The sequence below is a fragment of the Pararge aegeria genome, chromosome 10 (assembly GCF_905163445.1).
Source record: "Pararge aegeria chromosome 10, ilParAegt1.1, whole genome shotgun sequence".
Classification (NCBI taxonomy): domain Eukaryota; kingdom Metazoa; phylum Arthropoda; class Insecta; order Lepidoptera; family Nymphalidae; genus Pararge; species Pararge aegeria.
Window position 1 is genome coordinate 8,005,205 of NC_053189.1, and position 60,948 is coordinate 8,066,152.

The following is a 60,948-nucleotide window of genomic DNA, read 5'->3' on the forward strand; positions in this document are numbered from 1 at the left end:
TGAATCTATCAACATATATTATAATTATATTTTACCTATTTAACCTGCATACTGAACATTATCAATGTAACAAATGCACCACAGAGTAACCTTTATGAGTTCAGTCACAGTACAACAAAACAGATCGGCAGGGTGATTACGTACCTATCTCGCGACAGCAATGCGACAGGCGTAAATCTTGCAATCACTGCTGTCAAACGTCACTTTGTTTATTTATTGTATGGAAAAGTGACGTTTGACAGCAGTGATTGCAAGATTTACGCCTGTCGCAAACCTGTCGCGAGATACGTAATCACCCTGCCGTTCTTTTAGCTATGTCGGTAATAAATTGATAATAATAGGCTTGACCGTGTTCTGGCCTGTCCTTTTACGCCGTTAGTTTAAAACTCGAGATTAAAATTTAAAGAAGTTTTATAACGGCAGGCGTCTGACTCTGACGCCGTTCATCACATCAACCGATAGACGTCCACTGCTGGACATAGGTCTTTTGTAGGGAGTTCCAAGTTCCACGATTCTGAGCCGCTTGGATCCAACGGCTACCTGCGACGCGCTTAATGTCGTCTGTCCACCTCGTTGGGGGTCGACCAACGCTGCGCTTACCAGTACGGGGCTGCCATTCCAGCACCTTGGGACCCCAACGTCCATCCTTTCTCCGAACTATGTGCCCGGCCCATTGCCACTTAAGCTTCGCGACTCGTTGAGCTATGTCGGTAACTTTGGTTCTTCTACGAATCTCCACATTTCTGATTCGATCGCGTAGAGATACTCCGAGCATAGCTCTCTCCATCGCCCGCTGAGTGACTCTAAGCCTTCTTATGAGGCCCATAGTTAACGACCATGTTTCAGAGCCATAGGTCATCACTGGCAACACGCACTGTTCGAAGACTTTCGTCTTCAGGCACTGAGGGATTTCTGACGAAAAGATGGCACGGAGTTTCCCGAACGCTGCCCATCCGAGTTGGATTCGGCGGCACTGACGCAGTTACCGATAATCAAATTTATATCTAAGGTATATTCTAGGAAAAATGAATAATCCAGGTATATATATTTTATCTAAGAACAATGAATATCTTTAACCCCAAATATCTCCGTAACGTAACACTTTTAGGTTCTGTTACTAATTATTGTCATTTTTTGCTAATTGCCTTACCTACGCACCTACTATTTAAAGTTCTATCATTAAAACCATTGATTCCATATGTAACTATTACTATATATAAACTAACAACATTTGTTTTAGGACTCGTCAAAAATCAGTATTAATTTAATTTAAACAAAAAAATCATGTTGTTTATGAAAATCAAATTATTTACAGAATTAAGAAAATACAGAACCCTCATTCAGCTTTTATTGCATGCGGTGCATTGTGTCCAAAATTAAAAATAGAAACAACCCGCGCACGCTTCACTTCGCAACCGCGGAATGTTGCTAGCTCACAATTTTTTCCCATTCTCCCCTCTTTACATTTAGAACATTAGAGGAAAAATAATTACTGTCAGCTGCTAAATGGAGTGAAGTAACTAACGGCCTGTTCACGAAACATTACAAAAGTGGAGTGGTTTTTGATGCTTCAATATTAGTCTGGTACACGGTGTCTGTATGTTCTTAATTCTGCGCAAGTATAGGATCTATGTTAAATATTGAATATTGAATATTTCACAGAAATCATATTTAAAAAAAAAAAAGTCGCAGAATAATTGTTTTAAGTTTTAATGTAAACAACTACAGGCCTGGTTTTTTTAACCCTTTACAGTAGCACTTTCGTCAAAAAAGATAATTTTAATTCAAAGGTTTAACGATAGTAACATTAAATTATTAATGTTTAATCCTGTCAATCCCCTTTGGCTAAGTAGTGTTTGTATCCTCATTAACAATGAGATATATTAACGATGTTAATAGACATAAGATATCACAGTTGGATATTATTCTAAATATAGATATGAAAGCGCTGTCTAGAAGTCCTACCTGCACTGTATGTTACTTACGTTACACTGTACTTACGTTATGCTTTAACTATAATTTAAACATTTTTTCACCTCTGTGGATCTTCCAAGTATACGTGACATTGGTGAAATATGACGTGCTTATTTGGCACACCTAAAAGCCAAAAAAAGCAGAAGAAGAAGAAGAACTATAATTTAACTTGTCCCATAAATAATATAGGGGACTATTTTATGATAGGGGCAAGATAAAGTGACTAGACTGTAGTGTCTATATTCTCTTTGACTTAATCCTCGTGAACACAGAGTACGGACCAAAATAAAACCCAAGCAGTGGAGCGTTGGCGACTGGCGTTGGCCGTTGAGTTGAGCCGCGTTGTAATTTAGACTTTCTAACCACAGTTTTGATTATTCTAACACTATTGTGAAAGATAAAAATAATTTTACAAAAAAACCTTGTTAAAAACAGTGTCTGTAATATACAAACATGTCTGGATGTAAGTACACCTCTCATAAACAATTGGATAGACAGTTCCATCTAACTGTAAATTGTGTCCAATATTTCACAATGATAAGATAACTCGCTATACTTACCTTTTATTTTCGGTTCCTAGCTTCTAAGTTATGTATTACATTGTACATTATTTACAAATAACAATAAAATCTTGCAAACAATACATTCGTAACTATTCGAGATAAGTAGAATGCTGAGTGCTTGTTTAAATTGACTAATAGTTTACACTTTCATTACAAGCGATAAAAAATGGGCGGATTGTGGTTACTGCGTAGATTGAGACTGGGTAGTTTACACCAAGATTTGGCGCTTGGTTCGCTTAATATACTACACATCGAATATAACATTAACTTCGGCGTGTTTTATTCGGCCTAAGATAATTTTAGACAATAAAGATAAATATTTCCAATAGGAACCACTAAGATATTGAACACCCTTCAATTGATAGTTCTAATATGACTTGAGTTGCTACAATCTATGCTGCATCGTCTAGAGCTCTAACCTAAGCGTATAATTGCCTTCCATTGGACCTGATTGAAGTCATACATTTTTTTTTTTTTGTGTAGTGGAAAATCTTTATGGCTACCTCTGTTCTTTTGGGCAGGACAGAGGTTATGTGGGACTGGTTTACCCGAACTAAAAACCACCACGGCATGTCCCTCTCGTTGGCTTTATTGGACGTCCAGGGAACCCGTTGTATATTTCCCAGAATACATACATGAGATTGTGTTCCAAACTGAACATTGTTAATTTCAACCATTTTAATCCCTCTACTCCATCTTCAATAATAATTAATTGTAACTACTCCAATGTTACACCATGTTAAGTCATACTCTTACACATTTGAAAGGTACAAGTTGTCCACCAATGGTTGTACACAGTAAAGTGCAATTGATTGAATTCATATGTCAAACTCTGGCAAAGTTGAAAGAAGACGAAACAATGGGTAACTACTCTGATGTTACACCACCCCTCATTAACCCTGTTTAACATTAATTACATTGATGTTTCATATTTGAATACTTTGTACACAGTAAAAAAATGTTATTAAGTGCACTCACTTCAATTCATATCTAGACTAAATAAGTGATACCTGTATGTAGTTTAATGCAATTTGTAAAATAAACCAGATTACACTTGTGATGTACTTGGCTAGTTAATACATATTGACGGCCGACTGGCGCAGTGGGCGGCAACCCTGCTTTCTGAGTCCAAGGCCGTGGGTTCGATTCCCACAACTGGAAAATGTTTGTGATGAACACAAATGTTTTTCAGTGTCTGGGTGTTTATCTGTATTTTATTAGTATTTATGTATATATAATTCATAACAATATTCATCAGTCATCTTAGTACCCATAACACAAGCTACGCTTACTTTGGGGCTAGGTGGCGATGTGTGTATTGTCGTAGTATATTTATTTATTATTTATTATATTAATAATTTAATTTTACTTCCATCTAGATAATCATCATTCTTACAAAAATGAAATACAATCTAAGTGAAAATTACCACGTGGGAGTTTTAAACCAATCTATATTGTCCATAAGAATCCATCTGCTTAAACTCATCCTGTATAACATTATTTACATTGATTCATACATATCTTCATTTACCATGAACATAGTAAACACACTTAAATCCATATCTAGGATTAGATAGGTAGAATGTATATTCAGTTTAGTGCAATTTGTTAAACTAACCAGATGTGTGCAGAGTGAAATTGAAAGTAAGGTACATAATATCTAATTAAAAAAATATTTTGTTTTATTTCAGTACTATCTACATCATTGAAGTTGCAAAAACCAAATAATAATATTATCTACGTGAATTTTCTTAGTTAAACCAATGCACAAATATTTAATTAGGCTTACAGATAGTTTATAATCTAAAAATCGCTACACATATGTATCAACATTTATTATACAAGAACAGGCTTTTTATTTAATGGAAATGCAAGATATTCCTGACATTAATTTTCTAATTGAGTGATCATGGCTATTTGTTGCAAAAATTATCAAAATAAAAATAAAACTGTGTGTGTAAAAATTAATTATGGTAATTTGAATCTAAAAAGTTTTGGCCATCTTTTGTTTCTGTAGTTGACTGAATCAATTTTAATAACAGTTTCACAGGCATTTAGGCATGGTAATAGAAGAAACCTACTTTTAAGTTTGAAAGGTCTTAACCAATTGCAAGTATTGTAACTGTCTTTGTATTGCAATGGTATGCTGCTTTATTAAACTGGAAACAGGAACAGAGATATCCAGCACAGGCAAAAGCTTGTTATAAATCATTAACAAAAATTGAAGTGGCCAAATTTTCTGTTACGCAAGTGCCTCATAACGTAAATATTCATAATGACTCATACTTTTTTACATTATTTATTTTTAGTTCTTAGTCATCATGTGATAAACTTGTTCTGTTATACTTTATACTGTTCTATATTCTGCTAAATCAATAATAGATGAGCTTATGATAAATCATAATGTAGAGCTGTCAGATGGTGTACCTAGTAAAGTTTTTTTTTTTAAAGTTAAATGTCAAAAGGGTCAGCGAAGAATTGTGGACAAAGTTTTTAAACAATTATATTATAAGAGTCCGATTAACTAGATTATTGTTATTTGACTTAACAAGTGTGCATTGTTATGAGCATACTAACACTAAAGAATTGTGTCCAAACTCCAAATACATGTGGGAATGATGTAGGAAGTTTTGAATTTCCCGGGGAAACTATATCCTAGGTTTAATAAGGGCTTAAGCTCTCACCATTTTATATACATATTTATATTTCCAACAAACCTATAGCTGTAGTTCAACTAAATGAAAAATCTTCAGATAAAATCTTTTATTTAAGGGTATTAAGCTATTCAGCTGTACAGTTTAGTGATGGTAGAAAACAGTTGCCATCTCCCCTCATCTTAGCGGGTGTCCTAGAAAGTGACTGAGGGAATACTAAGGAGAGTAGGCAGCATCCTCTGTACTGAAACTGCCATCTACTGCAATCACAAACCCTCCCCAGCACGACTATTACAGGCTACTGATGAAGTTAACTCAATCCCAAACTTCAAATGAATACGTGCAATCATCATTAATGAATAACAAACATATTTATTTATAAAAACGACTTAAATCTATAGATAGTAGAGCTTTTTGTGACAGCTTATCTGGGGAAGTACTACCACCATATTTATTTCTGCCAATAAGCAGCAGTGTCCCAATGCTGCGTTCCCGACTGAAGGGTGTGGGTATTGGTGTGATTGCAAGAACATGAGGCTTCACAACTACACCAAAGGTTGATAGACACATGGCAACACTTTGCAGGATGTGATCCTTTCATGCCCTGAAAGTGTTAGCTCGGTTTATAGGCAATGGTTTTTCTCTCACCTAGGTGGTATCTGCGGTATCTGCTTGGTCCATCAATTATTTAAAAAAAAAGGTTACCGTAACAAGGGTAGGTTAGGTAAAAAAGGTTAAGGGTACTAATGCAAAAGAGAAGCTTACTAAATACCACATTCTATTTGGTTCATATTCATTATTGTTTATTTCTAGAAATGAAGACTGTTATTAAAAATTCCTTTGTTTTTCCAGCAAGAAATTGTTGCTTCACACATTCTTTGTGAATCCATAATACTTACTAAAAGCCTGACACATTGTATTAAATAATTTTCAGATCCATACGGCGGTAACCCACCACAGTACCCACCACCTCAGGGTCAGATCTACCCTCAGATATACAACCCGGCGAATGCACCACCGCCTGCACAGAATCCGTATCAACCAGGATTCTCCGCATATCCGAGTCAGCCTGCCACAGCACCCCATCCAGCAGCAATGTCATATCCCGGAGGACCTCCGCCGCCTTCCTATGGGTACCCTGGCTTTGGGCGTAAGTACAGTTTAAACAACTTCATATATCAATAGTTTCATCAGCCTCATTCTGGTTAGGTTATAGTTGCACATAACTATTATTCACGAGTGGTGAGATGCCAGCTACAAATCCGTCCTGGATTTGTAGCTGGCATCTCACCAAAAATGGTTAGATATTGAATTATTTAGTTCGCTCGGTCAACCTATGCAACTTGCGAGCATGTTGGGCCCAGTTTTTATCCCTAAGTTGTGAAACAGTTGTTTTAACCATACTTTTTGTTTATGGGAAGAACTCACGATAGACAAGATTTAGCTGGAATCATAAAGCATTTATATAAATTTTTAGCTAACAAGAATTAATCGAATTGCATGCCTTGCTTCTTCCTCTATCTCTCTGGATTATTTTCCAACTAAGCATCTTTGCTTATTGTATGGAAAATCGTACCTGCTGCATTTCCTATGACAACCAAACTTATTTTATAGGCATAGAGCGTTTTATTGTTGTACTACATGTTAGCCTTCGACTGCAATGTCACCCGGTTGTAAATTATGATTCAATCTTAGAGGTTTTGCTTACCTGTTAGGCCAATGGCAGTTACATTAAAACAATACCCCTATACGGTTTCTATTGATCTATTTGATCGGTAAATCTTATAAGCTTGACGGCACTCCAGACAAGAGAAAAACAGATTATAATAAGGGTCGAACCTGAGAACGATAACTTATAAGATCACCACTAAACCAGGAGTGTTGTCAGATATCTACATAAAATATATTCGAAGCTCTTTTGATTGTCGAGTAATGTTAGCAAGCAAGATTTAAATCGGCGTCGAGTCACGCGCTTAGCATTTGTATTGGGTAATGTCTGAAAGACGTTCTACGTATGGGCAGTACTATTTTTAAACTTGGGGCCCCAGTTTCTTCAAACGAAAGTACCACTTGTAGTACAAAATAATCAATTCATTCGGTATTCGGTATTCATGCCAGATGCGATTTATTTATATGAACATACTATAGAAAAAACTAATTGCACGTTGGTGTGGTTTGCGTTTTCATAGGTCATAGGATTTGAATCCGAGGCCGGTTCAATGATTGTTAGTCAGCGTATTAATAAGCCCGTTAGCTGTCGTTGGTCCTTAAAATTATTATTATACAACGTGTAACAAAATTATGAAATAATGTTGAAGGATGCATAAGTTTATTTCATAAGGGGTGACCCCTATAAAGATATGAAATCAAAAGAAGCATATATATTTTTCCATACAAACTAATTCAAAACATTGTTTATTTATGACAACCCTATTGAAGATAAAAGACCGACACGCACATAGTACCTACGCTACGCGACGCGTACCTACTCGTAATAAAGTAACAGGATACATAATTATAATTTTGCATGTGATATTAGTAATGTATCTGATTTATTTCAGTAAAAACTATGGCAGTGGTTTACACAAAAACTATTAGTTTTTCGGTTTCACAGATAAGTCAGAGACAGTACATAATGTACTTCTAATGCCTGTGAAGTATATATATTCGATTTTCATATTATTTATTTTTTATTATTCAAGTTAGCCCTTAGCTTCAATCTCGCCGTTTGGTGAACTCAAATATTAGCAAGCTAACTTGCTTGGCTATGGCAGTTATATTAACCCATTTGGACCCAAATACAAACCAGCAGCAATTTTTTGAAAAAAACTTTATTAAACGAACTATTGGAGGCTAGTTAGACATTTTACAGCATAAAACCTAAAAAAAAAATCTTCTATATATTTAAAAAAACACCGTCCTCAACTGGGGCCAATGGGCTTATGCATGATATTTTTCGAAACCACCTTTTTCGATGCACAATGTCTTGATGCATTTTTACAGTGCCAATGTGCTTTCGTGTGGCATACTACGCAACGAAGCTGGCTTGGTTGCTTCTGACGGAAGTGTCCAGCTCCATTCGATTCATACCTGGCACCACTGAAGATTTACGCCGTCTTCTATCGGGTCTATTGGTGCCTACACCCCTCAAATAATAGCGGGCCATACTTCGACGAAACTTCAGCTTGGTTCATTCTATCTTCCACGGACAGGATATGCCGAGCCTTACTTCCACCTTTTTGCCTAAGCCCAGAGGGTAAACTTAGTCGTAGTTTGTAACAACACTGTTGTCAAGCCATCGCACGAACAAAATTCGATTTGCTGTAACAAATTGGTAGTCAAATTGGGCTCGGAGTTACTTTTTCATTCACTTTCTCAACTTTTGATCCCAAAGGCTCCTACTGGTCTCTCCTACTGATTTCCCACAGAATATTTCGAAAGCATAGCAATAACCATCTGCACTTGCAATCATTCAGTCTTATATCCAAATCGAACTGGCTTGTCTCTTATGAACTGCTTGGCTGGGTGACGTCCAAAATATTTCACCATTGACTCGTCTATCGGTAGATGCTCATGGACTACACCCCACTGAAATAAATTCTTGATCAGCACATCAGCAAGTACTTTGAATATCTTATCGGTAGATCCCGCAGCAGCTTCACTGTCGCAAAAATGCAGGAATCTTTTGACATTGCTTTTGAAACAATGGAAAAATAATAGTCTTCATCTACATTCTCTACCAGTACAATCACTATTGTGGAAGTGAGTGGTATCCAGTCAGTAGTAGAATGCCAATAAAAAATTTGGGTTCATCAACGGTTATCTGAAAGTCATGGTTGTAGTGTTGTGCAGCATATAACTTCGTGTTCAGAACGAACTCTTTATTAAAAATATCTTCTATTGCTTCCTCGAGGCCCCGATAGTCATTTGCAAAATCAAATGATCGCTTCTTCATTGTTAACGGTGAAACTAAAACTGTAAAAAATAAATAAAATAATATAATCAATAAGCCCATTGGACCCATTTGGGGACACCACACTAAAGTATCTTCCCTTATAGTCAAATCTTACAAAATACCTAAAACAATAGCATTATTTTCTAGTGACAACTATAGGCAATTGAATAATTCTGGAAAAAACGAAATAATATCACTATAAATATAAAAAAGTATGACTTACCTTGAGTCTGTCACTCAGTAGCTCAATGATGAAGATAAAACCGTCAATTATAACAACTTTATTCAGTTATTCACAAAACTATGTTTATTATTACGAAGCCACACTCTTTGACACTACGATTAAGTATCCAAAATCCAAGATAGTTTAAAAAAATTATAATTTGTGGGTACTTAGATAAACGGGGACAGCGGGCGTAAATGGGTTAAACTCATGCTCCTAATCGGTTTCTACGCAACATCGTACCGGAACGGTAAATTGTTGTAAAATTGCATCAAATCGTTAAAACCCTCATTGGAGCCGGCTTGTTGAGTATGCAGACTAACTCCTTCACTGCTATGAAAGAGTGCAAAGCATCAAGGCATTTAATTGGCTGAGGTGTAATAATGTATCCGATATGTTCTTGTAAATTATGATGAAAATTATATTTTAAAACAAGTATGCAATGGTGATGAGGAAGTGTGGAAAATTTATCGGTCTATTAATCGTTTTCTAAGTACCTTCCTATCTAGGTGGGTGATTAGTTCGGTTCTCAAAACCACTTCTTTATTATCAGGACCATTATAGACTTGTTATTGTAATGACTAACTGAATAATATTTTATAGTAGTAAAATGACTAAGTAATATTTTATATAGAAGTAATAATAATGTCCCAATATTCCAAACAAAACCAACTGGTCATACATAACTCATGGATAAAAGGAAACTTCATTGGGTTATTTAAAAACATTATGAAGATCGAGTTAAAACACGTGTATTGTGTGAAGACACTTTTTTTCTTCTTTTGAGATTTTGGTCAACACTGAGCATGTCACTCTCATAGGTTTAGTTTATAGTAACAATTCTTCTAACTATTCTCTATGCCGCTAGTTATATAAATCATTTTGTATAGCATTCTAGCTTCCCGTGAAAGCGGAGAAGCCAGAATGCTATTAAAAATACCAACATTCATACGTTCTAAATAAAATTTAAAAAAACAAAATTGTTTCCACCTCGTTACGTACACATTCCAAAAGGATATGCTGGATGATGACCACTTTAATTTTCATTTTTAGATTATTTATTATAGTGTTAATAGAGATACATTTTGAAAAGTATTATGAGAAGATTTTCTTAATCATAACTTTAGTATAAGATAATTGTTATTGTTGTAGCTATGGATTTTTATCTTAATTAAACGTTATTATTATTATAACTCATGACAAAGAATAGATAGATAATACCTAAATATCGCGTGTTAGTGTTATTAGTCGTATCTACGTAGTATGTAATAAAATAAAATGGTAAAATGGATACATCCTTACCCATACCTATATTCTGTTGAAATAAATTTTGGAAACACCTCTTAGTGTTTTGTTATTTTCTATTCTAATGCTAATTATCAGAAGTATAAAGTGTCTCTCATATTACGCACATTTAAGACTCAAGTCATTGGACCCAATTGTTAGAGACCCTATAAATTAAAGTTCAAAGCTAGTAAAGTAAAAATTTTTCTATTGTAACCATTCTTTAAAAGTCGTACTTAAAAACGTATCGAAAACATCATACCTGATTCGTGGTTAGGTATGTAATCAGAAATAGCTATCTGAAAGTAGCCGCGTGGTTACGGCATATGCGACATCAGAATAAAGGTGTCGCCACCCGTACTTTCCCTGCGGGTGTCTTAAAAGGCAACTAAGGGACTATAAAAAAGAATCATCTACTGCGATCACCAACAGGATCACCCAGTGTTGTTATTATGGGCAAATGTATGGGCATTTGGGAGAGATTTGAAATATTGATGATGATGATAAACTGAATAGATGAACCAAAAAATTATGTACGCGTGAGTTTTGAAAGAAGACCCTAAGACATACCAATTATTATAACTAAAAACATAACATTTTGAAAAAGTAAATGGGTGCTTACGCTCGGGACTTCTGATAGGTAGGTACTCAGGCCGAAGATATTTTAAATCAAATGATCAGCCCCGCTCTTAGCTCCCAAAAGATAGAAATATCTATTTTATTTTTATTGAATTATTGAAATTTAAGTATAACTGTCGTTGTTTTCAGCGCTAGTGGAATGGATCCCAACCACGCCGTCCGAAGCCTACAGACTAGGCGACAGGGCGGTGGTCGCTGGGTATGAGGGCCATGACCAGAGCCCTCTGTGGGTGATTCGTAGTAGATACGAAAGCGACCTCATTCCTGGAAAGCTGGCCGTGAAACACAGAGCAGCTTACGTGCCATGGGGCGGCCGTGAAAATCAAGTCCATAGTATTGAGGTGAGTCCACATGAAAAAACTTTGCACATACATACATCCATTATTTACACACTGGTATAGCTATCTCTATACGAATGACAGCTTGCATTTTTACCCTATTTGTGGCGCCACAAGTGACATAAGAATGACATGGGGCGGCGATAAAATCAAGTCCAGAGTACATGAAAAAACTTTGCACATACATACATCCATTATTTACACACTGGTATAGCTATCTCTATACGAATGACAGCTTGCATTTTTACCCTATTTGTGGCGCCACAAGTGACATAAGAGTGACATGGGGCGGCGATAAAATCAAGTCCAGAGTATTGAGGTGAGTCCACATGAAACAACTTTGCTCATACGTACCTCCATTATTTACACACTGGACTGACTGTCTCTATACGAATGGCAGCTTGAATTTTGGCCCTATTTGTGGCGCGTGGCTTTGAGAATCAAGTCCAGAGTATTGAGTAGTCCACAGGCAGCAAATTTCTTCATAATTACCTCTATTATTTACACGTTAGACTGGCTGTATATATACAAATTACAACTTTAATTTTTCCCCAATTTGTGGCGCCATAATAGGTTACTTATTTCGAGTATAAGAGATTGCTGTGTTTAAGGTCAATATAGAATAAGGCATTTGAAAGTTTGCCAGAGAATATTTTAAACAGAAGCATCATTCGAAGTGTCTGTAACCGACGGCTGAAATATTGGTACATTGACTGTGGCCGTCACCTATGATAAGTTGCGTCCCCTCTTACCCGAAGTTAAAGCTGATCTATTTGTATGCCCACTACTAGTTGGGAGGAACTAAATAAAAAAAAAAATATTTATTATCAATTTAAAACTATTCTCATTATTTCCCAACAGATTCTATGCTTCGAGCATATTATGTTTTGGAATTTTAACTCATGAGAAAAAACTACTTGTTTTAATGACAGAAATAGAAGTTAGTGACAACGTTATGTTGTAAATGCGTTGGAGTTCTAAATGGATCTTTCCATATATGAATAGTTGGTGTGAAAAACTGCTATTTTATACTGCCTGTATGCAAATGGAGTAGAACAAACTCATGGACTAATTTTTTTTTGCAAGTTTTGTATTTAGTATTAAATTTCATACCAATTATTCCAAGCCGATTAAGGTGATATAAGGTGATATTGGTGATATGCGTTTGGTTGAGATTACAATGTATGTTACTTTTAGCTAAGTGACATAGTTCTAAATCCAATATGGCGAACTCCCATTACAAGCTTTTATTAAACTTGCCAAGTTAGTTTTTATATTATAGTATAGTTTGATGAAAATAGTACAGAATTCGATTTTTTTCTTTTTTTTTTAAGTATCTATTCGTTTAAATAGGTTTGCTGCGCCCGTCCGGATAGAGTCCGTTGGATCGAGAGTCGTGACGGAGTCGTTCCGCCGAGCGCTATCGTGGGCGGCAACACTGCCGCAGGCGAGCCATTGTACATCGGCAGAGCACGGGAGCAAGGGTCGCTTACTCCAGGGAAGGTAAGACCGGTTTTTAGCCAAGTTCTCAAAACAAGTAAGCCTTACATCAGAATGTATTTTTTAGTGTATGACCCATTTCTCCGTTGGTGGCAGACTGATACTGAAAAATAAATAGGTTAGATGTCAAATCAATTTAAATCAAAAAACACTTTATTGTACAACAATTACAAAGAATTAGAACAAAAAAAAAACAAATCCTTATCCTTAGCCTTATCGCTTAAAAGCGATCTCTACCAGGCAACCTACCAAATCAAATTGAGTAAATGAAGTTAAGGAGATGGGTTTAAGGTTTAATACTTAAATAATAAAGATAAATTAATTAAAATATACTTACTACATAAACGTACACATCTAAAATAAAAAAAATATATAATATAATATATACAATCTATACGTCTTAAAGAAGCAGGAAGGAAAAGAAAGAAAAATGAGACTTAAAAAACAACCTGAAAAAGAGGTAAATAGTCAAATAAAATAAAAAGGGAACAAACAAATGACAAATAAATACACATACTACTAAGGCGGTAAAAAGTGTTTTCTTAGTAGCTGTTTGATAATGGGTAGATACTTCGCACGCCTGATATGAACAAGGAGAGCATTCCATAAATTTAAAATTCAAATTCAAATTTATGGAATCCTCTCCCTGCGATCGAACAGTTTCAATTGAGAAAGAATTGGAATAGAATGAAGTATGATGTCGATTCTCTCGTTGTCAGGGAAAATGTAAATATTTTGGCCATACTGTGTATTAGTGATAAAGGTGTCAGTCCTCGTAACTGAAGTCTTTTTAATCGTCAGTACCGGGATATTATAACTAAATCTTCAAAAAAATAAATTATTCATGTATGCCTATCACAGGCACTTATGACGCGTTCATGCATATTTGTTTACAAAATTGTAAAGGGATGGTGACAAAAAAAATCACCAAAGCCCGCTCTAAAACCTCTAGCAGGACCCAGCTGTGGGTACAAATAGCCTGAAGATGATTATGGTTATATTATAAAGTATTGCCTTTTTTTTCAGGTACATCCCAGCCACGGCGCCATGTACATCTCTTTCGCCGGAAAGGAGGTCGCGCACAAACATTACGAAATACTGTGCAGTATTTAATTGATTCCAAACGTGTCTTATAGTAAGCGTAAATGCATTTTTATCATTTTGTTATCTTTATTATTATTTTTATAATAATTATATCTATGATTATTAAATAAATAGAAGGTAAGACAACTCTGAGGCCAAGACTATATAAGACCGCGATGTGGCTTGTAACATAATATTATAATAGTACCATAATTAGCACTAAAACGATTCTTGGTAATGGCTATCCTGAGTAGGGCATTGAGACCTTGTTATTAAGTTTTTTCGGTTCTCTTACAGACGAAGACTTTGATATGTCGAGGGTCGCGGGTTCTCATTTCTGTCAAACAGCTAGCAAGTTTTCCACAAATCGACATAATATTTACAACCTCATACGAAATAAGGGTTATTTTTTTAATAATTAATGTGATTACACTAACATGAATGGATCCAAACTACTGTTAAATTATAACGTGTATTTTTATAAGTATTATAGATTTATTCCGAACTATTACCACCAACTTAGCGGTACCTACAATATATAAATTTTACTGGAAAATAATTATTTAAATATGGCTAACCAACAAATCAGAGATCGTTAAAGTCACACATATTATGTTAAATTACAAGTTAATAATTTAACATAATATTATAAAATATCAATTTAACAGAATATTTATCTGCAAAACTATATTTTTTTTTTTCTGATACGCGAAGTGGGCGATAATGGTTCGATACACTCGTGCCAATAAACAGTACAATTCAAAATGGCGCATACGCTATTTCCCCCTTGAAGCGACTAAAGTCCATTTTCCATTATGAGCTAAGCAGTGAGCAGTGAGCGAGATCAAAGAAACTATTTTACAGTTTCCACTAATGGCGAGTTAAGAGCTAAGCAACTTTTCAATTAATGTCGCATAATTTACTGTCTGAACAAATCCTTAGCCCGCATCTCTATACAAAAAAATCGCACCATTGAACGATTAGCTTTTCGTATTTCGCATTGCTTAGCTAAGAAAATAATAGGTGATTGTGGATATTATAAACATCCTTGGCTGCTTATCTCTGGTCGAAAAGCCGCTTAAGATTTGTACGCTCGCAGTCTTAATGGTGCATCCACACACAGATACATGCTCATCGAGCAAGATTCATCGAGCATTGCTAAACATGAACTTTCGTTGACACATATGATCTTTAATGAAGCTTAGTTTCTACTAGAAGTATTGAGCCGAGGGACACCTAATATGTTGCTGTTGTAGAGTATTTATAAATTGGATTAAAAACTTAAGGATTTTACGAACTTGGCAAAATTAAAGCTTAGCCTAGCTTCATCAAGTTTCTTCTTATGAAAAGATTTTTTACGATTAATGTTTATATATAGTTCAATGAATTGATGAGACGATACGGATGTCGTACATATATCAACAATATTTTAGACACTCACATACTCTTGATGTGACTAGGTACACGTTTAAATACCTTTTCAGACATTGAGAAAAAATTATGTCTGCATCTTGCTAAAGTTAACGTAAAAACCTGAAACAAGTTTGTACGTGGACGTCGACGTACTCTATGGGTAGTTGTCGAACATGGAAACAGTGGCGTTAAGAGAAAAGTAGAATGAAATGCCGATTTTTAAACCCTTTCTTATGTGTGACCACAAATATGTATTTTCATGATGTAGCAACGCCATAGATTGTAAGCCTTGCTCTTACATTAGATAAGCTAGCGAAAATATCGAACTAAATGACTAGAGATGGTGCTGGTACTTAAAATGTTCGTATTTCTATAGACTATCAATATGTCTTCAAGACTATCGACGCGTCACCTGCAATGGAATCCACGTTGAACAGTTTCGTAGTACAAACTTCGAAAAATACTCAAAATATTACAACGCCATCTATATTCATTGATTCGAAAGGTTATATTATATTCCGACATATACCTATGTAAGGCAGAATTATCACCAATATGTGTTGAACCTTGGTCAAATTATATTGAGTAAGTGAGAGGCGAATAGAAACAGCGTACTTTGATAAGTGTTCTTTGTTGGTGCTAAGTATACTGTTTGAACTATAAGAGCTGTTAGTTATAGTCTCGTGCCTGTCAAAAGCCTCATTTACATGGAGAGAGCTCACTTAACTAACTATCAAGTCTAGTGATTGCAGTCAATTTTGAACCCTTCTACGTCAGACAGAAGGGTTATGGTTTAAAATATACCAATTTTTGATGAGCGAAGCACTTAAATGACATTATTTTTGGTTAACTTCATACTACCTCGTTCTCGTTAATTTGTTAAGTCTGCCGCTTATATAAATTTAAAAAAACACAGCAGCCTATCAAGGTCACCAGAGGATATGCATTTATTTCCAAATGTCTAACTTTGAAAATGAAAAACTTTCATATTCAAAAACCTTTAAAACCCTAATTGCCTTCGTTTTAATCCCAAAGTTTTCATCTCACAGGGTATGCAATGTATTTGTTTTATAATTTTAACATTTTACCAATTTTTATTCACAAAATTTTAACAGGTAGATGCTTTTAGCTGTAGATAGGTCAACAACATTAGGTACATTTTAAAGTGACATTCACGTGTTTCGATACTCGGACGTTTGTAATGTTTGCAAAGTCATAATATGAGCGTCAATGTAAATGAGGCCTAATGTATTAATGTAAAAGCAAAAGACTAAAGAGACAATTAATTCTGTATTTAATATTTTAAGCGCAAATCATCTAAGAGGTGCAATGCTATTTACTTATATACATTTTTAAATATGTTTATAAAAAAATAAAAATTACGATGTAATACAATAAGCTTTCATTTATTTTCGACGAACTGTGTACTGATGATGACTGGTGCAAGTGGATCCGAATCAGCAGAGGTTGTTGGATATAATAAAGGAAGTTTGGTGTCACACAGCGGACAATGGAGAGACCTATGGGATAGCTGGACGTGATTAAATACACACACACACAGTGACTAGTGTGACAATACTGTTTCCCAGTATTTTAACTAGAGGGCGCTCTTTTTAAACATACAAATCGTAGTTAACTGTCACGCAATCGAATAGGTAAGTAACGTAGGTAGAAAATCTCGTAGGACGTAGGAGATCTGTAGACATGATCCATGTCAATTATAGGTGGGGAATATATCTTAAAGGACTAATATTCGTTGCCATCATACGTACTAGAATTTTGACCCTGCGCCGGTGCTAGTGGACACCCCTGCCAAAACAGAAGTATAATAGGTAAATACTTAAAGTAAGCCCCTACTTATAACGTAGGAAATAAAATAGGTACGCAATAAAACAGGTCTTAAAAACATTTTTTATTTCTCATAAACATGATGGATAAGTACTCCATGATCGTATATAATTTTAACTCAATTAATTACAGGACAAAAAATATAATACAAATATTTTGGTAATTTATATATTCACCTATAAATATAAAGACAAAGTATAATTGGCAATTTTCGCCTACACCACCCAGAATAGCTCTGGGTTATTATACCCATATTGTATTTACTTATTATTGGAAAGATCCTTCTATGTTATGATGTCGGTTTTATGACTAATAAATGTTTTCTTTTTTAAACACCCTTAAAGGAGATAAAAGTAATGGTCGTTTTAAGTACCTTAATAAATATTTACAGAGTAGGTGATAAAAATGACAGTATATAAAATAGTACTATTTTACATACTAATTGCTCCAAAAAAAGGGTGATGTATTTCGAGCATATTAGGTACCTACGTAATATTCATTTATTTTTTGAAAAAAAATACTCTGGCAGTAGGTACCTCCTCTCGTAGCTTATTTTGTATACAAATGCAGTAAGCAATGTTGTTTTAATTTTACTAAGTATATTAACTATTTAAATTAGCATTAAATTAATTATAAATAATGTTTATATCACAGACTGGTTTCTGATAAAATGTAAATAAAGAAAAATTTCAAACCAGGTAAATTCACTACAATCTCGTCAATATTAACGCGCATAGGCTTTAAGTCAATTGAAATATACTCGTGGAGGTTTGGCTATATTTCATTATTTCGTACTTGACTCATTATGTAAACAAACCTTTAATAATTTTCTACTGTATAAACCTAAATTAATTGATTTATTTGATATAATTTATTATAAAAATAGTGTTGCGAGAACTAAAAAAAGGGTTCAGTTTCGTGACCTTTTTCCAAGATTTCGAATGATATTTTTTATTCTATTTTAATAAATTATTTTAAAATGTAATGAAGAGATTTGATTACATAATAAGACAATAAAATAGATAATCTAAGAGAACCGTTGAAAAAATTACAGAACACGGGACTTATCTTCTAAGGTATAATAACTTCGTTAAGGATCTTGAAGTTTGTAAACACGTAATGTAAACAACGAAACGTTTAAAAATACCTCAATATTTCATCACGCAGAAAACTTATTTATATGTATTACAATTATACCTACTTAATAATTAATAGGTGCTTAATATTTTTTTACTATAAAATATAACATAAACTATAGTATATTAAGCTATTTAATACTAAAAAAATTTGAATAACAGTATTAATAGACAGGTATGAATTTACCGTTCACTCTTATACTATTTCACAGTAGAAAGGTGAGGGAAAAGTTACAGCATAAGCTATACGGGCTTAAATAAAAAATACCAGAAGCTCTCAGCCTGTAGTTGTTTACGTTAAAACTAACTTTTGTTTTACTCCTTTTTTTACTTGATAGTTGGTGTAATATTAAATATTCAATACTTTACTAGAGTATTTATAATTACTTGTTACTAGTCTGTAATGTAATATCGGCCATAGCGCACGAACCACGACGATGGTGAGGTCACTGACCCGAAGACGCAACGTTGTCAAATCACATGTATTTGGTTTGACAGTTTAATGTCACTTTGCAGATTAATGAAATAACACGCAGGGTGATTAACGTCGACTTTTTGTTTGGAAAAGGTACGTTTGACAGCAGTGATTGCAACATTCACGCATGTCGCAAGGCAGTCGCGAGATACGTTATACCCCTGACGATGTACTTAGTAATTTTTATGCATGAAATAAATTACTTCTGAATTTTTAATAGTAGTAGTTGTTATTCTTAATGACAGGAAACGCAAGGCCGAGAGCTTCGTAGTATTTTTTATTTAACCCTGTAAGTATAAGTTCGGGGGACGATAAACTTGAAGTCTACAATTTACTCGTGCATAACATACTCTCAGTGAAGCCCATTTCAATTTGCGACTGGTTTAGGTTAGTGTTAACTTCTTCGTGTGAGTTTGCATCGACTTTGGATGTAGGTTTGTTTCTCTCTTCAGCCTCGTAAGCTTTATTATCGATACCATTTTTCTCCTGTTTCTCTTCTAAGTTTGCTTTATCATTTCCATCTTGCTGTGTGGTTTGACTGATATGCTTTTTGTTTGCCAAATACAACCATCTGTAAGATAATTTATTTAGAATGTTAATGCTGATGTCAATAAACTCATAGAGGCCGCTTGTAGTACAATGCACAATGACTAATTTAAAGAGTTATGTGCTGTGCTACAAACAGAATGATTTGGCGTTCGAATAGCGTCATAGACTTTTGACGTTGTTGCGTATGGACCGGGTAATAAAACACAATTTGACACTGTCTAATTGGTGCTAAACTTTAAAAGAGCACCAGCAGGGCTATCACAGCCAAAGACACAAATTAGAGACAAAAATTATATCCCCAATGCTCTAAGAGTTGATAAAGCTGTGGGAGAAGATAATTTTTTTATCCTTTCAACGGGGATACAATTGTCTCCTGCCCATGCTAGAACTAATTTGTATTATGTGCGTACAGCCGAATTAACAGTACGATTACTCTGAATAAGAGCGAAACGTGATGATAGCTATATTCGCAGCGGAAGGCAACTGTCCGTCCCCGTGTATGAAGTCTTTAAAAAATGTATAGCGGCCAAGATACAGGCAGAAAGACACAAATGCAAAAAAATACAGTTTTTCAGAAGCTGGGTACGACCATGGATATACATCAAAGCACCATACTCTAATTCACTCAAGTGTATACGTAAGTGTACTTACATGAATATAAGTACAGCCGGCACAGTAAGGCCCCCGCCGAGAAGGAAGAAGGCTCCAGGAAAGGACTTGATGGTAGCGGTGTACACTGTAGTGTACATCGGCGCGTACACCAACGGCATCATAGCTTCAGCCACGCCGAAGAATGAGTTCACTTTGCCTGGAAAACTCTGGATTAGCATCTCTTTTATAAAGTTAAAGGTGTCGCCGATATTATGGAATATTCAAGAAAATATTTCTACATTTCACGACGGCTTCAGTTGAAGCCTCGCCGAAGACTTTGCCTGGAAAACTCTAGATTAGCATCTCTTTTGTAAAGTTAAAGGTGTCGCCGATATTATGGAATACTTATTCAAGAAAATATTTCTACATTTCACGACGGCTTCAGTTTCAGCCTCGCCGAAGAATGAGTTCATTTTGCCTGGAAAACTCTGGATTAGCATCTCTTTTATAAAGTTAAAGGTGTCGCCGATATTATGGAATATTCAAGAAAATATTTCTACATTTCACGACGGCTTCAGTTTAAGCCTCGCCGAAGACTTTGCCTGGAAAACTCTAGATTAGCATCTCTTTTGTAAAGTTAAAGGTGTCGCCGATATTATGGAATACTTATTCAAGAAAATATTTCTACATTTCACGACGGCTTCAGTTTCAGCCTCGCCGAAGACTTCCTGGAAAACTCTGGATTGGCATCTCTTTTGTAAAGTTAAAGGTGTCGCCGATATTATGGAATACTTATTCAAGAAAATATTTCTACATTTCACGAGGGCTTCAGTTTCAGCCTCGCCGAAGACTTTTCCTGGAAAACTCTGGATTGGCAGTTCTAGAGTAGCTAGGTGTAGCCGTAATAAGGAATATTGCAGAAAATATTTCTACATTTCATGACAGCTTCAGCATAAAGCTTGCGTTTGTATTCATTTTTACACCAAAAAATTCTCAGACTTGTTATGAAAACTTAAGAGCATTGTACGAAATATAAAAAGCCTACCCTTAAGATTTCATTTTAATATAATCTGCCCACTTAGTGCATACCCTATATGCACGCCGCTATATATAAGTTCTTAGTTCTGTGGTTTACCGATGCCTAATGTTAATAATCTATGAATAAAAATAAATATACCTAGTTCGTCCTTCTCCACGAGTTTCGACACCATTGATCTCATAGCAATAAATGATGTGCCGTTAAATATTTCAATCAGAGGTGCTGAAAATAAAACAATAATAATGATTCAATAAATTGTATGATAACTTACAATCATATAAAAGCGGAAATTGCATTGCAGATTATCACTAACATCTGACCATTTATTTAAAGCCCGCAAATCTGCATTGGAGACCCGTGCCCTGTTGTGGTCCGGCAATGAGTTGATATGATGATGGTGAAGATGATGATGATAATGATTTTCTATGAGAGAGGAGGTCTGAGCCGAGCGTACATTGGTTGGTCGAGACGATGATACCTTGAAATCGGTAGATACTTTCAGGGAAGAGTTATGCGCGCTCCAAACTATATCCTTAAATCTATTAAGTTATTACAGTTCGCAAAACAGATAAGAAAGTTACTCTTGACCATCTTGAAAACTTTACACAGTCGTCATTAGTCACACTAAAATTAGTTTGACAGAAAAAAGGTTAAAATTTGTTGCTGAAAGAAAAAAAACACTCGCTCAGTTAGTCGTCAATTTCAGAAGTTGCTGATTCCGTGCGATCGATGAAATTTCCTACTTTTAACAAAAAGTGATACCACCAAATAGCCACGAGAACAAAGCCGCGTTTGGTATATATTTATAACCGATTAATATACTGGTAGAAATATAAAGAAATATGGGAAGGAGGGAAGTACAAACCTATGTAAATATGCCAGGTTTTCGTCGCGAACGCGTACATAAAGCCAGACAATATCTTACTGGTGCAAGATATCACTCCGATGATTGCATCGTCAAATTTCAGCAGGTGACTAAACACCCCCACTGAGAACAAGGTTCCTGCAAAAAAAGTTAGGTTAGAATTTTCGAGGCCTTGATGTGTTAGGATTTTTTTTGCATGCCTCATAACGCGTAGCGGAGGTACCAAGATACTCCCGATACGTCAAAATCACTTTTTAAGTATTTTCTATCTGTTGGTCGTCATTGGACGTCTATCGTCGTCTATCGATAGCAGCTTTGAAGGGTCAACCCTTCAAAACCTGCTATGTAATAGAGGATAGCTCAGCCAAAGGAAGTGTTAAAATGCATTAGGTGTTTAAGTCACACAACTATTTGTCGTTTTAACTTTGGCTAAGCATACATGGTCACAGTAGTATTTTTATTACTTTCTACTAATAGAAGCGGTGATATTGGTCAGGTCTTTGGCTTCTCCTTCGGAAGGCCGAGTTCGAATCCCAGCACGCACCTTTAACTTTTCTAAGCTATGTGCGTTTTAGGTAATTAAAATATCTGTTTTAGATAATTTGAAGCGAACTTGCTTCAAAAACATCGCGAGGGAGCCTGCATGCCTGAAAGTTCTCTGCAATGTTCTCAAAGGCGTGTATAGTCCACCAATCCGCACTGGGACAGCGTTGTGGACTATGTTCTTAACCCCTTCTTATTGTGGAAGACCCGTGCTCTGTAGTGGGCCGGTGATGATGACGATTGCTGAAAACTGCGTTAAAATCCATTGCGTAGTTTAAAAGATCTAAGCGTTCTAATGCCTGGAGCGATTATATTTTATAGTATGTACCTAAAGAAGAACTGGCTATGTCTAGCTTGACAGTGGGCGACGCGCTTAACACACAATAGGCTATTATACAGTCAAGGCCAGGGGTTCTCAACCTTATCAAGGCAGCAGCGCACTTACAAGTTAAGAATTTTGTCCTATTTAGTTAAAATAGATAGGTTCTTGTTAGTGAGGCAGATAGGCGTAAAAAATAAAACATCTTCGTAATAATAAAACTAATAAAACCATAATAAATAGGTAAGTAATTTAAACAAAGAATTAAGAAGAATAATACTACCCCAACAATGAGCTGATGCTGAGCTTGATGATCTGCACACAATTTCTCAAAGTGGGACAAGTGACACCGCTGCGCAAAGTCTAGTATAAGATTATTTTTCTTGATATTTTGAAGTAGGTACAGAAAAAGAGACTCACGTTGCACCTGTACTCATGAAAATGTGTGGCGACCAAGATACAGACAGACAGACAAAAATGAAAAAAAAATACAGTTTAGGCTTCACTATCGATTACAGAGGGCTTTCTAAAAAAAAATCTCACTTGCCCCTAGACGAGAAACTGGGTACGCCCATGCCTGTACTTTCTACGGAGTGGCGCCCAGGTTGGGAAGCCCTGATCTAGGCCGTTAGGTACATTATGAGTGTACTTACCGACTAGGGAAGTGCACATTGCATACGTTGAAAACATGCTGAAATCCACTTCGTTCCAGTTAAACCTGTACCGCGTGAACAGATACATTACTGACATTTCACCTGAAATAATTGAAATGCATATTTTAGTGTGTTATTAGTTACAGCCTAAAAGAATCGAAACATTAAATTAAATTTTAAAAAATTCTGTGCAATGCACACAAAGCAGAAGTGAAACTTCTGAAAATTAGGCTACGAGAGATTGAGGTTGCAGCAGAGATAGCTTAGAGGCTTCGTTTTCACTTTCGGAGGCCCGATTTCGAATCCGAGCACCTCTAACTATTCAAATTTATGTGCGTTTAAAGCATTAAAAATATCATTTGCTTCAACGGTGAAAGAAATTATCGTGAGGAAGCCGCATGCCTGAGAGTTCTCCATAATGATCTCAAAGGCGTGTGGAGTCCAACAATCCCGAATAGACCAGCGTGGTGGACTACGGCCTAAACCCTTGCCATTGTGGGAGCAGAACCGTGACCTGTAGTAGGCCAGTAATGGGTTGATATGATTAAAGATGATGACAACACTGTTCAGTTTTCATGGTAACTAAAACAAAATGTGTAATGTACCCCTTCCCATTCGCTCCTATTCATTTATGTGTTTGTTTCTTTATCGGGACGCATTTTATTTTCATTGAGTTTTAAATCACAACGATTATAAAGAGGTTTCGCTTAAAGAATCCGAAAAGGGTAATTAAAGAAAACTTCTGCTAAAAAGATGACAAAATTCATAAGAAAGTTATCGCATCTAAGTCACTCTAGTAGGTTTCCAGGAAACCTTACATCGTCCCATTAAGGCTGTAAAACAGCTCCGGAGAATAAACTCCTGACATAATATACAAATCTTAAAGAACATAAGCATAAACAATTCGTGATATATCTACCATATATCTCATTGATTTGTGTAGCTGTTAGCTTTTGTATAACTTAGTAGATTCTTTTGTTTTCATTAAAGGACTTTGAAACTATTGATAATCTATGCTATCTTTAAGTTTCCTACATTCACTTTACTAAATATGTATGTTTCTACCCACTTAGTAGGTATAACTTATATACATTTTGGATACCAACAAGGTGTAGGTATATTTATCAATCAAATAATCCAAGTATGCACTAACTATTGTTACTTATACATAACAGGATGTGGTATTCTCTGTTGACAAAAGCGAAGTGGCTAAGTGTTTATCAAAACAAGAAAAATGCATAATAATTCGTGTAGGGGTACCTACTTCAGTATTATTTTAGTATTACCTACTGTTAGGTAAGTGTTAGTTACTTTAAGGAAAAACTCAATCTCTTTATGTATGTTTAAATATGGAGGTATGTTTCTATACTGCTCCACAACAGGTTCAGGATATTAACCCATTACCGGGCCACTGCAGGGCACGGGTTTCCTACACATAAAAAGGCTCTACGTATTCCACCACGCTGGCCAAGTGTAGATTGGAGGACTCCACACGCCGCGCCGTTGAGAACGTTATATAGAACTCAGGCATGCAGATTTCCTCACGATGTTTTCCTTCACCGCTGAAGGAAGTGATATTTTAATTGCATAAAACGCACATATCTTAGAAAACTTAGTGATGCGTGCTGGGATTCGAACTCGGCACCCCGAAAGTGAGGCCGAAGTTCTAACCACTAGGCTATCACTGCTTCAGATACCTAATAAGGGGGCGTTCATAAAATACGTGAGATTTTTAAGGGGGGGGAGTCCAGTCAAATTTCATCTAATCTTATGTTAGAGAGGGGGGGGGGGGGTGTCTCGGCAAATATATTTTTTTTCTGATTGAAACAAAAGAATAAATGCAATCGTAATACAATTAAGATCATTCACTAATTCGTTTGAAAGAAAATAATTTTATTCATACTTCAACCTTATACATCTACTGACTGTCAAACCACCATATTTGTTTTATACCATTTGTTTTTTTCTTTTTACAATAACAGTCCAACGCGTTTACGTAAGAAAGCCACGTTTTGAAAAATCTCACGTGAGATTGGGGGATGGGGGAGGGGGATGAATAAAATCTCACAGAATATTTAAAAAAAAAAAATTATGGACGCTTCCTAAACTGTTATATTAAGATTAGATATAAGTGAAATACTTAGGTAAGGTTTAACAAATATTTATCAATGGCATATGATAGTCGACTGCTAGACTAAAGGCCTCGGCCAACGGGAGGGTTTGTCTATCGTCACCACGCTGATCAGACGGGTTGGTTGCAGTACCCTCTACTGCAACCAACCCATCTGATCAGCGTAGTAGCGAAAGAAGTCACTGCTCCCTGTTCTCCGTTACAAACACGTCTTAATCACCTCGTTCGACATCTCCAGGTGACAAATATTTTTGATCTGTCACGATACGGCAAAAACAATATTAATTTTTGTTAAAACACACCGGTATAAGATACTTTTTTTTATCACGTAAAAATATAATAACATCATCTTCCGGTTCCAGTAGAGATATTTCGGGCTTTTATATTCCTCGCTCTTAACAATTTCCTGATTCCTCATGCGGATTTTTATTATTGGTAGGTTTATCTTCTCTATCATGACGGATATTAAATTTCTTTGCTTTTGCCTTGCTTAGAATGTCTTTTCCTTGAGCACGTTTTTAAAGCTGTGTTTCATTGTTTTATTGCTGGGTCATTGCACGTGAAGTAAAAATCTATCAAATTCCGAAATTGTCGCAATATAATCCCTATAATACATCGTGGCTATTCACACACATTTCTGTGAGTTAGTCGGAGAGTTAGTACCATTAGTTATCGTAGAGTTAGTCCCAAAACTTATCGTAGAGTTAGTCCTAAAACTTATCGTAGAGTTAGTCCCAAAACATACCATAAATGGGTCCTATAACAACACAGAGGACTACAACAAGCATGATAACCCGCAGCCTGCGGTTGTTAGGGCCGGTCTTGAACGCAACCATCAACGTGTCCTTGACGTATCGTGTGTCGAAGAAATCCCGCAACCACTCGCAGCAACCGTTGGTTTTCTTCTGTAAGGAAACAAAGAACAGAATTGATTTTTACTGATTGAATTAATTTAAATATTATACAACGTGTAACTAAATCAAAAGAAGCATATTTATTTTTCCATACGAACTTATTCAAAACATTCTAGATTATTATATATTCATTATTATATATTAGATATTCATTACTTACGACAACCCTATTGAAGATTAAAGACCGAAACGTGCTTAGTACCTACGCTATGCGACGCGTACCGAATAAAGTGACAGCAGTCACTTGATTTTACTTTTGCACTTCATGTACGACAGGACATCATGAAGGACCTTCTTAGTCGTTTCAGTCTTGACAGACTGGTCGTGGTCGTCATCTGGGTTTTGTGGCTCGCTTGACAATACTTCGCCACTCTTCTCTAACGGTCATGAAGGACAGTATCAGTGAAAACTATGGCAATGGTTTACTCAAAAACTATTAGCGTTACGGTTTCACAGATAAGTCTCAGGGGCAGTAAATAATGTACTTCTATAGCCTCTAAAGTATTATTTCGGTTTTCATTTATAAGTTGTAAATATAGATATCTGTAGTTCGTTTAAATTATGTATCTACCTTCTACACTGTGTATCTTAATTATTTATCGATACATATGTTTGTTTTTATTTTTCAGTTTATGTTAGTTTTAAGTTATTATTATTATAGTTGTTTTTTTTTTAGTTAGTTACTATAGTATTCATTAGTCAATGAAAATGTTTAAACAATGTGTTAAAACATATTTAATACATCGCGACTACTATACCATTGATGAATTTCATAATGATAAGGTTGCTCAGAAATATCCAGCTCCTCTTAATATCTTTTACTTAAAATTAATGTTAAATTGTAAATTTTTAGAAACGAGCAACTGGAGTTTCTTGCGGCTTCTTCTGGGTAGTGTCTGCTTTCCGAACCGGTGGAAGAGTCACTAAAAACAGACTTGACGTTTCAAAAGTGCTTATAGAGTCTACTTGAAATATTTGAATTTCGAATTTGAATTTAATTTTGGCATAGACCCGCCACGCTGGCCTGACGGTGCTAACGATAATTATGATGTTCTCGAGAATGATCAGAACCGGCGGCTCAATATACACTCCATGTGTACACAACACCGATTTATTCAAGTATTGGTATTTCATAAAATAAAACCTAACCCATAGAATTAAGAACATACGGAATCCTCATTCTCAGTGAATCTCATATGCAGTGCATTGTGTCCAAGAGCAGTGAAAACGCCCCGCCACATACAAAGCACTAAACTAACGTGGCAGTTTTAAGACGTTTACTTATGATTATATACGCAAAGACGATGCTCTTAATTTGCAAAAATACGTTATCCGTGGTAGCCAGACAAATCTGTAACCCGCGACTTTTCCCACGATCCGCACCGCTGGACCCAAGCGGCAAAAGATAATACCAATGTGTACCTAATACAAAACATTACCAAACTCGGGAATCAAACGTAGGACCGTGAGCAGATAACTACTGAATGCGATAACAGCGTTGATAGCAAATATGATTCTCATTATATCTATGTGTTGAAGATCCTCTTGTTGATAAGTGCTGAAGTTGCATAATTGGCGTTGACCTTTTTCTATTGTGTTCTTAGAATCATAAATTCTACGAAGCCGTTATAAAGCAATTATATAATAGAACCTACTAATTAATCCTCCATATTATACCAGGGCTCAGATTGTCTGTTGGATTCCAGGCGTAATACAATCTCAAGAAAGCAGAAAGAATTATAGCCTTTATTGTCACACATTTGTGTTAGACAATTTTTTTTTTATTGTAGTAATTATTTACGGACCAAGCTAATGGTCCACTTGCACTTGGTACGCAGAAAACCATGGCATAAAAACATGTTGCTCTTTGGACGTTCTACGACGTCCCGCCCTGTGTCTATCAACCCGAGGTGTAGATTTTAAGCCTCACATATATGCCTTAAATTGCACCAGATACCACGTCATTCAGATCGGTACACAGCAAAGCTGCTTTACGGAAGTCATAATTAATAAATATACTACGACAATACACACATCGCCATCTAGCCCCAGAGTAAGCGTAGCTTGTGCTGTGGGTACTAAGATGACTGATGACTATTTTTATGAATAAAAAATACATAAATACTTGTAATATACAGATAAACACCACGGCCCTGAAAAACATTCATGTTCATCACATAAACATTTTCCATTTGTGGGAAAGACAGAAAGCAGGGTCGCTGCCCACTACGCCAATACATAATACAATACCATGGCGGTAGTTGGTACTTCCCTTCAGTCACCTAGAGACAGTATACAAACGCTATATTTTGAGGAGGGACAGAAGCTAAGTGTTTTGTTTTTCAGTAATATGATTTCCGCCTTAAATAACCATATTATCAGAAAGGAAAATCCAAAGCAAGCAAGCTGAAAAAATGCTAACATTATGCGCGTGCGCTGACTAAATGGTCCAAATGGTTTAAATTATTTAAGGGGTGGAAAGCTTTATATTCGTATATTTATTTTGAACACCCACAAAACTTTACTTTACTGTAAAAGCGACTACGATGTGGAATACACTCCCTGATGACATTTATGAGACTCGTCTCACGAGGCACTATTTGTCAGTATATATGTTAATACTGTATATATTATTATATTTAATATCTGATTAAATTTTTAATGGAATTTTTAATGTGTAAATCTATATAATGATTTCTATTGAATTGTGATTTCCCGGATTGCCTTATTCCGTTAGTTTAGGTAGCCTGGACGAGATCACTTTTAACGATAACACCTTTTGCACTTTATATATATAAGAAAGTGTTTCCCGTGTGTATGTCCTATGTTCTACAATAAAGTGGTTTAAACAAATTAAAAAATTTAAATTAAGTATAACAAAATTTTAAAAAGGTAGAACAAACAAGGTATTGATCCTATAAACTTTATCTGTTTACAAATCGAACCACTTAAAATATGCTGAATAATCTGGTAAAAACTAGACAAATATTTATGTTGAAAAATCAAACTATTTGTCTAGAACATCTGAATCAAATACCCAGAGCATAAGGCCACGTCCTTCCTTTCAAGCGAGAGTGACATCTGAGTGGGTCAAGTTGATGGACCTTTTTTTATTGTTATGCTTGACGATCTTATTTAGTCATTGAACTCGTAACCTATTGTATAACTGAAGATGACACTCTACCCTCTTTCAAGGCTGTTTCCTATTGCATGTATCCAGCGGCATTCCTAGAGTTTTGAAGATGGGCAAGCCCTAAAAAATATACTAAAGTGTGTCGGACGTACGACTTTTAGACACGTTAACGAAACCCAGGAAACGATCATGAATGTCGTTATCTGAGTAATACCTAAGAATTGTGAATCGGGGGTTACGTGATGTATCCGATATTATACTGAGCCTCTCTCTCTAAAACAAAAATATAAAAAAAAAAACATAAAAGACGGCCTAATAAAAAAGGTCTCAGACAAACTTGCGCAATCAAAGAACCTACCACAAACATAGTTCATCATCACGATCAACCAATCACAGGCACGAGTAACAGAAACCCCTCTCAAAATGAGAAGGGTTTTGGCTGTTGAGTGTTCGCTGGCCAAGTGCGGTGAAACTGGGTCAAAGTTTACTATAGCAGCATAAAAACGATTAAGGTAGGGATAGTGATAAAGCAATAATTCAGACATATGTTCACACGCACACACATACACGTGTAAACAATATATCAAGGCATTACAATTAATGTCAAAGTCAAAGTCAAAATATCTTTATTCAAGACTATACGATAAAAATATTCGAATGTATATTGACTAATTTTATAAATTTAAAACTCTCTGCCGCGATTGCCAGAGAGTCGCAGGTTCAAATCTTGTCGGTTCCGAAAATTTTAATATGCATTTTAAATTTATAAAATTGATAATTCCTCCAAGTGTAGGTAAAAACACTAATAAAAATTATAAAAATTATATTGACTAATGGTTTCTAGTCTTACTACTTTCTCTTACATTTATAGTACCCTCTTTCAAAATGATCTTTTATGTAACTAATGATAAAATTAGTGAAGTAGGTGCCTTTTTGTAAAAAAATAGGTTAATCTTTTCTTTTTTGTTTTTTTGTGTTAATACCACCAACGACGTTTGAGACCATACTTATAACACACTACCCTATCCTTTGCTACGGGACACGTATAGTGAATACAAACTGACCATCTACTCGTATTTTCGCTTACGAGAATAACACTACAAAGTACAGACATTTATCTTGGACATTTGCTATTGTTGTTTGTTTGTGCGTCACAACGCGTCTATTACCATCGATCGTTGAGATAGCTACCTGATAAGGCTTAATTACTAATGCAGTTGTCATAGATACAAGAATACAATCTAACACTAATAATTAGAAATAAACAAGTTCATCTGGTAACCACTACTTATTAAAATTATATAGAAAAGGCAAATCAAGCCACACCCTTACAGGTTTTCCCGCTACAATCTTTAACTTCATCATCACTTACCACCAGGTGAGAATGAAATCTAGGGGTTACTTGCAGTGAATTCAAAATATGGATTATTTACATGAAAGAAAGAAACAAAATATAGAATACGTACCACACAGAGGTCAGTCCTTTTAACTTCTTTAATCCTATAGTATCCATATATGAAACTCAAAACGTACAGAGTCGCACTCAATGAGAAAACACCATACAATCCAATTTTTCGCACTAATATACCACTAAGAGCTGCACCCACTGGCACTCCTACAGAATAGAATAGATTTACTATTCCTATTCTCAACGTCCTCTGTTCCTCTGTAGTCACATCCGCTATATAACTGAACACACCCATAAACATCGTAAACCAGCCTCCGGTCAAAGCTGGGAATATTGCTTCAGTCACAGCAGCAGCTTCCACAGGCAGTTCATAGAAAAAATAAGTGTTCACTATAAGTCCTATGCTGGTCAAAAATTCGCCAACAATCGGAAGCAGCATACAAAACTTCCTCTGCCCAACTCTGTCACTGTATGCGCCAAGAAATATTAATATCCCGCACGGCAGGAATGATTGGAGCACTGTTTTCCACCCAGCTACAGATGCCACTAATGTCTGGACTGCTTCCTCTTCCAAGGTGTAGTTAGATGTTTGCCGCTTGGTTAAAGCATCACAGACCTGATCGCCAAAACCCAGGTTAACTCTACAAGCCTTTTCCAAATATAAGTTTTGTGTAGCTAAAGCCGAAAGAACGGAGGGCATAACGTAACATGCTAAAATCGGTTCAACCGTTATCAAGGACATCATAAGTCGGGCCTTCTGAAATATATTAAGGCCCTTTAAACTGTCATCGTCTTTTATTTCATTTTTTTCAAGCGCTTTTTCTTTGTCTATTTTATCTTTGATGAAACTATTTCTAATAGCGTCGTTTGCAATTAAGTTATTGCCTCCATTAGCCTTATATGATTTTTCTGTGGCATTTATTTCTTGCGGGGACTTTTTGTCGTCACGCAGCATGATTCCGGATCAAGAAACTGAAACAAAAAAATAACTCTTTTAACATTATGTTCATTTACTTGCATACATTATTTAAGCTAAATTTTAATTCCTAACTATTAAGGTTTTGCAAGCTAACTCGTTGGTTGTGTAGTCAGCAGATTTACTTTGGTGTTCACATTTTAGTACTGTGCAAAATTATTAGGTATTGAGTTTATCCTTCAAGGAATTGTTATTACCACGCCGGATGTTTTGTTTCGTCCACCCTCGCGTTTAAGCACGTTAAGTTCCGTTTGTCGATCGATATCGATAGAGTCAGCTCCGCTATCATCTACCACAAGATATGATTGTAAGATGTTGATAGCGGAATAGAGCAAGTGCTGAGTGTCTTGCCGGCTTCTACACGGTGGAATCTGCCTTCTAAACAAACAGATTTGAAGTTTTAAAAGTTCTTAGAAGTAGAATGAATTTTAATCGTTAAAGTTTTCTAATCCACATTGGTGCAGCTTTGAGGTTCAAGGTGTAAACCCTTCTTTATCATTAGAGATAGGGCTAATGGGACATTAAAAGGCTGAAAATAATAATGATTATGACACAACTTACTGATGATGACATAATTTACTTGAAACAACACGATTAACTAGCTTCCCTTTTTTGGTAAATATTCAGTTCACTAACATTTGTAAAAAATGAAATTGTTATGTTTCAGCTACCTAAAAATTTTCCGTCCACAAACTTTTGTACCTCTGATTGATAAATGCTCTAATGCCGCAAAAACCGGACGTTGTAATCATCTCATGATTACTGCGTGCTTGTTGTAATCGTCTGAATGGACAGAATTAACTTTACCTAGTCGTAATGTTTTTATTTTACTCGTGTCTGTAATATCGTTGTTGCCAACTTAGTCACGGAATGTGAGATGTTTCGCTTTTTGTTTCTATTAAATCATTGTAAGCACATCTGTTAAACTAGATACGACACGGATGTTTCTAAATGATTATCTGAGTGACGTCAGTTTGAATAGAATTTAATTTAATGCTTGAGCAGTCTGCAGTACCTATGCAAAATTTCCGGTAATATTGTACCGGTCGGCGTTTGTGAATGCTGCTATCTATTGAATGAAACTAAATGAATTTTGGCAATGTATTTGAAAACATGATTGTGACATATGTTTATACAGAATTCGGAACAGAATAAAATTAATCATTTTAAAAAGAAACAACAAATACAAAATTGCTTCAAATTTACATTGTCAGAGACTGTCAATACAGAATCTGAACTAGTAATGCAAGGATGATATTATAATACAAAATTATTTCCGTCACTACCTGACGGACACGCGCAATTTATTTTTAATAATATAGACTCTCGCTTCTCAGCATACACACCTGAATGTAAGTGATGTTGCTGCCTCAGATGGATTGCGATTGCCTATTCCCTTCGTTCGGATCCATGATTTATGAAATACATAACAGATCCTTGCGATTCTTTGCAGTTCTTTTTAATAATAATGATTATCAGATGAAGCAGATGGTCCACCTGATAGTAAGAGGAAAATCATCGCCTATGTTTTTCTTAATTTAATGTTTTTGTAATAATATTGTTTACTTGATTTATCATGTTTAATGTTTATGGGTAAAGCCTGACATAAATAAATAAATAAATATCCTACGACAATACACACATCGCCACCTAGCCCCAAAGTAAGCATAGCTTGTGTTATGGGTACTAAAGATTACTGATGAATATTTTAATGAATTATATATACATAAATACTTAGAAAATACATATAAACACCTAGACACTGAAAAACACTTATGCTCATCACACAAACATTTTCCAGTTGTGGGAATCGAACCCACGGCCTTGGACTCAGAAAGCAGGGTCGCTGCCCACTGCGCCATTCGGCCGTCAATGCCTGACATAAATGATTATTTACAGAGCTACACTTCGCAGGGCATGCTTGGAAGAAGTCTTGCAACGTGCTCTGTGCCTATCAATTTAAGGTGGACATGTTAAGCCTCATGCATATCATTATACCGGCAACCATGCCCTTCAGACTCGAACAAAGCCCTGCAGCAATGCCGCTTGGCAGCAGAAATAAGCATGGAAGTAGTACTTTCCTGGATGAACTCTTACACAACACTAGAAGCTCTACCACTACTACTACTACTAGGAACTACACAAAATGCTTTATTACCAGCTACTAACACTGGTTCTATGGTGGAAAGGTGTTGATGGTCCAATTTCGACAGTCCAATAATATTGTGATTAGCAGTTCCGCTATTTTTAATGTCTCAGTTTTGGATTTTCGGACATCCACTGGCCTTAACAAGAGTTAATAATGGTCTTCTATGAATAAAGAGACAATTAATTTTAGTATTCAGCGAAGTTTCAAGCAAATACTGAAGAAAAAAAACAAGTTATACTTCTTTGACATAACAAGATAAAAATACTATGAGACATAATTGAAAAAATTGTGACATAATAAACATAATTAAATTTGGAATACTGATAGATTCATTATCGGACAACCAAGTTTCACTCATCATTAAAATTTGAGATCTTTGTACAATTGAATCAATTAAATCATCCGGAATCATTCCGGTGACTGACGGAGTCTGAGACTCAAACTTTGACAATTGAATGTGTACACTGTCAAACTTCAGAGTGTCAGTTTTTTGTGACGGCGCGCACGCATCGTATAAATTTACTCTCATCATTTTTACCTATCGCGCCAAAAGAAGTAAAATTTAAAAAATCCTTTAGATGGATAAAAAGTGAATGAAATCTTTTAGGGTTCCGTTTTTCCTTTACGAACAACTTTTACTTTTATCAACTAAATATAGCTTCAATGTCTGAATAATAAGTCAAAAGACAAACGAAGTTTCAATTATTTTATGCGCCCGTTTTTTAAGGCCATTCGCAATTTAGGCATTGTTAGTTTCAGAAGAGTTTTAATCTTATACCGTTACGTGATAGTGTGAAAACTCATGTGCTAGCTACAAATATTCTTACCCTTACTATTTCATTGAGTATTTAAATCAAGTAGTTGTCGACGAATAATAAGCTGCTCTTGTAAGAGCAGAGCTTTTTTGTATTTTTCCAAAAACATGGTTTATTTTAGTTATATTTCATATAACATTATGAAAGATGTGATTACTGAGTACAAAATAAAAGTTAAACTGATTATCTATAATTATTTTATGTGATTTGGAACAGTTTGAATTTTAATTGCGTATTTTTGGAGCAGTCTACCCTATATTTTACAAAGTTAAATTGTACGCGGATACGCAAGCATTGTATGATGAGCCTTGAGGACATCAACACAAGAAAGAGCTAACAAAAACTATATAGCAGTGTCATCGCAACGGCCTCGCGCGCCGATTCCGTATTCCTTATCAAGGTTGCAAGAAAGAGGACTTGTAAAATAAAAACTGTAAAAAAACTATCAATGGGCCCTTAAATTTTATACTTTTAATAATTCATCCATCTATATAATAATAAAAAGAATACTAACCTAAACTTCTATAAAATAAATATATTGCGACCTATGCTTACACAATGTCAATGATTTACATCTTAACAAGCAAAAAAATATTTGTCGAGTCGGTGAATAAAAAATAAGTTTTATATAGAAACATAGTAATAAAAAATGCAATAATCATGCTTAATTTTAATTTTTCGACCACTATTTCCACTTAATACATATTAGGGTCCCCACATCCAAAGTTTAAAACTTAGGATTTGATAAAAAAATGTTTACTTTTGTATTGTAATCAAAAACAGGACTTAAACCAGGGTTATACCCAGTGTTAGTTCATTAATAGATATACTCAGGAGGATGATGATGATCATACTTTCTGCTGCAAAATAATATAAATATATAGGATGAAGTGAGTTTGTAAAATCATAAAATCTTACATCTGGAGCATAGAATATATGCAAACGCGACTTGGACAATGACACAGAGGGAAATAGAACTGCTAGAAGCAGTCGAAATGTGGTGTTGGCGCCGAATGGAGAGAATAAGCTGGATTTAGAAAATTGGAAAATAAAGAAGTACTAACTAGTGTCTAGAGTAACTAGGACGTTAAAAACCGAAGAGGGAAAATGCATTGGCCACATATTGAGATATGATGAATTTATCACAAATCGAATTCAGGGAAAAGTAGATGAAAAGAGTGGAAGAGGACGTTCGAGGTTGGCTTTTGTGGGACAAATAAAAATAAAGTTTGAGGTGGGAACTTATAAAGAGTTACAAGAGAGGGTTATGAAAAGAGAAGGTTGGAAAAGGCTATACCAATAAGAGCCTAGTTTTTAAGTTTAAGAAGAAGAAGAGTTTGTATTTATATACATACAGAAATACGCACGTAAAATCTACAATAGTCCGAGTTACTCTCCCTACACCGAATATAATACAAGGCACTACATAGCAAAAATCTATAAAAGCGGTCATTTATAATAAATAGACCATGTCCCCAAAAACAGCATTTTTTAGTAACCCTAACTGGTTTAAGGAACCTTATTAAAGACAAGTTACTAATATATATATATATATACTTGATAAAAAGTCTTAAGAACAAGAACTGAATAAATATTAAGTACCTACTTAAAAAAGCAAGTAGCAAAACCAAGATTCTTAATTTTTAATTATTGTACGAAGTTTTAATTTTTGCTTTGAATATTAACTAGTCGAATGCTTGTTAAAACTTACAGGCCTTCATGATGCGTATTACATACTAGCTGTTTCCCGTGGTTTCGCGTTAACGTCTTAGCCTAATGTTTTATTCGCCAGATACCTTAGTCATAGACGTATACTCTCCATACATCCCGTAATAATAAATAATTATTATCTCCTAAACTACACGACATACTGAACAAAGCAAGGTTTATATAAGTTTATATAAGTTTTTCTTGATATCAAAATGACTTTTTTTAAGGAAAATTTATTGTATGCCTTAAAATTATGATTGAAAAATATTTTTTAATTTAAAAAAGGATTCGATACAAAATCAGTTTTTGAGGCTTTTATAGTTTAATAGTTTCAGATTTTTTTTAGGTAAACTAAAGACCTATGTTTTTGTAGTACCTATGTGTACCTAGTATTACGAATCATTTAGTTAGCCCATATGGATAAAGATACACCCAAGTGCGTTTTCTAAATCTTATTATTACCAAATTAAAATACGGCTCATGCAAAATATAATTATTAAAATCGGTTTCGAAGTGTAAGAATTTATCGATAAGTACAAATAAACAAACAAATATTCTTCTTTTTAATGAATGAATGAATGAATTTTTATTGTACACCACATAAACATATAGAGAAATTATAAATAACAATTTAACAAAATCAACAGCGGCCTCATCGCTACATAGCGATCTCTTCCAGGCATCCAAAAACGTAAAACACAGCTCAAGTAGGTGGTAGAAATAAACATATATATTATAATAATTTTAGTATAGACTACGAACCATCGTTATTATTGTATTAATTTCCTGCTAGGAAGCAATTTAGATGTTTGCCGATGTGACTTCCAAAAAATTGCAGTCTAAACCTTGACACGCAAAAATACAGGAAACAACATTTAAGTTTTTTTGTGAGAAAAATTACCTAGGTCTTGACTACATAGAGACGATCTTCGTTGTTGACCTTCAAGTATGAGAAACTGTTTTTGAGATTTAAAACGTTAGGGGCCTATAGCAGATTCACCACACATAGCACAGTGTTAGTACTTTAGTAGTCGTAACTTTGGGTAAAATTTACGTGATAGTTTCATAAACCATTTCAATTATTCATATATTCATCACTGAGGAAATTATTACGTAATCATCAGTTTCCCTACCCGATTTCGGCCACGGTGGTCAATCTCCAGCAGGGCTAGCACAGGGGATATAATTAACTTTTCCACCTGCTAAAGCTCCCATGGAATAGGAGCCACCCTTGTTTATTATTACACATATATTATTTGGATATTATTTCCACTGGTGTGCCAGTTCTCTGAAAGTTTATAAAGCTGTGGGAGAAGATAAATTTATATCCTTTCCCCGGGGATATAATTGCCTCCTGCCTGTACTAGCCGTGCAGAGAGATATCTCCAACCACGCGGTAGATACGAAATTACATAAGGGCGCAAATAAAGGTGCACTCTCTATTTCCTTTTTTTTTCAATTTTTATTTGTTTATAATTTATGTAGATTCGTCAAAACCTAGATATAAAATAAACAAGCAGCCTTTGCAACATCAGGAAGAACAAATCCTCCGTAGCATAGGCTAGCGCATTAATTCATTCATTGTAAATATAGTATCCATTACTTTGAATCCAATTTTTTTTTTTTAACCCAAATAAATAAAACAAATTTGTTATTCTTATCCTCTCACTCTTCGTATTCCAAATTCAAATTTAAATTCAAAAATGTTTTATTTATGTCGACCTTATCACAGGCACTTATTAAGCGGTCATACATAGTCCTATGGGACGGTGGCTCGTACAAAACCGGAAAGAGATTAGGCGAAGGACCAAAAGCTAAACGTTTTCGTCCAAAGCATGGGAATGAATAGCCGCCAATTTCCGAACTCCGGGTGAGGATGGAAACCAGTACCTCTTGAGTCGAACATTCTCCCCACTAGTCTAGTGCAAAGAATTTTGAAGACAGTAAAGAATTTTGTAATTAACTTATGTAAAAACAAAAATGCAGAGTTACGAAGAAGGTTATTGTTTTTGTCTTAGTAACATTCAACATTGGCAACCTCGACATTATATGTGTTCGTATTTATTACTGGTAATCTTAGATTGATCTTCGTTGCGAATTGTGAATGCAAAATCATTACACACGTAACTATCTAGGATCATACCGTTCACTAGGTTTTGGACGTGCTTCAAGTGCACTGACCTTGTCACCAATATTTGATTACCAACTGCAAATATATATAACGACCTGTAATCAACAGCGAGTCCAATATATTATATAAGTATATTAGGTAACTTTTTATGAAATATTAATAAGTACGACTATTAAACCGAGTTTAATTGCGACATCTGATAACATAATATTAAGTTATTAGCCTAGTTGCTCAGCGCAGAAACACTATTGTTGGCAGTTGACGCCATCCTACGCGGGCATGTCTTTTGTTGTAGTTAGTTTAGGTTGTATTGTAATTTCTGCTAAGTTTGGTATATTATTTACGCTTGAACACAATAATTAACACTATATGAATAACATTGAAGCGGTGATAGCGCAGTGGATGAAGCTCGACTTCACTTTCGGGAAGCCGAGTTCGAACCCCAGCACGCACTTTTCTAAGTTATGTGCGTTTTAAGTAAATAAAAATATCACTTGCGTCGACGGTGAAGGAAAACATTGTGAGGAAACCTGCATGCCTGAGTGTTTTACATAATGTTCTCAAAGGTATGTGGAGTCCACTAATCCGCGTGGTGGACTACGGCCTTAACCCCTTCTCATCGTGGGAGGAGACCCGTGCCCCGTAGTCGGCCGGTAATAGGTCGATATGATGATGATGATGAATGACATTATTTGGTATCTACGTTATCCTTCATTTCCTATGACGGTGTTTCTTTCTGTTAGCAAAATGTGTCCACAACCTTCAAGTCACACTTATTTTTTATAGTATTAATTTTAAAAAAGATGCTTAGTGGAAAACCTATAAACCTATAAACAGAGATACACTTTGCAGAACATGCCAGGAACACGTCCTAGAAGTGCCGCTGTTACATAACCCCTAACACTAGGTTAGCTAAGTTAGGTAAGTTAAGCTTAGTTTGTAACCTATCTATAATGTACCTATTTATAACGTACCTATCTATACTCCTAAGTATGATACTACCGATAGTTTTATCATTAACAACTTAGCTATTATCATTTGTTTTTACTAACCTCTAGACCTAATTATGTACATTAATTAGTAAATAAGTATACTTTCGCCCTAATGTAAATAAATGATAAGCATCCATTCACAGCAACGCACTAACCCACGCTATTCCTTCCACTTAACTTTTGGCACACTATAAGTACCCCACGCACCCTTATCCCGACGCTTCCCCCCCGATGTCGTCGAGCCCTGGGGCTCTTCTCATGGCGAGCTTTCGCGCTCGCCCCACTCCCCCGGTGACGCCGTAGCAACCCCTCAGGTGGTTATCGGCAAGTGTCCTTCCGAAAAATGAAAAAAAAAAAAAAATGAAAAAATATCCCGACACATTTTATTTCTAACTCCCTCCAAGATCGGTACTCTGTTTCTTTGTCTCTAGTTTATTCCAAACATTGTTAAAGTTGATTTCTATTTATTTGAATTAAATTCTTTATATTAAAATATTAGAGATTTATTGTGTTAATTAAATAAATTAGTTATTAAAAAAATATTTTATTACCACGCCACGTAACACCGCCCTTTGTCTATCCACCTGAGGCGTTGGTTACCTTCCTATTCCGCTTTAACACAATGAATTACATTATTTTGCGTCTACGTTATCCTCCATTCCCTGTGACGGTGTTTCTATTTGGCGTCTACGTTATACTTTATTTCGGTGTATCGTTTCAAAGTTAAATAAAGTCAAAGTCAAATATTTCTTCATTTAAATAGGCACATAGATGGCACTTTTGATGCGTTAATTATATACAAAATGTGTACATAGCAGTGAGTAGTGATGGCGATAACTACAATATATTTATGTGAAAATACATTAAATTTTGAAATATGTATTGGCTATAGACTGTCCTTATTTTAATAAAGAGTTTGCACAACTTCCAAGTCTTACCTATTTTGTTATAGTATTAATTGACTGTCCAAGCAAATGGTGTACCTGATTGTAAATGGAAAATCATAGCCTATAAACAGAGCTGTACTCAACAGGGCATGCCAGGCCATGTCCTACAAAGTGCCATCAATGCTGCTTTGTGGCAATAAGCATGGAGGTACTACTTCGCCGAAAGAGCTCTGTCATAAAAAAATCTTCTATTATTGCATAGAGGACTCTGACCGCGATGATCTACTTTTTCTCTTCATGTTATATTATAGCTTAATAGTGTATAAGCGAAAGGAAAATTGGAACGGATAATGAGAGATCCTCTTTTCATCTCTTCTACTATGCAGTATTTATACACTAGGTAAGGTACTAGAGGACCCGGCATACTTCGTCCTGCTCAGTAAAGCAGGGCCACCCGTCGCGCCCAGTTGTATTTTAAACCAATTCAGAACCCAAATATTTGTGTGTATATTGGAATATATGAGTAAGTTCATACAAAATTTCCAAATTCAAATCGCTCCTGCAGTTTAGGAGAAGTTAACTGGCAAACACACATATAGAAGAATTATAAAATCTGTGTACTGTTGATTTTTATTTCGAAACATTCCACTATGATCACTGGTAATAGAAGAGTGACTGAATTTCAACTATGTGTCTAAAATAATTGGGTACATTTTACTTTGAAGTTCAGTGTTTCGAAATTCAAAAAAAACGCTACGTTTGCGAGTAGGCATAGAGTATTGCGGTTTGTAATTGGGGAAACATAAACGGTCACAGGGAATACAATGTACAAAGAGTTACTGTTTATAAACTCAAAGAGGTATTGTTTTCAAAATAAATCATCTTTTGTGTTTATTATGATAGAACCGTTAATTGTAAGTACATCTAACAAATACAGTTTACATGCAATAGCAAATAGCTTATTGAATACATTGAATAAAAGAATAATACCTAATATGTAATCCTTAGGTACAGAACCTTCTAGAATAATAGCAAAACTGGCAGCCGGGATCTGTCAAATTGATAAGAAATATATAATCCAAAGAGTAAAGAACGCTTAGAACAATTAATAATAAAGAACAGGAATCTCTGCGAGGATGGGACAAAGGAGATACCAGATTTTTTTTCTTTAAAACATAGATTTTTAGAGTATTTAGGTAAATAAGGTGGTGTGTAGGTAAAAAATAGAGTTGTAAAATGTAGCTAACGATGTCTTATAAATGGATTTAAAAAAAGTTTCCAATAAAAATGATTATTCATTTAATGCTTCATGGCGACGCGACATTAAAATTTAATTACGGTTTCTTTTACGAGTAATTGAAAAATCATACAATACGCATTGAATGTATGTAGGTACATATATTAAATATTATTGAGCATATGTATGTCTCTGAATTTTAAGCTGAGCTACTCGTCGGTCTCACGTCGGTAGAAGGTTTTTTTCCTATCCAGTGGTAGAGTCACTATAACAGACTTAAAGTTTAAAAAGTGCTAATATTATTAGGCCTACTAAATTAATTTTGAATTTGATTTGAGTTTAAAAATAAAACAGCAACAAAAAAAATTCAAAACGCAGCTGTTATTTGAAGTGCCTCTTTTAATTATTAAGTTCACATCATTGTTATAAAATTACGAGAAAAATAAATATTTTTTTGTTATACACTTATAAAAATAATATTTAGCCGATCACTTCCATGCAAATTTTTTATATTAAAGACTTTCTTCGTCAATTATTTTATAGTTATCCCGTCTATTCATAAATTGGTTACCTTACGGATCACGTTGTACTACTATAACAGTAGTCGTATATGATAATATATCCCATTACATCTTGTACTTTTTGCAGAAGATATACAGATGTCTCTAATTTATGTCTAGTTTGGTTTATATGTAGAGCTGGTAGAGACTTATGTTTCACGTCATATAATTTTTTTTATAGTGTAAAATTCTTTACGCTAATTGAGCACTTTTTGCGTAAACAAAAACTATGCAACACATGTTTTTCTTTTATTGCGAATTCTAAATGCAACTCTTCACATAACATATATAAACAATTACTTGTTTATTGTTATCAGTAAATCCGACTTTGACCTAAGGTTTGAGGTTATGGAACCTGCCTGCCTGATCAGTATTCTGCAAGACATATGGCTTACGGCGATGCAATGGCCTCATCGCACCTTTCACATTTGCTAGTACTTATTTAACTTAGGTCAAAACTAAGAATACTGCTGTCGATTTTCGTAATTCTATTTCGCTAAATGTGGTTTTAATTCGATTAACCCCATTACTAAACTGCCTCTTTGCTCTCGTGGTTAGCATGTTCGACTGCAGATCAAGAGGCACTAGGATCGGTCCACAGTTGGCTAGTTCAAACTTTTCTATCAAGAAATTCTTAGTACCAGCCCGAAGTTTAGAAATTAGCAGTAATTCACCCTCGCCCTCGGAGAATATGTTAAGCTGTCGGTTCTGTGCCTGATCTCCGGTCGTGTCGAAGCTGCCGTCCCCTCTGACTATGAGAGTGATGGAATAGAGAGGGCACCTATGTTAGTGGACACATTTGTGCACTATAAAATCTCTCGCTTAGCTGAAGTGTGTGTCTACCGCAGAGGATATCCCCTTAATCACCTCGTACGACAAGCGCGGGAAGAGAAGGGGTCACAAGTGTCACCACACGATACAATTTAAATTTAACATTATTTATAGCTAATATGACATACGGATATGGTCCTACTTTAGGCCTCATAAGAAGGTTCAGTAACTCAGCGGAAGGGGGAGAGAGCATTGCTAGATGTATCAAATCAGAAATGAGGAGATCCGTAGAGTTACCCACATAGCTCAACGAGTCGCGAAGCTGAAGTGGCAATGGGCGGGGACATAGCTCAAAGAACCGATGGGCTTTGGGGTCCCAAGTAGCTGGAATGGCGACCCCGCTTCGGTAAACGCAGCTTAGATCGCCCCTAACGAGGTTGACAGACGACATTAACCGAGACGCTGGGAGCCGCTGGAAACAAGCGGCTCAGGGCCGTGGATTTTGAAACTCCCTACAAATGTCACACCAGCAGTAGATGTCAATCGGTTGAATTGATGACGAGCTAATAGTGAAACAGTTCAGCTTATCAAAAAGCATTTCACTACCTACTTACATTGTCAACGTCGTTCGATAATCAACCTGTCATTCCACCGTGTTATCCTTTTATGTTCTATTTCCTCATTCACACCAAATTAGGTAGCTAACTTTTTGTCGCATGATATTTATAAAAACTTTCGGTTACCAAGAATTATATCACCTGTAATTTAATTACAGATAGGTAGGTACAGTGCCAATTGCAACATTTTCCTGTACGTACCTTACTTCTACATTAGCTTTGTACCTACTAGTCATTTTAATCTGAAATAATTCGATTTTTGTAGCTTATTTCATATTTTTACCCGACTTTCAAATATAGCTGGAGGTTTGCTCAATTGTATACTTTTTATTGTTTATGTAAGTATCTAAACCTATTTCGCCGTCCGCGCCGCCATGTTTAACCGTGGTTTTTTTGTTCAATACAGGATATTCTTGATAAAGTCTTACTGAAAATTCGCTTCAGTTTTATAGACATCTTCAATAAAATTAGTCCCATAATCACCACGCTAGACAGACGAGTTGGTGATCGCAGTAGATGGTAGTATTAGTACTGAGGACGTAGCTGCTTGTTCTTTATTATATTCCCTTTGTATATAATATATTCCAAGTGCCTTGGCCATCGCAACTTCGCATTTCGTTGCAATGTTCAATCAACCATAATTATTACCTTTGTGAATATTATCTACAAACATTTTATTTTTTTCTTAAGAGTAGTAAGGAAGGTTACGATTCTCGAATTATGCGACCGCCGGCTGTTTACTGTGCAGAATGGCCTGTCTAAACTAAATGTCAATGGCAAAAAATTAATGAAGCCAGTAATTCGTTGTTGCAATTTTCAAAGGTGATAACTCAAATAACACTGGAATCGTGATAGGCGTTAAAGCTGTGTTATTAGTAGATAATAATATTGGGATTAATAGAAACAGATGGTCTATAAAAAAATGAGTTTGGTTAAAAATTTAATAGAAGCTTGCGTGGGCGTTACTTTGCGGAATTCCATGATATATTAAGCTCAATTTGCTATACTCATCGAGAAGTAAGAGAATCACTGTGTAATTTATAATTCCTTAAATTTTTTTTTACTCCACACCAAACAGATCTTTGACATTTAACCCTCTTCGCACGTTTCGCTCTAAAACCGGAGCATCCTCAGGAGATGTTAACTGTACAATGAATAACTGTTATGAACAAGATTCTTAACATATGGAGTTTAGCAAATTGCACGTGCTTTACACGTGCATCTAGCTGAACTCGCAGTAAAACTATTCTTTTTAACAAAAACGTGATTGGAAGGTTTCAAACGACTATAACTTAAAATAAATTGGTTTCAAAATTATGATGAATTTGTATGGTACGTTAGGACCGATTTCGGCACCGTCTGTAGCTTAGTTTATCGAATTTTTTCGATTTTGGGATGGACACTTGCCGATAACCACTTGAGGGGTTGCTACGGCGTCACCGGGGGAGTGGGGCGAGCGCGAAAGCTCTCCATGAGAAGAGCCCCATGGCTCGATGACATCGGGGGGGGAAGTGGGATACGTCGACCCGAGGGTGCCTCCTGCGAGGGCTCGGACCTCGGCTTGGTTCGACGTTAATCTGAGTGTTGGTTGACTTTTGGACTAATCATTGTCTAACTAAGTAATCATTTAGTCCGAACGCCCCAGTGACCGTGGTAAGGATCTACGTCCGGATGACGTCAGAAATCGGGGCCTCGTCTTCGCCGGCGAAGACGCTGTGTTGGCTGTGTGAGTTTAAAGAAGCATTCAAGCCGCGATTGCCAGAGTCGCAGGTTCAAATGCTGTCGGTTCCGAAAATATTTATATGCATTTTGAACGTATAAAATATAAGATTTTTGTATAAAAAATTAATACCGGCGGAGCGACGATAGCATGGTGGTTGTGGTAACGTATCTAATAATGATGACTACTACTACAGCTATATACAATCCGGTGGTGGCCAGATGACATCAAAGGAGTAGTAAACAAATAAATGAATAAATATTCTACGACAATACACACATCGCCATACCCCAAAGTAAGCGTAGCTTGTGTTATGGGTACTAAGATAGCTGATGAATATTTTTTTATGAATATAATACACATAAATACAATGAAAAACATTCATGTTCATCACACAAACATTTTCCAGTTGTGGGAAACGAACCCACGACCTTGAACTCAGAAAGCAGTGTCGCTGCCCACTGTGCCACTCTGCCGTTGAGCACTCTGGTATATAAGTGGGACGTTACTGTTTCGATCCCGGGGGGTTGGCAATTTGGGAATTTATAATTTTTGTATTTACTTTTTCTAGTCAGGTGGGAAGCTTGGGCCGCGACTAATTAAAATCCTTACGACAATGACATGCCGCTAAGCGATTAAGCGTTCCGGTACGATGTTTAACGCAACAGCCATACGACTAACAGGCGATCTCTTACCAGCTGGTGAGATTTCAGTCAAGAGCTAACTTTAGTGGTGTGGTAAAAAAATCCTCAAAAATAACTATGCCAAGCTCTAATTTGGAAAAACACAGACTCCTCTGTTTATTTCCAAATTAGCAATTGCGCAACTCACCTGCTCTGTGTTATTTCGTTGACATTTTTTGTATATTACGAGGAAGATACCAGAACGGCAATTATCTCTTCACGGTGTACAAAGCGTGGTGCAATTACAGTTTACACAGTATATATGTGAAGTTGGGCAACAATGGAATAACAGGCTTCGCAAGGTCATAAGGGAGCCATTAAGACTAGATATTATCATGTCCATGGTACTTTATATAATCTTTTCCGTTCATACAATGTAAGTGTCGTTTATATAAAAATACCGACTGCATATGTAACAAAAAAGGTTGTACAATTACCTAAGTAGGTTAATTCGTTTATTGAATTCGGGTAGGCAAAATGCATTATAGCCACTTGCCACAGAAAATTAAAAAAAACCTGTATCATAAACAGACGGTAACCTGATTATTGTTTGATGTGAGCTTTAGAAGTAGACTTTTTGAAAATAATCTTTACTATTTTGCGTTTTATATTTTGCTCTGTTATTTTACACCCCCACCACCTCTCTAGCTAATTCTTTTATGATGAACTTTAAAAACAACTTACCAAAGTTAAGTATAAAAAATGACAGGTTACTAACCTGTCATTTTTTATACGCAACAAGCTTTTTGCGTGCGTAAAAAAAAGGTATTTTTTTTTCACAAATACGACAAAATATTAAAATGAATTTTAGGCACTGTTTATGTTAGGCACTTTCTTATAAGCGCCTGTGACAGGCCCTATTTAAATATGGAAGTATTACGTTTGAGATCGCACGTTGATACGATTCGATTGATCAGAGTTGCCGCAGTTTTCTTTCTTATTACAAATCTTATTACAAACAAACAGAGGATTCTCTTGTAAGGCAACAATTGAATCGCGTTGCTACGCTAAGTTAACAACAACATAAAATATTTGCATTTTGGGCTAAAATCCGTGTTCATGAAATACGAAGAAAAACGGGAAATCCTCCAAGATGGAAAAACCAGTGTCAAAAAGCTTTAATTAGCGACCTAACGTTTCGGCTTCATACCACGTAGAAACCGATCAGAATTCCATAAAAAGTTTCATAAGTTGATAATTTTATTATCCATAACGTTTGTAATTTTAAGTAGCTTTTTGAGGCTTTAATTATTTATTAGTTGATCTCAAATGTTACACTGCCATCTCAAAGTGAAGTCTCAAATCTTTTATACTCGTAACATTCGAAGTATAGGTAATTAAGAATAAGTGAGACACGCGAATACCTAGTAGACTAGTAGGATAAAGAAACCCAGTTCAGTGCAAGATGGACTTGCACAAAGAGTAGCAATACGATACATTAAGCAACCAGAAAAAATCGTGTTTCTTGTATGGGAACCATTTGATTTAGAACTTTTTTATTTTTATTCATCATCATATCAACCCTTTTATCAGCAAACTACAGGGTACTGGTCTCCACCCACAATGAGAAGCGGTTAAGGTCGTAGTCCACCACGCTGGCCAAGTGCGTATTGGTGGACTATTAGTTATTTTTTTATTAAATAGGTAGGTAGGTATTTTGTGGAAATCTACTCTCTACATTTTGGTGCACAACTTATAGAACGCTGTCAGACAGACGGACGGTCTAACGGACGGCCAGCGAAGGAGCAGAGTTATAGATATGGCGATATGTGTATTGTCGTAGTGTATTTATTTTTTTAATTTTTCAAAGTTTCTTGCATTTTTTTAATATAAGCAAACATCGCGAGGATACTTGCAAGCGTGTGAGTTCTCCATTATGTTCTCATAGGCGTGTGAAGTCTTTCATTGCGCACTTGACCAGCTTTGAGCTTGATTTTGGTGGACTGCGGCTTAAACCCATATCATTTGAGACGAGATCCCTGTAGTGGGCCGGTAATGGGTTGATATGATATCAACAAGTATGGCGGAATACGCTTTACGGTAATATACGAGCCATACCGTACGGAAACGAAAAATGAGGGGTATAACGTTTTTTCCTTACGTGACGATGTCTACCAAAACTCCTATCTCACATAGCGTGAAAGAACTCCGTGCAAATATACCTAACTCTTAGAAATTGAGACATAGTTAAAGCTAGCAATAAAAGAACATGTAAAGATCTTTGTACTTGACAAAAAACAGTCCTGCAAAATAACATAAATGCTGCGCATTCACGCCTGGTTGCGCGCAATTAATTGCAGATTAAAATCCGTATACTTACCTTACCTACCTATAAGCTTACCTATAAGCTACAGCAGACAGGAGGAATTCCAAAATATATACTAATTATACTAATAACTGTGTCTTTTGACTTACGGTTAGTATGTACGACTACGGTTCACGCAGTCCTGTATTGGATTCCCCATGCAATCCTAAAACTCTTAGTTAGTGGCCCTTCTATAAATTAGTCGATCAATCAATTTTGGTTTTGCAAGAACATGCAACATGTTTACGTAGTTGTTAGTTGTATCTTATAGTGTCACTGTGAAATTATACGATCTAAAGAACACTGATCCTACGAAGATCAGTGTAAATTTTTAATTTAACGTTTCTTTAATCTAAGAATACGAACATAGGAATGAAACATTAAAATTAATTTTAGTGAAATCACAGATTACATAACAAGAAATAAATAATGTAATTCATTAATTGATTTAAATGTTTAAAAAGTATAATCAATAATCATTGTTTGTTTATTTTAATACGTTCATTAATATGCGAAACTTAATTTACGAAGGAATTTTCTTTTAGCCTAACCTTTGGTAAGGTTTTTAATAACTGTGCGTAGATAGAGAAGACAAATTGAAAATTAAAAATAACAAAAAAAAATCTGAAGAGATGTAAGATTTTGGAGTATAAGTCTTGAACTTCAAAGTCTTTTCTATTTATATATCTAGTAACAACTTATAAATAACTAAGCCTAGCCACAATATGGATGTGGAATGGCATATAATGGCGAGAGTGAAATGATAAGTATTTATTGATATTTCTATTGTTTTTTTTTATTGCCCTACCAGTAGGCCTTGACTGACGTTTTACCTACTGGTAATTGAGAATGCACTCTAAAATGGATACCGCTGACATATTAGGGGTATGGTAGCTATATTAAACCGATACGCCTAATCGGTTTCTATTCGACATGGTACCAAAACGCCAAATCACTTATGCACGTCGTTACCGGCCCACTTCAGGGCACGGGTCTCCTCAAACAATGAGAAGAGTTTGGCGGTCCGAAGGGTTTGTTCACCACGCTGGCGCCCCGATGGACTCCAAACGCATTTGAAAATATTATGGAGAACTCTCAGGCATGCAACCTCATTATGTTTTCCTTTTAATTGCTTTAAACGCACGTAACTTAAAACAGTTGGAGGTACGTGCTGGGATTCGAACACGGCCCCTCGAAAACCAAGCCGAAGTATTAACAACTACGCTATCACCGATTCTTAGAAATGCTGAAATAACATTGGCTACGTGTTTTTGTATGTTACTATCAACAGACTGCCATTGAAATGGTAGGAATGTCTGAATATATATGGTAAGTGTTTATTTGTTTGTTTTAAGCCTTTATTGCACACACACATTTTATATAAATTAAACACGAATACAGAAGAAACTTAAAATAATAAAAATAAAATAGAGCGTGCAAAGCGATCTCTTCCAGACAACCTTTGACGTTAGGAAAAAAAAAACGAAGTAACGGGTTGGTGCAGCAATTTCAGTATAAAAAATATATATTAAAATAATTTTAATAAACTACTTACTCATAAATTCTAATACTACATACATATTATACATAATATATATAAGTATATACATATTTAAGCAATATACTACATACTATAATATTACATAGATAAGAAATAGTTTTCCAAATTTGTTGAAAATATCGGTTAAATTTTTTCCTTATTTATTGATATTCATTATGCACAATTTGTTTTCATTATGCACAACCTACAAAAGGATAACAGTATGCAATACTGTTATCCTTTTGTATTCCTTATCCTAAGGTTGCCTGGCAGAGATTGCTACTAAGCGATAAGGCCGCCTTTTGTATACAGCTTTTGTGTGTGTTTTAATTCTTCTTCTGTATTATTTGTGTGCAAGTAAAGAGAATAATAATAAATATACTACGACAATACACACATCGCCATCTAGGTCCGTCAATTATTACTACAAAAATAACTACAATGCTCGTTATTTATACCTTATTTATTGGATTGGACAAAAGCAAGACAGGTGGGCAGAATAGGTACAGAATGGTATCCGAGGGAAGGGAAGCTATCTCGAGGACGGCAGATAATCAGGTGGAGCGATGATTTTGTCAAAGCGATGCGAACAATGGCAATGGAGGAGGCCTTCGTCCAAAGGGCGTACTGAAAAAATAGTAGGTTAAGAAAAATAGTTATATTAAATAGGAACATTTTATTTTAAGTAATAGTTTTTGACAAAATTTGGAAAATCCTGCACGACTCATAATGCTCATTTAATTATCAAATATTGAAAAAAAAAAAAAAAGAAAAAAAAAAAAAAAAAAAATTTAAAACAGCTGTACTAGGAAAGTGATGCACAGGCGCCCCTGGTGGAATAAAATGTACATAATATCTATAGATATAGATATATCACCATCCATGTTAATTTTACATGGATATATATAGATATACAGTCTTGCAGTTTTAATTTAAAATAAAGGGCTTGATTATTATTATATCATTGGATTGCTGTGTAGCGATTGCAAGAGATCAGATGGCATACGCTTGTTTATTGGCGGTTGGAAATTTCGCTTGTTTAATGCCACCTGTGCTGATATCCATTGTAATCAACTGATCAAACATTCAAGTGAGTTGACCTCCTATTAATACTGGCTACAGCGTGCAAAGATAAAACTTCAATGGATACAATATTTGCCTATCGAGTGGTTTAACTGACGACGGTTTGAAGACCTCCCTGGTGCAGCGGTGAGCGCTGTGGATTTAAGTTGGAGCTCCCGGGTGCGATACAAATGCGATTTGAAATTTGGGAAGTTATAATTTCACAAATTTCTCTGGTCTGGTCTGGCGGGAGTGGTGGGAGGCTTTTGCCGTTGCTAGTTACCACCCTACCGACAAAGACGTTCCGCTAAGCGAATCTATCTATCTATCGGATCTAGTCGCACAGAAACCGGTATGGGTCTAATCACAGGCGTGCATAGAGGATATGCAAAGGGTATGCAAATAAATAAAAGAAATAAATATACCCTGACGATGTACACATCGTCATCTAGCCGCAAGGTAAGCGTAGCGTTGTGTTATGGGTACTAAGATGACTGTTGAATAATTTTTGTATAATACATATACCCAGGGTAGGTTTTTAAAGCAAATTCAAAAGAATGACCGAAATTCACCTATATCACCACGCATACAATAGGTAGGTACTAGCGATCCTCCCCGGCTTCGCACGAGTGCAATAATTATACTAATGTGAGGCATTTTGAAGTGCTCTCTTAAGGTTTAGCCGGCGTTTGTAATGTAAGCGCACTAAATTAAAATCTGTTGCGTAGTTTAAAATAATTAAGCGAATAAACAGAGGGAGCAACTTTGTTTTCTAAAAGATAGGTCTTATAATTAAACGTGGAATAATGTTGAAATGCCTCATTATTTAGTTTTTTGTCACGCTATGAGTTTGATAGGTGCTATTATAGTTGAAATGTGACAAAACAATGAATAACTATTTAGTACCACGTTATTCCACCAAAGGTATTTTAAATTTAGGAATGTAATCTAAACAATATCTATTTTTATTACGTCACCGATGACCTCGACATGCTAGTGACGTAATGCACCAGCAGCCAGACTATAGCAACGTGTAGTATAGCTGTCTCTGTGCATGCATACATATATATACACGAATACATTGAATATACTCGACTGTATCATATACACGTCATGTGTGCGTTTGATTTTGTGGATGGGTAGAAATCTTGTGATTTCGCGTCACCGACTGAATCCATTCTTGTTATTCCATTTGAGCTTTCCTTTCAGTTTTCCGTTCCGTAAAAAGTAATAAAAAGGTTATACACGACAAAACACGATAAATAAAAAACTGTAGGTATACGTTAATGATAAAGTACTAGCTAGCACTTTGAAAGATAAAAAATGCTGGTTTAAAATTAAGTATCAAGCAAAAAAAGTAGAAGACAGAAGGTTGAAAAATTTTTTTTATTGTTTTCTTAATACTGGTAATTGTTTGCAAGTCAAAATGCGTAGCATCCATTGTTAATTTTTTATTATCTGTAGGTAGATGATCATTATCAACATACTTCGTGCTTATTTTATTTTAATGTTAAAAATTGTTTTTTTTTTTAAACGCATTTTACTACGTTTATTTGTCTCCTCATTACTTGCAAAAGCAATCTCCAGAGATCGTTTACACGTAGATCGTAGCGATCTATAGCTTCAAAACTGCAAACACATCAATTTATATGCTAGCATGCGCAACTGCACATGATATCAAAAAAATCAAGTGCAAGTTGTACGCCCCAGTCATAAACTTGTGCATAAAGTTAGTAGTACTAACTTGCAAAATCAGGCGCGTTGGAGAAGCAAATAGGCCTTGAGCCAGTCTGCGGAATACCCAAAAGCCTGGCGCAACTCACCCTACAAACCTATTGCAACTACCATACACTCATTCGCTGGAGACAACTCCCGGAATGAACCATACTCGAGTGCTAATAAAAACAATTAACAGAAGGGCCGCGTCTGAGGCATTGAACTAAACAGGTAAAGCCACATCCTATTACGAGCGCTTACGGGGCACTGAGGGCTTAACAGACATATGTTTAACCTAAAGCGGCAGACTCTCCAGAGGCTGCGGAGACGCCGCTGCACTTAATCTGTTGCATATCTAATGCATAAACGCATCATTCTTTTGAATGAATACAACCAGAAGATTTTACAAATTATTTTAATATGTAAAGTAAACGGGAAGTGAATACAACCAGAAGATTAGCATCTTCTGGTTGTGTTCACTTCCCCAAAAGATGAATTTCTTCCAGAAAGGAAGATGCTGGGTGATCTACACAGCGTCGTCACAATAGATCGTAACAGTTTAACGTGACACCAGGGATCAGGCGAATCTGAGCCGCAAGAAGAAGAAGAAGTAGTAGTAGTTGGTCTAGTGGTTATCATATTCGACTGCTGATCAATCCCCGGGTCAGGCAAATGAATAGTTAGTTTAGTTTTTGTGTTTAAAAAAAAGTAAAGTATAAGATTATTTTTTAAATTAGATTTTAATGGTACGTTCGTATATATTAAAAATCAGGCCATGCTGTGTTTTAATTTTTTTGTTTCTTATGCTTATTTATTATATGACGGCCGATTAGCGTCTAATTTGACGGCCGATTGGGCGTCTAAGGCGGCGGATTCGATTTCCGAAACTAAACTGAACTGAAACTGAAATGTGTGTTTTTCAGTGTCTGGGTGTTTATATATATATTTATGTATATTATTCCTAAATTTTATCAGTTATCTTAGTACCCATAACAAAAGCTAAGCTTACTCAGGGGCTAGATGGCGATATTTATATTTATTAATAATGTACAAAATACGTCTAAAAAAAGTGAATTGAATTCATTTCCTTTTCATATAAAAATAATTTGTACTAATAAATAAAATTGTAAATAAACGCATTTATGACTGTATCTATGTATAAAATGATAAATACCTTACAAAAGTTACAGATACGAAAGTGTGTTTGTTTATTTGTTCTTCCTTTGCGCTCTAACTAAGCAACCAATAAACTTTATTTTTGGCATAGAGTTAGTTGAACTGACAGAGAATATAATATAACATAGGCTACTTTTTATCCCAGGAAAATAAACGGTTCCCACAGGATTCGTAAAGAAACCGTAATAAACGCAGACGAAGAACGCGGGCAACGACTAGTAAAATAAAAGCATCAGACACGGAACAAAAACTGGTTTTATTCCGGTCGTTAACCGTTAGGATTATGTTAATCAGGTCTTTCCTATTCATCAATTTAGGACACTTTTATAATATCGATGATGACAAACCGATCTCTATTGAAAGTAGCTGTTATTTTTTATACATTCGAAAATTAAATTGTTATTTTTATACATTTCAAAATAAATATTTCGTATCAGACTTAAAAAAAATAGGAGGTTCTCCCTTCGACTGTATGTTTTTTTTTATAAATAATAAGTAAATATAATAAGACAATACTCACATCGACATCTAGCCCCAAAGTAAGTGTTGTAATATGTAACATAAATACTTATCTATCTATATACATAAAAGAGAAAGTGTGTGGGTATGTTCCGTATAGGCTCCGAAACGGCTGGACCGATTTCAATGAAACTTTCAGGGAATTTCCGGATTGATCTGGCGAGTAATCCTGTAAAGTTTGGTGACGATCGGAGCACTCCTATTTTTGAACTGTCAAACTGTCAAATACAGCTTTTATTTACTATGAGCTTTTATTTATTCTGTTGTTGGGTGAACATGGGTGTAGATAATGATCTTCACCCACTCGAGAAGAGAATAGAAGTGAATTAATACGGAGAGCAATAAATGATTTAATATATAATGAGACTTAAATTAAAAATTTAATAAAATGTAAGTTTATTGTTTAAATAAATTAAAGCAAAATCTAGCCCGGCGTAGCTTTCTGGGTACGCTAGTATAAGATAAAAATATAAACACCCAGACACTGAAAAACATTTAGGATATATTTGCTGCGCGATTTCTCTGCCAATTATAAATCGATTTTTATAATTATTTTTTGTTTGGCATGTCATACCTCTGAGGTGGTCCTATTTTAATTTGGTGAAGATCTATTGGAGTAATCCTGGAAAAATCGAGGGAACTATTTGAATATTATAGGCACGGCAGACCCATAGCGATTTGAGTATTTTTGAATGTAACTCGAGCATTTTCTTATCTCACTTGTGTTGTAATGTAAACAATATTTTTCTTAATTGTTATTGGAAAGTTTCTTTTCCAAATGTTAAGAAAATAATTAAAACACATGCATGAAGAAAACATCTTTCTATTTAATTTGTTTTTATTTATTTTATGGCACTTGTTTTTGTTAATTTTAAAACATACAGGTAGGTAAAATATTATGCATTCCTTTAAAATATTAAGGTGTCTACGTACTGTAATAATTAAAGTGTCTAGCTACCTCGAATGTATCTATAAACCAGTACCTAATTAATGTTCGATGAATTCATTGTACTTTATTTTTTATCTTAATTGACCTTTTTTAGAGTTGCGGCTACCTACCGAAGTGGTTAAAATTAACTCATTATGATTCAACTTTGATTAGAATTAACAAATTAGCAAATAAATCAAAAATATTCAATGACTCTAAAAAAATAACTGTAAACACACAAACTGTAGTAGTAGGTGGAGATACAATATTTCGTTCTAAATATCAAGCCAGTAGTTTTTTAAATCGATACAAGTTTACAGCTTGATTGTGATCTCACCTACAAGTATGGTATGAAACGCATAGTAAAGAATCGCGCTAACCTAGATAGAGAATGGCAAATACAGCTCGCGCGATTTATGTTGTCCTGGTACAATTAAATCACGAGTGACTGAAAAGTTCATCATCATCAATCAAAGATCATCATCATCGTCCTCATCATCGTCCTGAACCTTTCATTGTCCCGTAGCTGGGCAAAGATTTTGAATTTTGAATTTTGAATTTCTTAGGGTTCCGACTCGGGAATCACACCCAGGGCCTCATTATCAGTAGTCGAATATGGTAACTACTAAACTGAAGGGTAAGTCGGTGTTTTACTTTCAATACCTGAACGGTACTCATAACTGGAGGGTGAATGATATTTTAATTGGTTAATTTTAAAACGCCCTTGGCTTCTAAAAATCATTCGTGCCGGGAATCGAACTTGACCTCGCTGAAAGCGATGCAAAAGCTCTAACCACTAGGCTTTCACCGCTTAGGATTATAATGATTAAGTAGATTTATTTAGTTACTACATTATAAATGTTACATCACAAAAAACCTCGTTTCACGCTGTAGGGCGGTACTTTACCTACCCACTATAAAAAAAAACAACAAAACATGACTGCTGTGTTAAAATAGTGAATGCAACAAACAATTCGGCATGGATACTGAAATTGTAGCTTTTGTTATTTTTTGTGCGCACTTCTGTTTAATTTTATTTGTCTACTTTACTAGTCGGTTGCATGTTCAACGACGGATCGCAAGGTCCTAGCTTTGATTCCCTGGTCAGCCCAAAAATGTTAAGTATTGTTATAGTTTGGTTATATCCAGAAATTTCCAGTGTCAGTTCTGAACTCCAGGCGTTGGCGTCAAATTAGCGTTCTTAAAATGTTAACCATGCCTTGAAAGGCAATTTTATATTCACAGGTCAGCCCTTAACTGCAGTTTCATAATACATTATGACGCAGTCTTATATAGTAATAAGCTAGTATTGATATGTTAGTTTTATTATGCCCATACTCCTAATCGGTTTTTATGCGGCATCGTACTGAAACTCTAAATCGCTTGGCGGCACGTCTTTGTCGGTAGCGTGGTAACTAGCCACGGCCGAAGTCACCACCAGATCAAAACGATAAAGCAAAACGCGTAAAATCACTAACTTGTGGGCCCTCTTGGAGCCGAGTCTCTACTCCGCTCCAATGTGGATTAAATTCATCAATACTCTCTCTCTCTCTCCTATGGCAGAGTAGGTCCATGCCTATTGTTGAGACATTATTATGAGATTCGAATCGAAGTGAACCTACAATGTATTGCATGCGAATCGCAATAACATTTAATTACCGAACTTTTACTTTCGTCGATCGATTGCGAAATTTAAAAACGCCGGAGTTTTACATAATGCCATTGGGTTTTTTTTTATCTAGAGTAGATATTATCAGTTTAGGTCGCGACATCTAAAAAGAACTCAGACTATCGACTACCACAGACAGGAGGACATTTTATTCATAAATAAAAGTTTATTTGGTATCTATTATAAAAACTCAACTTAGGTTTCATAATAACATAATAGAGCAAACACGGTTCTTCTTATGTAATTTCATATGCACAGTTAGACCAAAAGGTCTCTCTTTACTTAGTAGGTATGTGATTTGAAAAAAACTGTAAAACTATTTTCGACTATCGAGACAATATAATTTTAAAGTATACAGCATATTCATACAAGATCCCTCAATTTAGAGTAGCTGACATATAAACCATTGTCTTGCTTTACAATAATTCTCCACTGGCTGGAAATTTCTTCAAGTTTTATTTAAAAAAAAAAAATAGTTATTATTCACACACGTCAATCAGCCTGAGTTGTAGGTCTTAAGCCTTATGTGCCGGTTATCACAACGACACCGACACCCTTCGGACAGCATTAGCGAAATACCGCTGGAACACAGCATTAGAACAATGCTACTAAGCTTAGAAATAAGTATGATTGAACTAAAACATTACATACCTAAATTACTTACGGTTCGTTTTCTTCAGCCTATATTTTAGGTACTTTATTTTGTTTAATAATATTCCTAGTTTTTCTACACTCTAGCACTCTTTTGGGACAGTGCGGATTCTAGAAGTAATAACATCTCACTGCATTAAGCTGTAACTTCTAACTTTACCGATACGTAATAAGAAACAAAACAAACTTACCGATTTACTAGTCTTATTCACAACCAAGTTTCATCACTAACCACACAATTATTTATTTGAAATAAAGTAACGCCATTTACTAAAACATTCGAAAATTGTATTAATTAAAATAAATTAGGAATATTGAACTTTTGAGATTTAATTTGATTAAAAACTCATTCCAAATTTAAATTAAGTATTTAAATCATTAAATAAAATATTTATGTCTACTTTGTCAAATATTTTAATTCGTAATTTGGAGGCATTCGAAATTCGAATTGCAAATCGCGCGCGTAACTCGATTTGCGGGTCGCGTCGCGATCTCTCGTGCGTTAGCCGCAAGTGGTAACTGTTGGATGATTGCAGTAAGTCCGTACCGGCTCATATTCTTAACCATTTCGACAACTCGCTATTTAGCGGATGTCCATATTGACGCCTTGTCGTCACTATCGGCGGTTTTGCATACGTAATGTTTGTTTACAAATAAAAGCAAACAATGCTTACCAAAGTTAGAAACAGTCAACGTAGTCTACAAACTATAAATTTTTCCATACACGGTTCATTTCAGGTTTCATAAAAACGAATAATGCTTCGAAACGAATAAAAAAAAATGATTTCCGAAAATAGTAATGGCAGAGATACTAGAATCAGACATACATCTAATTTTAATTATAGTTAATTGTGACTTTTTCTGTCTGATTCCAGTGATTAAGATTGTGCTTTAATTATCAGTCAGTCAGTACTTTAAATTTGGATATAATATATATCTTATATATATATATTTGTTGTGCATGTCACTGAACTCCTCCTAGACGGCTGGACTGATTTGAATGAATTTTTTGGTATACGTTTCGGTGGCAACCTGGATGATTTAGATTAACAAATAAGCCCATCAGATGGTGCTAGGGTTCGCTAGTATAGATATATATACTTACATAGATTATATGAAATTATTTTCTATCGAGATAACTATATAACGAGTATAACTGACAACCATTTTAGTCAGAAACATATGGTCAACAATATTTTTTTGTATCGGCCACGATTCCTTACTTCTCAGTCTCGTACTAACTAGCATCGCAAAGGAACTTCCTTATAGGATATTTTAATTCCTAAGATACTTCATAGATTTTTGTAAGTATTATATTCTATACCTAATAACGACGATTAATAAACCTTTTAATTTTTTTCATTATTTCCGGCAATACACGTTATCATGGCTTATTATGGTGCATTTTAGGGGTATATACTTTTCCAGATTTTTTTTCAGATCCTAAGTGGATCTCAAAAAATCTGGATATATTTTAAATTTGTAATTCCATCATTTTTACAACATGATATTATTTCGTGTATGATGGACCATTTAGTCAGTGCATGCGGATAAAGGAGCTCGGTAAAGCTTTTTCTTCTGGTTTGCTTTAAAATATCATAGTGAAATTATGTTTCTTTTGGACTACACGACTCTACTCTTGGTGACAGAATTATTAAAATCGATAGAGAAGTTTCAAACAAACGAAAGTTATTTTCTATTCGTAATATTAGTTTCGAAGTAACTCTATATGATCATTTCTCTCTCTCTCTCTATCTTACAAGATTTTTTTTAATCAATTTAAATAAAATACGTTTTATTAAATAGAATTATGACGAAAAAAGTAGAATCTCTGCTTTGGTCTGGGATCATAATATATTTTCTCTCTCATCTCATCATCATCATCACGACAAGTAGTTATAGCTTGCAAGTTCTTTTCTGCTGTTACTTTATTTCATAAACATTGCACCTAGTTTGGAATTGGTTAGTTGCTAATTGTTTATACTGGAACTGGAATGAATAAATTATACACAAAAGTTAAAAAGCTTGCTAAAGTGACGCGAGTTCCACTGTGTTAAACATCTTATTATGTGAGATATAAAGTTGCCATCTCATAATCATCATCATCACATCAACCCGTTGCCGGCCCTCTACAGGGCATTGGTTGCCTTCCACAATAAGAATGATTCCTTAACACTAAATGGTTTCTACCGGACATTGTAACGGAAAGCGTAATCGCTTGGAGGTACGTAAGGTTCGTAACCAGCTACGGAAGCTACCAGACCAGATCTGAGGATATTTACTAATTATAAATTTCCTATTTGTCTCTACCGGGGATTGAACCCGGGTCCTCTCACTTATATTATCACTGCGTTCAACACTGATCCATTTTCGTCCTACCGTTCGAATGAACTTAATTAAATGACAAATATTTGAACTGTCCTTAAAAGCTATCTACTAGTTATCTATGGTCAAGGACAAAAGCAACATTGTCCTTTAATAAGACGCTCTTATAATGATAAGTTATAGTTATTTAGGTCGCAGCTGATACGATATGCACCGACCATAAAAAACAGACAATACGAGTGAGGCGATTATGCTATATTTATGCTAAAACTATATCTTGACCCGACTCGTAAACAACAGCCCTACTCAAACAAACGTTGACCATGAAATTTCGTACATCGTTACACCATCATCATCATGCCTATCAATTGATGCAGGTCCGCTGCAGGTGGACACAGGTCTTTTGTAGGGAGTCAAAAATCGCACGGAGGAGCTTTTTGAGTCAGGCGGCTCTCTTCTACTCGTTTGATGTAATTTGTCCACCTAGTTAGAGTTCCGACGCTGTGTTTATCGGTGGCTATTCCAGAGGCCTTTCTAGCGTTTATCAGTAATTTGCAAGCTATGTGCCCATCCCATTGC

At 35.4% G+C, this 60,948-nt stretch overlaps 2 protein-coding genes across 8 annotated transcripts; one reads left to right on the plus strand and one right to left on the minus strand.

The window, feature by feature from the left end:
* Nucleotides 1-2,270: 2,270 nt before the first annotated feature.
* On the plus strand, nt 2,271-17,017 carry LOC120626755. The gene is made up of 5 exons (XM_039894423.1): nt 2,271-2,437; nt 6,126-6,341; nt 11,422-11,633; nt 12,984-13,133; nt 14,157-17,017. The coding sequence occupies exons 1-5, from the start codon at nt 2,428-2,430 to the stop codon at nt 14,241-14,243; spliced, it is 675 nt and encodes a 224-aa protein (XP_039750357.1). The 5' UTR covers nt 2,271-2,427; the 3' UTR covers nt 14,244-17,017.
* A 1,689-nt stretch (nt 17,018-18,706) lies between these two features.
* On the minus strand, nt 18,707-58,388 carry LOC120626821 (solute carrier family 46 member 3-like). Of its 7 annotated transcripts, none has more exons than XM_039894576.1 (8): nt 58,236-58,388; nt 31,289-32,202; nt 26,521-26,680; nt 23,645-23,746; nt 22,130-22,267; nt 21,403-21,486; nt 20,286-20,442; nt 19,410-19,656 (listed from the first exon to the last, which is right to left on the minus strand). In XM_039894576.1, exons 2-8 carry the CDS (start codon nt 32,183-32,185, stop codon nt 19,410-19,412), a joined length of 1,785 nt encoding a protein of 594 aa, XP_039750510.1. In that variant the 5' UTR covers nt 32,186-32,202; nt 58,236-58,388. The 7 variants fall into 7 exon arrangements, with proteins under 7 accessions (XP_039750515.1, XP_039750510.1, XP_039750514.1 ...); XM_039894580.1 differs by lacking the exon at nt 58,236-58,388 and adding an exon at nt 33,014-33,034; XM_039894577.1 differs by lacking the exon at nt 58,236-58,388 and adding an exon at nt 32,878-33,001.
* Between the last annotated feature and the right edge of the window lie 2,560 nt (nt 58,389-60,948).

Excerpts from the sequence above, each read along its gene's own strand:
- LOC120626755 (XM_039894423.1), top strand. Across the intron at positions 6,342-11,421 it reads TGGGTACCCTGGCTTTGGGC|CGCTAGTGGAATGGATCCCA; the intron begins GTAAGTACAGTT and ends CGTTGTTTTCAG. Across the intron at positions 13,134-14,156 it reads GGTCGCTTACTCCAGGGAAG|GTACATCCCAGCCACGGCGC; the intron begins GTAAGACCGGTT and ends CTTTTTTTTCAG.
- LOC120626821 (XM_039894581.1), bottom strand. The coding sequence starts at position 32,185 with ATGCTGCGTGACGACAAAAAGTCCCCGCAAGAAATAAATGCCACAGAA. Across the intron at positions 26,681-31,288 it reads AAAGGACTGACCTCTGTGTG|AAGAAAACCAACGGTTGCTG; the intron begins GTACGTATTCTA and ends GTTTCCTTACAG. Across the intron at positions 19,657-20,285 it reads CCGGCTGTACTTATATTCAT|ATGGTTGTATTTGGCAAACA; the intron begins GTAAGTACACTT and ends ATTATCTTACAG.